The sequence below is a fragment of the Mustela putorius genome, unplaced genomic scaffold (genome assembly GCF_011764305.1).
Source record: "Mustela putorius furo isolate JIRA1106 unplaced genomic scaffold, ASM1176430v1.1 tig00000721_pilon_pilon_pilon, whole genome shotgun sequence".
NCBI lineage: Eukaryota > Metazoa > Chordata > Mammalia > Carnivora > Mustelidae > Mustela > Mustela putorius.
The window spans coordinates 2,111,691-2,172,638 of NW_025421456.1; the positions used below are offsets into that span (position 1 = coordinate 2,111,691).

Genomic DNA, 60,948 nt, shown 5'->3' on the forward strand with positions numbered 1-60,948 from the left:
GGCCTGTTTACTAAGATAATTAAAATATACTAGAAAAGAGATGTAAAAACTCCAGAAAGAAAAAAGTTAAAAAGTCAAAAATCTTAAAGAGCCCCCCAAATTAGGAAACCTACAAAAATGTACTGCACTTTTGCTATAACCCATTTTCTCTGGTCCAAGTTAAAGTTGAAAACCAAACCAAACCAAAAAATAATAACGAACTGATCTTAAAAATAATTATAATCAATCATGAAATCACCATAGCAGGTTCACTTAGGGCTCTGACCTAGAAATGTACTGAAGAAAAAAAGCCTCTTAACAAACACACAATATTTAAACATCCAACAAAACCAAACATATGTAATTCATATGAAAATCAGGTCAAGGTTTATTTCATCACAGATAAAATTCAAGAAAATCAGAGAGTAAGAATTGGGTACAACAAGTTCAAAGAAACAAAGTCAAAATTTGAGTCAGATGACAAATGACAATCACTCAGCATATAAGACAGAGAAGTAATGGCCCTGGAACTCTTTCTAGGAGTCTGGTAAAGAAAGTATTTGCTCCAGATGTAAAGGAACAGTCACAGAGTACTATATAAAGAGTCAAGTTTGAGGCTATGACCAAGAGCTTCTAAGTCGAGCATTTGTGTCACTCTTGCCCAGGACTAGAGCTTTTCCAAGTGTATTTCTGCAAACAAGCAGGCACAGCGAACTGGACACAATGCTGAGGAAGTGGAAAAGAAGCCTTTTTTGAGCCATTATTTCGATTTCTGCCCACACTTAAAAGTATAAAAGAAATCTCTGCTTTCTGAACCTTAACAGACATTAAAAAATCAAGAGGTAATTCTGTTCTTGAAATTCACCAGCCTTCCTTTCATACAGGCTTGGAGTCCTTATAGATTTTAGGCATTAGTCACAAGTACTGTGAGAAGCCCATCAACCTGCAGTTAGCTGATTGAACTAGAGAACTGAGCATTGATTCAGGAATGATCAAAGAGGAAGGGCAAACAAAAAAAAAAACAATGGAGTGGGCCTACATGTCGTTTCAACTGGCAAAAAAAAAGTAAATTGATTTCAAGGACTATCCTTACATTGTACATTGTGGTAGAAAATGTAGAAATTAATTTGAAAACAGTAATTTGGTAACAAAAAGAGAGAAGTAAAGTCATGGTTTTGTAATGAGACTAGAGAAATGAATGAGAAAGCTGAGCCGACATTACTCTCCTTACAGGAGGTATTTAAAAAAAAAAACTGCTAATTATCTACCCAATATCGATTCTCTTTTTCTTACAACAAAATCACTGTATTGTTGGGGTGACATAGCAGAAATTAGACTGCACTGTTATCTGAAGACGTTATTTGACGCTTACGAAGAATGGCTGAAACAAATAGCTTTCTTTGGTGAGATGCTTTCAGAAAGCTGTTGAATATCCTTTCAGACCAAAAAAAAAAAAAAGGTACTAATAGCCTACAAATAATAATAATAAAATACTAGAAATTGTCCATAACAGCAGCAATAAGCTTAGCTAAATATTAATTACCATACCATATCTCCCAGTATCCCTTGCTGATGTGATCTGTGGTATATAAACACAGGTCATTAGATGCGACTTCTAGAAAAGTTCTTCAAACAGGTCTGACTCATTGAAAAGTCATGTCATTTTTCTTTTCCCCTTTCATCCTTCTAAAATACAGATTCAATAGCTAGAGCCCCTTTGTGATCATGGAATGATCTTTTTTCTTTTACAGTAATTACACCCAAGACAGGGCTTGAACTCACAGCCACCGAGATCAAGAGTCACATGCTCTATGAACTAAGCCAGCCAGCTTCCCCAATCATAGAATGATTTTGAAAATGAAGCCACAAGTTAATGACAGAGAAACAGGAAGGTAGAAGTCTTGTTGCTGATGAAATTATGGAGTCACCCACCAGTATTCATGCCAGTATTTGTGAATTTAGCCTTCATGCCAAGTAAGAGGAAAGCAAGCTACTTATCTTATTTAAACCATTGGTTTTCAAGGTTTCTTCTGTGAGAAGGTTTTTGCATTGCCCAATTGGCTGACAGGGTTTGTAGGGCTAGTGGAGCTAAGTAAGAGTATTCTGTTAGATTCTCAGGGGCTTGCATATATGATAATAGGGCTAAGTCACAAGCAAATGCCCTTCATAATGAAAAGGTAGTTGAAAGAACCCACCTGAATATGTGGAGCTTTTCCTCTTACTTAATTATATTAATAAAGTATACCCAACTTTTGCTATCAAAATAAATTTATATTACCTCCTACACTTGAAGATGGGATTTGAGTGGTGGTCTCAGTTTTTGAGTAAGCTAACCCAGCTACAAAACCTGGCTCTAGACCCAAAAGTGTAGAAATCAAACAAACAAAAGCTAAATACATTGGATTTCATCAAAATTAAAACTTCAGCATATAAAAGGATACTATCAAGAGAGTGAAAAAGATATCCCAAGAGTGAGGGGAAAAAAATAATTGCAATCATATACGTTTCCCTGACCCTTCCAGAAGAAATCTCCAAAACTCAAGATGACAATATCTCCACCCATCAGTGATAGAGGGACTAGAACAGTCGTACTGACATAGTCCATGCAATGCAGTGAACTAGGAGTAAGCCACAGTCATAAGCCTCCCTATCTGCTATCACGTGGGCCTATTTCGTATAATTATCACTGTGTATGCTTCTGTTCTCTTGTTTTTTGTTTGTTTTAACAATGTTGATCAAGGTGAAACCAATATAGCACAAGAAAACCCTTTTTTGTTCTTGAGTTTCAAACAATAGTGATCAGTTAGCCTGACTTCTCAGAAGCCATTACATCTTTCATTCTATTTGTTCTAAAGGATCAAAAACAAAAACCAAGTTCAGCAATATATTAGATTAGTGTGTTTCTTTCTTGATCTAAGTTGGCATATGCCCAACTCTAATTCAATTCATTTTGAATGATTTCATTTGGACAATCTGAAAGAGTAAACAGAACAGATCTCAAAGCAACTGTATCAATTAAAATTCTCTTTTGCTTGGAAACCAGGTATTAATGAATAACACATATCTCCAAACCATGAACAAAGGGGAGATGCAGGTACAGAAAATAACAAATGGTTTAGGAGTAACATAAATTTACAAAAACTGGTAAATTAAGGTTTTTTAATTTTTAAAGAAGTCTACTTAATGTTAAAATCAGTGACTACAGTACAGGCATACTTTGGAGATACTGCAAGTTCAGCTCAGACCATTGCAATAAAGTGAATTACACAATAAAGCTATTCAAATGAACTTTTTGGTTTCCCAGTGCATATAAATGTTTGCACCATCTGTAACTTATTAAGCATGAAATATCATTATGTCAGAAAAAACCACAATGTACATACCTTAATTTTAAAATACGTTATTGCTAAGAAACCCTCATCTAAGCTTTCAGCAAGTTGTAATCTTTTTGCTGGTGGAGCCTCTTGCTTTGATGTTGATGGCTGTTGACGGATCGGGTAGTATTCCTGAAGGAAACTCAGGGGTGGCTGAGGCAATCTCTTAAAATAAGGACAACAATGAAGTTTGCTGCATCAATCAACTCTCTTTTTTTAATGAATGATTTCTCTGTGGCATGTGATGCTATTTGATAGTATTTTGCCCACATTCGATCATCTTTAAAAAATTGGAATCCATCCTGTCAAATTCTGTTGCTGCTCTATCAACTAAGTTTATGGAAAATTCTAAATTCTCTATTGCCACTTTGACACTCTTCACAGCATCTTCACCAGCAGAATTCTTCAAGAAACCACTTTCTTTGCTCCTCGTCCATTCAGATTTTATCCTGAAATTGCAGCAATTCAGTCCCATCTTCGCACTCCACTTCTAATTCTAGTTCTATTGCTATTTCCACCACCACGCCTGCAGTCACTTCCTCCATTGACGTCTTGAACCCCTCAAATCATCCATGAGGGTTGGAATCAACTTCTTCCAAATGCCTGTGAGTGTTGATATTTTGATCTCTTCCAATGAATCAGAAATGTCTTTAATGGCATCTAGACTGCTGATTCCTCCTCAGAAGGTTCTCCATTTACTTTTTCCAAAGGAGCCACTATCTGCAGCAGATAGAGCCTTACAAAATGTATTTTTTAAATAATAAGACCTACTACTACTACTCAATCCATTGCAGAATGGGTATTGTGTTAGCAGGCCTGAAAACAACATGACTGTTGTCCATCCCCAGCAGAGCCCTTGGGTGATGAGGTGCTTTGCCAATGAGCAGTACAATTTTGAAAGGCCTTTTTTTTCTGAGAAGTACGTCTCAACAGTAGGCTAAAAATAATCAGTAAACCATGTTGTAAACAGACGTTCTTTCATCCAGGTTTTGTTTTTCCTTTTATAGAGTTCAGACAGATGATTTAGCATAATTCTTAAGAGCTCTGGGGTTTTTCTCAATGGTGAATAAGCGCTGGCTTCACTTTAAAGTCACCACCTACATTAGCTCTTTTAAAAATGCTCTTAAAAAAGCTCTTAAAGCTTTGAAGCTAGGCATATCCTTTCTGGCTAGGAAAGTCTGAGATGGTATCTTCTTCCAATGGAAAGCTATTTCATGGACATTGAAAATCAATTGTTAACGTGCACCCATCTTCATTAATTACCTGAGCCAGAACTTCTGGATGGCTTGCTTGCTGCTTCACCTTGGACTTTCAGGTCATGGAGATGCCTTCTTTCCTTAAACTTCATGAGCCAACATCTGCTGGCTTCAAACTCTTCTGCAGCTTCCTCACCTCTGTCAGCCTTCACAGAACTAAAGAGAATAAGAACTTTGCTCCAGATTAGACTTTATCTTAAGGGAATGTTGTAGCTGCTGTGATCTTCTACCCAGACCACAAAAGCTTTCTCTGTGTCAGCAATAAGGTTGCTTTACTTTCTTATGACTCATGTGTTCATATATTCACCAGCACAGTACTTTTAATTTCCTTCAAGAACTTTTCCTTTGCATTCACAACCCAGCTAACTGGAATAAGAGACCTAGTTTTCAGCCTCTCTTGGCTTTCAACATGCCTTCTTATGATTTCTAGCTTCCAATTTTTATGCTTAATGATTTCTAGCTTTTAATTTAAACTGAGAGACATGTGACTCTACCTTTTATTTGAACACTTACAGATCACTGTAGAATTATTAACTGGTCTAATTTTATTACAACAGTAACATCAAAGATCACTAGTCACAGATTGCCATAACAAACACAGTAATTTAAAATTTTGAAATATTGTGAGAATTACCAAAATGTGAGACAAAGTGGAACAAATACTGTTAGAAAATGGTACTGATGGGGTACCTCAGTCAGTTTTGGCTCGGGCTATGATTTCAGAGGTCCTGAGACTGAGCCCCAAATGGGGCGCCAGGCTCAGTGGGGAGTCTGCTTGAAGATTCTCTCCCTGTACTCTCCCCACACTCTCTCCCACAGTCACTCTTTTTCTCAAATAAATCAATCTTTTTTTTTAAAATTGGCACTGATAAACTTGCTCAATGTAAGATTTCTACAGACTTTCAATCTGTATTTTAAAAAAACACAATGTCTGCAAAGCATAATAAAGCAAAGTATGATAAAGCAAGTATGCCTCTATTGTTTTTATATACTGACCTTTGTTAGAAGACAAAAAAAATTACATGTGTTATTTTAACAGAAAGGGTTTAATATAAAGAATTAAACTGGGTACTAGATTCTTTATAACTGAAGAACTAAAAACAGAAAAATTAAAGAAGAATACGGTGTCATGAAGCTAGGAACTACAGAAAGGTAAATGAAGGTGTTGGAACTATTAAAATTAGAACTTTGGACAAGAAGTCTCATACAGCAAATACTTAGAAAAGACTATATTCCTTAACTGGAGTAGTTGTCTTTGAATTTAGAGGAGGAACCCATGGGTCATTGAGTCAGACTTCTCAAAAGGGAGGCTTAATGGCAGCTTTAGTGTCCGCAGTGGGCATGATGAGACCCAGTTCTTCAAAAGTTGGAAAATCTACAAACTGGATTCAATTTCTTCTATCAAAATAAAGTGTCAGTGATGGAAGAAATGAGACTGTTGTGATATTAGCAAGAACCCAATCTTACAACAAATAAGAACCTTTTTCTTCTTTCTCGTCCAGCTTTGAAGTTCTCTCAAAGCTCTCTCTGGTCTAATTTTTTAGTGCCCCTTTTTGTCAGTCTGAGAGCCAACTAGCAAAGAAATCCTGTTAGAAGAATCCAGCCCTGATATCAAAAAGCAGAGATTCAATGTGACTTGGACTTGAGACATAATAGCTGAATAACCCATGCAATCTATCCCCTTGGCTACTCAGCACTCATTCATACTCTACATATATTTGAACTTTCATACAGAAACAGAAAGAACTCCATCTATGTACCTAACATAATGGCACTATCCCTTAGACAGATGAAAGCATTCTCATCCTCTCCCCAAAATACTGAGATGCAAATTTCCATCAGTCATTGTATTCTTCTCTGAAATATGTTAACTATACTTCAAATTCAGTCAACGTTCTAAAGACTTGGTTGTAAAGTTTATTCTAGCAAAACTTGCATACAATTGTAAAGAAAAGGAAAAGAAAGGAAGGTGAATATGTACACACACACAAGAAGATACATGTAGCTGCAGCAGTCTTCATTTCTGTAATGCTCATGCAGCTGTGGTTGATATTTATAACCCCTTTCTTCTACATTTCATCCATGAAATAATATCAATTTTATTAATTCTTTCAATCCTTTGTCCCCACCAAGTCCTCAGCTAGTCAGGAATCTCTGCTTTACATAGTGAACCAAACTTTCCTTTCTGAAGATACTAAATCTCCAGTTGTCCCATCTTTTTTAATTTCTATGGTTTTCTATTAACTTTTTACTCTCAGACAGTATGTACCACAAAAACTCCAAAGAACTACCTTGGGTTCCATATTCTTCTACCAAAGTCTGAACTTTTGTTTCCCCCTACAAAATTCACATATTGAAAACCTAACACCCAAGGCAATGGTATTAGGAGGTGGGGCCTTTGGAGTGTGATCAGATCATATTTTTTGGAACAGTTTCAGGAGAATAGGAATTAGTTCTTCTTTAAATGTTTGGTAGAATTCCCCCAGGAAGCTGTCTGGCCCTGGGCTTTTGTTTGTTTGGAGATTTTTAATGACTGCTTCAATCTCCTTACTGGTTATGGGTCTGTTCAGGCTTTCTATTTCTTCCTGGTTCAGTTGTGGTAGTTTATATGTTTCTAAGAATGCATACATTTCTTCCAGATTGTCAAATTTATTGAGGTAGAGTTGTTCATAGTATGTTCTTATAATTGTTTGTATTTCTTTGGTGTTAGTTGTGATCTCTCCTCTTTCATTCATGATTTTATTTATTTGGGTCCTTTCTCTTTTCTTTTTGATAAGTCTGGCCAGGGGGTTATCAATTTTATTAATTCTTTCAAAGAACCAGCTCCTAGTTTTGTTGATTTGTTCTATTGTTTTTTTGGTTTCTATTTCATTGACTTCTGCTCTGATCTTTATGATTTCTCTTCTCCTGCTGGGTTTAGGGTTTCTTTCTTGTTCTTTCTCCAGCTCCTTTAGGTGGAGGGTTAGGTTTTGTACCTGAGACCTTTCTTGTTTCTTGAGAAAGGCTTTTACCGCTATATATTTTCCTCTCAGGACTGCCTTTGTTGTGTCCCACAGATTTTGAACCATTGTGTTTTCATTATCATTTGTTTCCATGATTTTTTTCAATTCTTCTTTAATTTCCTGGTTGACCCATTCATTCTTTAGAAGGATGCTATTTAGTCTCCATGTATTTGGGTTCTTTCCAAACTTCCTTTTGTGGTTGAGTTCTAGCTTCAGAGCATTGTGGTCTGAAAATATGCAGGGTATGATCTCAATCTTTTGATACCAGTCCTGATTTAGGACCAAGGATGTGATCTATTCTGGAGAATGTTTCATGTGCACTAGAGAAGAATGTGTATTCTGTTGCTTTGGGATGAAATATTCTGAATATATCTGTGATGTCCATCTGGTCCAGTGTGTCATTTAAGGCCTTTATTTCCTTGTTGATCTTTTGCTTGGATGATCTGTCCACTTCAGTGAGGGGAGTGTTAAAGTTCCCTACTATTATCATATTATTGTTGATGAGTTTCTTTGATTTTGTTATTAATTGGCTTATATAGTTGGCTGCTCCCACGTTGGGGGCATAGATATTTAAAATGGTTAGATCTTCTTGTTGGACAGACCCTTTGAGTATTATATAGTGTCCTTCCTCATCTCTTATTATAGTCTTTGGCTTAAAATCTAATTGATCGGATATAAGGATTGCCACTCCTGCTTTCTTCTGATGTCCATTAGCATGGTAACTTCTTTTCCACCCCCTCACTTTAAATCTGGAGGTGTCTTCAGGCTTAAAATGAGTTTCTTGGAGGCAACATATAGATGGGTTGTTTGTTTTTTTTTTTTTTATCCATTTGGATACCCTGTGTCTTTTGATTGGGGCATTTAGCCCATTAACATTCAGGGTAACTATTGAGAGATATAAATTTAGTGCCATTGTATTGCCTGTAAGGTGACTGTTACTGTATATTGTCTCTGTTTCTTTCTGATCTACCACTTGTAGGCTCTCTATTTGCTAAGAGGACCCCTTCCAATATTTCCTGTAGAGCTGGTTTGGTGTTTGTAAATTCTTTTAGTTTTTGTTTGTCCTGGAAGCTTTTAATCTCTCCTTCTATTTTCAATGATAGCCTAGCTGGATATAGTATTCTTGGCTGCATGTTTTTCTTGTTTAGTGCTCTGAATATATCATGCCAGCTCTTTCTGGCCTGCCAGGTCTCTGTGGATAAGTCTGCTGCCAATCTAATATTTTTACCATTATATGTTACAGACTTGCTTTCAGGATTTTCTCTTTGACACTAAGACTTGTAAATTTTACTATTAGGTGATGGGGTATGGGCCTATTTTTATTGATTTTGGGGGGTGTTCTCTGCACCTCCTGAATTTTGATGCTTGTTCCCTTTGCCATATTGGGTAAATTCTCCGCAATAACCCTCTCCAGTATACCTTCTGCTCCCCTCTCTCTTTCTTCTTCTTCTGGAATCCCAATTATTCTATGTTGTTTCGTCTTATGGTGTCACTTATCTCTTGAATTCTCCCCTCGTAGTCCAGTAGCTGTTTGTCCCTCTTTTGCTCAGCTTCTTTATTCTCTGTCATTTGATCTTCTATATCACTAATTCTTTCTTCTGCCTCATTTATCCTAGCAGTGAGAGCCTCCATTTTTGATTGCACCTCATTAATAGCTTTTTTTATTTCAACTTGGTTAGATTTTAGTTCTTTTATTTCTCCAGAAAGGGCTTTTATATATCCCGAGAGGGTTTCTCTCATATCTTCCATACCTTTTTCGAGCCCGGCTAGAACCTTGAGAATTGTCATTCTGAACTCTAGATCTGACATATTACCAATGTCTGTATTGATTAGGTCCCTAGCCCTTTGGTACTGCCTCTTGTTCTTTTTTTTGTGGTGAATTTTTCCACCTTGTCATTTTGTCCAGATAAGAGTATATGAAGGAGCAAGTACAATACTTAAAGGGTGGCAACAACCCCAGGAAAATATGCTTTAACCATATCAGAAGAGATCCCAAATTGTGAGGGGGGAAAAAGGGGATAAAAAGAGGTTCAGAAAGAAAGAAAGAAAAGAATTTAAAAAAGAAAAGGAATCAAGAAAAGTATAGAAAAGAAAAATATATATATATTATATAAACTAGTTTAAAAACGTTAAAAAAGAAAAAGGTAAAAGTTTAAAAAATTTTAGCAGAAGAAGAGAAAAAAAATGAAAAAGAAAAAAAAATTAAATTAACTGCAAGACTAAAGAATCACAGGGAGAAAGCCATGAGTTATGTGCTTTGCTTTCTCCTCCTCTGGAATTCTGCTGCTCTCCTTAGTATTGAAACTGCACTCCTTGGTAGGTGAACTTGGTCTTGGCTGGATTTCTTGTTGATCTTCTGGGGGAGGGGCCTGTTGTAGTGATTCTCAAGTGTCTTTGCCCCAGGCGGAATTGCACTGCCCTTACTAGGGGCCTGGCTGAGTAATCCCCTCGAGTTTGCTTTCAGGAGCTTTTGTTCCCTGAGCACTTTCCGTAGAGTTCTGGAGGACGGGAATACAAATTGGCGGCCTTCTGGTCTCCGGCCCGGAGGAGCCAAGAGCCCGGGCCCCCACTCCTCAGTGCGCCCTCAGAGAACAGTGCCCAGTAACTCCCATCTGCCTGACCTCCGGCTGCGCTCCGAGCTCACCGAGCCTGTGACCGGTTCAAGATAACCCCGAGCTCTGAGCTCACTGTCAGTTCTGTCTCTGTAGCCGGCTTCCCCGTTCTAATACCTGTAAGCTCTGCGACACTCAGACACCCCCAATCCTTCTGTGACCCTGCGGGACCTGAGGCCACCCTGACCCCACCTGGGCTTCACCCCAGTTTAGCCTCTGGAGCGATGTCCCTCAGCGGAACAGACTTTTAAAAGTCCTGATTTTGTGCGCCGTTGCTCCGCCGCTTGCCGGGAGCCGGCCCCTCCCCCCGAGGTCTATCTTCCCGTCGCTTTGGACTCACTTCTCCGCCAGTCCTACCTTTCAGAAAGTAGTTGTTTTTCTGTTTCTAGAATTGCTGTTCTTCTTCTCTTCAATCTGCCGATGGATTTGCAGGTGTTTGCAATCTTTAGATAAGCTATCTAGCTGATCTCCTGCTAGCTGAAGTAGTCTCAGCCTGCTACTTCTCCGCCATCTTGACTCCTCCTGGAGTGTGATTAGATCATAAAGGCAGACCCCTCACAAATGGGATTAGTGCCTTTAAAGAGAGCTCCTGTTTTTCCACCATGTGAGAACACAACAAGAAGTCTGCAATGTTAAAGAGGGTTCTCAACTGACCATGTTGTCATCCTGATCTCAGAATTCCAGCTTCCAGAACTGTAAGAAATAAACTTCTGTTATTTATAAGCACCACAGTATATGGTATTTTGTTACAGTAACACAAACAGACTAAGACATACTCATTGCCCCTGTTGTGTAGAAGGAACCCAGTTTCCTATTGGAAATCAGGATCCATGTACTCAAACAGAGTAACCTCCTTCTTGACCTGTTAATTCAATGACATGAAGACCCAAGCAGGCAAGTAGCAGTCTCAACTTTTAGTTCAACAGAACTGTTGTTGGGTCCCTCTTGGAAATCAAGACCACCAAACCATCTGTAAACCAGGCTCAAGGTTGTTCCTCCTCAGCCATAAATTCATAAGAAATTTTCCATGAAGCCATAGGTATGGAAGAAAGAAAAGGATAATACAACAGTATTTAGTGTTGAAGGAGTCCAAGGTACCTCCTCACACAACTTCGTTGTGCCTTTTGGCACAAGCTCAAGCTCAATTTCTTACTTACCACTTATTTCCACTTAATAATTGATTTCTGTTGTTCATGCCGAAGTTTATAGCTTGCTAGCTCAGAGAACATCCAGTTTATTATGGAACTCTTGGGTCACCTAGTCACTTGATGTCCAATGATTAGACACTGAGGCCTGGTAGCAAACCTATAGATATTCCTCTAAAGAATAGTTATCCATAAAAGACAGCATGGAGGGGAACCTGGTGGCTCAGTCAAGTAAACATCCAGCTCTGGGTTTCAGCACAGGTCATGATCTCAGGAGCCCCTGTGATGGGTTCCACATTCAGTGAGGAATCTGCTTGAAATCCTTTCTCCCACCTTCCCTTCCACTTCCAGCCTCCCCCTGCTCACTCAGGTGCTCTCACAGGAGCTCTCCCTCTCCAATACAAGAAAGAAAGAAACAAAGAAACAAAGAAAGGGAGGCTGTGCTCAAAACTCTATTGACTTCTGTCCTATAATTCTCCTAATATCGTAATAGTATTTGTCAAAGACTCTGTAGTAAATCCCTCTATTCCATGGGTTTTTCAAGTATCATCAGATCTGCTATGTCATAAAGCTTAAGGGGAAAAGAAGTTCTCACTGCTGCTTGAACTTGCAGCAGAGCCTTCTTTTGAAGTCCTCTTCAAAACCAACAGCCTACAGCTTATTCTGTAGGAGGTATCATGCTCAAATACATGTTGCCCCCAGAATCCAAAAAAGTCTACCCAGCATTGTGCCTCTTTTTGTTGGTTGGTGGTACAAGATGCAGGAACTTGTCTTTTATCCTTGAGACGGTGTCTCAGAAATTTCACTGAGCTGGTGGGTCTCTGAATTTTCATGGGGTTTATAACTCAATCTTTTTTTCTCAGCTGTCTTACTAAGGCATCTAAAGAACTTGTTATTTCCCGCTCATCAGAGACAATGAACATAATCTTAACCAATGTCATGGAGAAAAGTGAGGTTATTTGAAATGTCAAGACAATCACTGTGGAAGATACTAGAATAGAAAGCAAGAAAATAACAGAGTGCTGAGGAAGGAAAGTATATTGTTGGTCCTACCACTCAGAAGCAAACTACTTTTTGTGTGGTTCTTGCAATTTAATATGAAAGGAAAAAGCATTTTCCAGGCCAATAGCTGCATACCGATGTTGATTTGTTTCAGTTAAAGGCACCACACTTGGAGCAACAGCTATAATTGACGTCAACACCTGATTAAATGCATGATAATCCATGGCCATTCTCCAAGATCCACCCCACTTTTACAGAGTCCAAATGATCAAATTAGAGATCTGATTTGTATCATCAAACATGCATCTTCTAAGTCTTTGATAGTGGCAATAATCCCTGAAATTTCTGCAGAGATATATAGTACTGCTTTTGTTTACCATTCTGGCAGGAAAGGGAAATTCTATGGGCATTCATTTGATTCTTCCTATAATGTTTTTACAAGTCAGAGAACCTTTGTATTGATTCTTCCCGTTGATAAATGTGTCCATTCAAATTATACATTCAATAATTTAGGAAAGAATCATAGGCGAAGACAGTAATTCAAATTTAGGCCAAAACTATAGAGATAGAGGGGTGCCTGAGTGGCTCAGTGGGTTAAAGCCTCTGCCTTCGGCTCAGGTCATAATCCTGGGGTCTTGGGATCAAGCCCCACATCAGGCTTTCTGCTAGGACTCCTTCCCCAGCCCCCACCTGCCTCTCTGCCTGCTTGTGATCTCAATCTCTCTGTCAAATAAATAAATAAATAATCTTTTAAAAAAATTATAGAGATAGAGATATATCACTTGACCACCATGAGCCCTACTTTGATGAGTGGACCATAATGGCATTTCAGTTCTCTTGGATTTAGCATCAATTCAGAGCCGGCATGTAACAATCTTTTCAAAAGTCTGGGTATTTCCTTTTTCCTACTGTTCATTCACTTTAGTAAAATGCTACAATTCCCTTTGGAGAAAGCTTGGAGGAAGATTCGCATTCTGAAAAATTTTCTGACGTCGTTTTATAGCTCAAAAATATGTGGGATTTTGGTAAAAGCATTCATGATAGAGCAAAAAGATGACAAAATGTTCATTTTCTTTCATTCAAAAAATATTTGTTGAGTGCCCGCTGTGTACCAAGCCTTATTAAAGCTGATGGATATGAAGAAGTGTTTTCAATATCTTGCATTTTAGTAAGAAGAAAAATAATAAAATAATTCAGTATTTTTAGATTAGGATAGGTTTACCAAAAGGAATGACCAAGGTGATTTGTTAGAGCTATCAAAGGGAGATCTGGTGGGAGGTACATCAGAGTGGTTGGCAAAGGCCAATCTGAAAATGTAAAATTGAGGTTAAAATGTGAAAGAAGCAATAGAACCAGTTATGACAAGAACTGAAAGAATAGGTTCCCAGGCAGAAAGAATGAGTCTCTCAGAGACCCTAAGTTAGGATGTGCCTGGGTGCTTAAAGCACTCTGAGCCAAAAAGGTGGTAGGAGATGAGGTTTGAAAGACAAGCAGAGGCGACCATAAGGTTCTTAGAAGCAAAAAATGTGTATAGTTATTTCTGCTATAACAAGACATATGCATTTTTAAAGATTTATTTTATTTCTTTATTTGAGAAACAGAGAGAAAGCATGAGCAGGGGAGGGGCTGAGGGAGAAGCAGACTCCTTGCTGAGCATGGAACCTGATGCAAGGTTCAGTCCTAGGACCCTGAGATCATGACCTGATCTGAAGGCAGATGTTTAACCGGCTGACCCATCCAAGAGCCCCAAAACATATATATTTCTAAAAACCATTCTGCTATGCCAAATCACATAATAAAACCACAGGTTTTAAGGGAAAATACATGGCTAAAGGTAAAACACTTAAAAATTTTGTTGTGACACTTTAAAAAACTGATTAAAACATAATAAAACAGCACATTTTTGCACACGTTTAGTGATTAATGACATAAATACTACAGTAACTACATACCTGAAGCTTGCTCATGGAAGCAGTTCTCAGAAGGGTTGCAGCTCTGAGTTCTGGGTAGGCAAAGGAGGGTTATCTGTAACACCTGATGTGGACAGGTGTGGTCCACAACCCACAGTGAACCAAGGTAGCTGGGAGAGCATGGGGTTGAGGTGTGTGCATGCGTGCTGCTTTCACTGGGTGCCATTTCTGCATTCATCTGGTGTTTTTCAAACATTAGCAAATATGAAACTCACTGTGCTCAAATATAGCTATCACTTTTTCAAAACAAGCCTTTTGGCAGGACCATTTTATTCTAATTGTAGGAGAAGCCACTTGGAGATTTTAAAATAGCAAAGTGGCAAAATGCAATTGCGCTTTAAAAGATCTCTTCAGCTTCTCTGTGGAGAATGATTATAGACCAGGATGAATGGCATTTGCTGAGTTGGAAAATACTGAGAAAGGAGAGGATTTCAAGGGAAGTGGTTGTGAGAATGACAAGTAGGCAGGTGAGTCTGCCTCCGACCTCACTGGAAAAGTCAGAATAGAAATATGACCTGCATCTGTGGAGTAGTTAATGCAATAGGGACCACCTGAGATAGGGGCGTAGAAGGCCCAGGCCTTTTTCATCACCACGAGCATGAAGTAGAGATGCTACGCAGTTCTACTCTTCTCATTCGGTTTGGGTATCAGGTTTCCACATAGAGTCACATCAAAACACAGAAAAAAACAGAGAAGGAGACAGAGGGGAGAGAAGTAAAGAGAAGGAAGGAAGGAAGGGAGGGAGGAAAGAGAGAGATTACTATAAAATTCAGGTCCCTGATGTGTAATACAATTCACAGTATAAAGCTGCAGCAACAGCATAACATTATTTACATTAGCATGACTAATGGCAGGTGCATTGCATTTTCAGACTGGGGTCTCTGCATCTAATCTGCAGGCTTCCTTTCCCCACACCCAGGACCACTTAAGCTACTCGCTAGCTCTCCCCTTTCCATCTCTAATTACAGTCCAGACCTTGGCACTCTGGGGCAACTTTGGCATTCAGTATCAAACCAATCTTGCCACCGAGCCCAGTTCCTTTTAACCCCAATTCTAGTCATTGGTCGCTGTCCTTATCAGTCCTGTTTTAGGAACCTCCCTAGTGACCTAATCTCTAAGACTGGTGGTCAGCCTTGCTACAACTATTAGATTCTCCTGTTGTTTCTATGTCTGGTGCCCGAGTTCACAGGGCAGGCAGCTGGGAAGAGAAGAGGAACATGAAGTGGAGGGGAGCAAGGACATGCTACAACCTGCTCTCAGAGTCTAAGATTTTAACCTTCTTTCTAGCTAATAAGTTGGCCTATTGCTGTTCTGTGGATTCCAGTGGAAACACTATACTCCAGGGTCAGAGGGGAAAAAAAACCTTATTACCCACAGTACAGCAAACAGCAGAAACATCATGCTTGTCTCAGTTCTTCTCGCGCCCAAGTCCTATGGATGCAACCCAGAAGTACTCAGAGGGTACTGCACCTACGGGGAATTGGCATCACAGTTGAAAAACCCTGAATTTAGAGACTCATCAAATGAACCATGTACAGTAAGCAGTAAGCCAAGTCTGTTCTTTATCCCAGAGTGAAATATTATCTAAACCCCAGGGTTGCTCACAGTAAGTAAGCACAACTCTGAGAAGTGCCCAGAAAAGAGACTTGTATTCTCAGCATACCCAGCAAGAACATCAAGGAACATTCAAAGACCATAGGGGATTGCCTCTTCCAACATTTTTAGGCCGAGCTGGAACCCATCTAGATGAACTAGAACCTGCCTTGGTCTTTCACTACCTCCAAGTCCTCAACTTCGATGATGATGAATGTGTCCTGCAGGAGACACTGGTGCCTTTCATCATAAGGCTAGCCGTGCATTTGGCCCAGGTGTTGGGAAGCCTGAGGCAGGAGCTACAGCTGATGCCAGCCCAGTTGCTGACCGGTGCGAACCAGCGGACAAGTGACAACACACATGATCTACAATGGCCCCTCACTAAATGTAAAGAGCATAAAAAGTAAGATACCTGTTGTCCCACTTTTGCCTTCCAAACCTTATACAAAATATCTCTCTTGACTCACGCTAACCCAAAGCCATACAGGAAAAGGAATTCTAGAAAACACAATTTCAGGTTAGCTAGATTAACCTAATAACAATCTACACAGGCCATAGACAAATGGCCTCCTTGTTACCTTCCTTCTGAGTCTTTTAAGTCCAATGGTCCATCCTTAAGGAGTTCCTATCATTCTCGTTTCATGGAGGAATGGCTGAGGATCAAAAGGACAATTGAAACCACTAGCTGTGTTATTTCAGGGGTCCCTAGGAGCACCCCCAGTTTCAGTGATTCTCTAGGAGGGCTCACAGTTCTCAGCATAGTGAGGTTCACAGCTAAGACTGAATACAGTGAAAGGATACAAAGCAAAATCAGCAAAGGAAAAGTATGGGAAGACATGTGGAAAAACAGATACAAACTTCCAAGAGTCCTCTTCGAGTGAAGTCCCACAGGATGCACTCAATTATCCCAGCAATAAGTTGTGTCAACACATGTGAAGGCTTGTGTGCCAGGGAAGCTCATTAGGGGCTCGAGGCCCTGAGTTCTTCTTGGAGGCTGGTCTTGTAGGCCCTCTCTGCCTAGATGTACCAAAATTTCAGACTCCCAGAAGGAAGGCAGGTGTTCAACAACAACCACATTGTACTGTTTAGGCACAGGGAACAACTCTTATCAGTTGTAGGCATGAACCCTCTCAACACCCAGGTTGCCAGAGGGTAACCAGAGGCCAGTCTTGCAAGCAGACCTTTTCAAGGAGAGCAGACTCAGTGCTGCTATGTTAACTGCTTTCTGTGCCTATTTCTTGACATGGCAATAATCATGGCTCCATTACAACCAACGTGTTGTTCTCTTCGAGTTTTGGCATACTACACTCCCCTGGGGTTTTGGGTTTGTTGTTGTTGTTGTTTGTTTTTCTTTTTTTACTTGTAAAAAAAAAACACCCTTTCTTCTCACACTTACCATAAGGAAGATTTTTCTCTAAACTCCCTTGTTCACTTCCTCCCTTTTCCCTTTACTCACACTGGTTGTGGAGAGGTGGAGTGAGTTAACTGATTGCTAAGTTTAGGAAAAATAACTGGGTGTGCTTGGCCAGGACAGTGCAGCTCCTCTGACGTATCATGGGATATATCCCCTTCCTGGGAGGCCTCTTCCATCTAAGACTGCTGGTTTATCTGCCTAATTCTGGGGTTCAATATTAGCAAACCCAGGTGGTAGGCCTAGAGTCCCTATGCCAGCAATACAGGTAATTTTTGGACCTCTTCTGCCTCACTTTTTGTTGTAATTTACTAACCTGATCAGAACCAAGTAGAGATGAGGATTTCTGTGTGTTGGACTCCCCTGGGAAACCTCAACAAAGAGAAGGAATGAGTATTTTGAAAATGGTACACATAAGTTGTTAGAGTGGTATTTTTTCCTGTCTTTATATCCTTAATCTTCAAAAATGTGATCCTATTATTTTGTAACTATAAAATATCATTTTCACAATAAGTAAATGAAAATTTTATGCTCAGAAAAAGTTCTGGATGTCTTTAAGTCAGAGGGGAACTATGGCTAATCTTCAGTAAGCAGGGCAAAAATCACAAGAATAACATCGAATACTCCTTAAATCGTAATTTCATAAGATCTAGGATATATGTGCTTAAATGAATAACAAAATTACAAAGTTTTATGCAGGATGCCTGAGTGGCTCAGTTGGTTAAGGGTCCTACTCTTGATTTTGATTTAGGTCATGATCTTAGGGTTGTAAGATCGAGCCCCACTGTGAGCTCCACACTCAGCAGAGTCTGCTTGAGATTCTCTCCCTCTCCCTATACTCCTCCACCCTGTTCCTGCATGCACACACATGTGCACTCTCAATCTGCCTCTCTAAAATAAATAAATAAATCTTTAAAAAATAATTTAAGTGTTGTGTACCCTGAAGTTGAAGCAGATTTTAAAACATTTGTGCCCACTTTCGTTGGCTTTGAATTCCTGTTTACCTCCTTATGCAAGAGAACGGAAAGCAAGAAGCCTCTGTAGAAAGGTGTTGTTTTTAATCAATTCATCTTTGTGATTTAATTTTGTAGCCAAAAGTCCCGCTAACATTTTATCCAGTACTTGTTTATTCAGCTTAATATTTTTTAGAAAACCTCATATCATGTTTTGTTAAGGTTCTCTCTTCTTCATATGGAACCATGTTTTATGAAAAGTATGTATTATTGAACATTGGAATCAGATTCATTATGGTGAGGTTCCCAGGCTACGAGAGCACAGAGGAATGGATCTCCCCATCCTTTCCCATTACAGGTAAAGAAGTCTTATGGGTATTGTTATGTGGAATCATCCAAAGCCCTTCCACCCAATATTTCTCTTTCTCTTGGTTAGATTTGCATTAGCTAAATGTTGTATGATGCTATTTCCTTAACAGAGCTAGCAATAGGGAAAACAAACTGCTTTTTTTTTTAATATTTGATTTATTTATTTGACAGAGAGAGTGCACAAGCAGGCAGAGAGGCAGGCAGAGAGAGAAGGGGAAGCAGGCTCCCTGCAGAGCAGAAAGCCCAACATGGGGCTCTATCCCAGGAACCTGAGATCATGACCTGAGCCAAAGGCAGAGGCTTAACCCACTGAGCCACCCAGGCACCCCAACAAACTGCTTTCTTATTGGAACTTTCATGCATATTGCTGGCATCACACCCACTTCCTACTTTCTCCATTTTCTTTTGCATTGACACAGAATGAAAGACGTATGTTGATCGGCACTCATGGTTACTATAAAAGAAACTAGCTTAAGCAGAGGGTGATGTAGCTTTAGGCAGGGAGGGATTGAATTGCTGATGGAACACTTCATCAGGACTTTATCTTCTCCATCTTCCTGCTCTGCTCCTTCTTGCTTTGGCTTCATTCTCAGCATGCTTTCTTCCATTCACTGGTAATGATAGCCACCAGCAGATCCTGGTTTAAATGGTAATATCAACATACAAATTCAGAGAAAAGCTAAGTAACCTCTTTCTCCCAGAATCCATATTAAAATTTTAAATGATGGTTGACTAACATTGCTTGAAAGTCATGTCTGGGGACGCCTGGGTGGCTCAGTTGGTTAAGCAGCTGCCTTCGGCTCAGGTCATGATCCCAGTGTCCTGGGATCGAGTCCCACATCGGGCTCCTTGCTCCGCAGGGAGCCTGCTTCTCCCTCTGACTCTTCCTTCCACTCTGTCTGCCTGTGCTCGCCCTCGCTCGCTCTCTCTCTGACAAATAAATAAATAAAATCTTTAAAAAAAAAAAAAAAAAAAAAAAAAAAGAAAGTCATGTCTGGACCCCATCCTGAGCCAAGCTCACAGCCTGGAGGAAGGAATAAGTGTGGTCACAAAATATATAGTTCCTTAACATCACTTGGTATGAGAGAAGAAGTTACCAAAATACAGGAATACTGAAAATTATTTTTAAAAAATTTTTAAGATGCTTATTAAAACATGGAATGGATATCCCTTCTCACCTTCCTCTTCACCGGATACGAAATGTTAATATACTAGACACCTCTTGGCTGGCTACCTGTGGAGGTGGGTACCCATTCATCTGACTGTTCCTTGTAGCTCTACTACCCAGCTATTTATACACATGCTGGAGTGATCAACCAACACAAGCTGGGCCACTCAAATATTTGAAAATTTGGACTTAAAGACAAAGAGACATGGAGCACTTGGTTGACTCAGCCTGTTTAACACCCGACCCTTAATTTTGGCTCAGGTCATGACCTCTGGGTCGTGGGATCAAGCTTTGTGGTAAGCTCTGTGCTGAGTGTGGAACCTGAATGGGACTCCCTCCCCCTCTCCCACTGTACCTCCCCCCTGGTGGTGCACACACTCTCACTCTTTCTGTGTGTGTCCCTCTATCTCTCAAAAAAAAAAAAAAAAAAAAAAAAAAGACAAAGACAGTTGTTGGAATGGAATCATAGTAATGGCAATACACAAGAGAAGAATAATTAGCCAACTCCAGAACCTCTAGACCTCTTGTTACTTGAGATAATGAATGTCCATATTGCTTAAGCCAGAAGTAGCTGGATTCTGTCTTACTTACATGTTAAATCAAACTAAGCAATATCTAAGGCAATCTGAGTTCATTTCTGCTACTTGCAATGAAAGACCATAAACCCATAGACTATGTGTTCTGCATGTTTCCAGCCTCACCAGCCCGAAATGAGGTCAGCTCTATATTAATGCCCTAAATACTCTTGCTCTGTTCCCACACGTGTTTGACTAGCAGGATACCCATCTTTTCCTGGCGTTTCCTTCCTTCAGTGTTTTCTAAAATCCCACTGGAGCTCTTAGACCTATTTTAAAAATTTTTACTAGTTTTTTCACCTGCAAGGAGGTAATTTCAACAATGATTTTCTCATTGGTCTTAGACGATAGGGTCTTTGATGATAAAAAGGTGTGTACATTTTGGGAAATTTGGAAAATAGAGTAAAATACAAAGACAAAAAACAACTATCATTTTACCTTTAAGAAATAATACTTTTATGAGTAGTTTATTTCCAATATTCCTAATATTTTTATTGTGAAATATAATACCTGTGTAGAAGGGCAAAATGTAGACTTTTGAGAAATAACTACAAAACAAACATCTAGTAACCATCATCCTGGCCAAGGAATAAAAAATTACCATCACTTCAGAATCTCCCAAACATCTTTTCCCAGTTATAATCCCCTTCCTCCCTTGTAAGTAACAACCAACTTAACTTCTGTGATTATTTCTGTTGCTTTTCATTATAATTTTATCACCCAAGTATATATCACCAAAAATTTGATTTTAATTTTGTCTGCTTTTAAGCTTTACATAAATTAAATCATATTTTAATTTGATTTTTTCATTCAACAATACGTATGCCAGATTAATCCACATTCTTGAATGTAGCTGGAGTTTGTTTATTTTCATTGCTGTATAATCCACTGCATGACACAGAAAAATTTAATTTATCCATTCTACTCTAGATAGACATATTGGTTACATCCAGTATAGTTCTTGAGTACTTTCTTTCTATGGTAGAATTATACTAAGTCTAGAAATGTATATTCTACTTTCATCATTTAAATTGTAGTGTATTTTCTCTTATTACTAGAAGTTATTTAGAAATATTATATCTAATTGCTATATCACATTTCATTATATGTACGTACTATAACTTATTTAACCATCCCTCTGGGGTTCTCACTTAGATTGTTTCCAATTATTTGTCACTACAAGTAATATTGTGGTTAACATTTTACACATAAGGATTTTTATCTGTATTTCAAAGCATTTCCTTAGGTCATTTCCCCAAAATAGAAATATTGTATCAAATAGTATAAATATTTTAAAGTCAAAATTCTCTCCAGAAGGGTGGTATTAATCAAGGTAGGAGTTTCACCTCCTCCTTGCCAGCATTAAATATGTGCTCATGTTCTCATGCATGCTTGCACTCCCACTTGTTCTCTCTCTCTCACTCTTCCTCCCTTCTTCATTCCCTCCCTCACTCCTTCTCTTCCTACCACCCTTTAATCTCCTTCAAGGGTTGTGATGCAAACTTTGCCCTAGAGCCTAGTCAAGTACAAAAAAAGCTGATCTGATCACATACAAGAAATGTGAACAGATGAAAGTACAAAGTATCTCTGTTTTCCTTGTGGCAGCCCAAGCAAGCAACAAATGGAGAAGATGGTGCCTAATGACAGGAAATGGTCAGTACACAGTTTGAGGCTGACTGAATGCACAATAGGAAGGGCAACCAGGAGGACATGGAAGTGTTCAAAGAGGTGGCCCCGTCAGGGGACACATGGACAGCAACTTGCAGCTAAGTTTCCGGGAGAAGTTGTCACAAGTTTCCAGTGACACAGATGGTCCACAGTAACAGGGATTCTGAGAGATGGTGATTGCAGCGTGCTAGCCATGATTATCTGGGAGGTGTGCTGTGCTCTGGTTAACTCATGAGACTACCAATGGGCAAAGAGAAGAGGCCAACACAAGACCAAGTTGCTAGAAAAAGAAAGAAAACCCAAGTGAAGTTGCAGGAGTCTGGGGCATGACTTCTCCTGAGTCCCAGGACAAGTCGTGTCTTCAGGACAAATATGGGACCCAGAGATCAGAACTAGGACTCCTGTTCATAGTCCCTCAGGGCAACTAAGATCATCGTCATGAGGGAGGTGGAAAGGCAGTTTAAATACTATAGTTGACGCTTGAACAATGTGGGGGGGCTCACAGTGCTGACCCCTGTGCAGTCAAAATCCACATATTAACTTTTGACTCCCCCAAAACTTAACTACTGATAGCCTACCGTTGACCAGAAGACTTACTCATAACAGTCGATTAAACATATTTCTGTATGTTTCATGAATTATAGATTGTATTCTTATAATAAAGTAAGCTAGAGAAAAGAAAATGTTAAGGAATTTTCTTATTTAAAAAATCATAAGCAAAAGAAAATACATAAGCAGTACTGTACTGTATTCCTAGAAAAAAATGCACATGTAAGTGGGCCCATGCAGTTCACATCCATGTTGTTCCAGGGTCAACTATGTACTGGCCTGGTAATAGGAATAGTACTAGGGCTTCTGGAAAGAGGCACAGCAGTTGCACAAAGAGAAAAAATGATGACCAGGGCATGAGGGATGAGGCAGGACTGGAAGAAGACACTATAAACACACCGTGAACAGCATGGGCACTCGAGAAGTCATTTTACATCATCTAGTTCAAGACGGCAGTCTGAGCAGTTATGAGCCCTGGACGCTATTAAAATGAAAATCAAGGCATTAAAAATCTCACAATAAAGAGAATGACAGGGAACCCATAAGCACAAGAGAAACGTCATCAGATTTCTAGGAAATGGAAAGCTGAAGGAAGAGTGCTGGCAGGTGATGAAGCCCTAACTGAAAATACACAGCCAAGAGGCTGCAAATGTAGAGAAAGGCAGTCATGTCTATGGCGTCCCAGAAAAGCGTGTGACACAGATATCAGGGAGCATGGAGGTAGGGTGACATGCAGGACCTAAAACGGAAGAAGTCATTGAAAATCTGCATATGAAACAAGGCTCATATAAACACTATACCCTGGAGCTCAGAATCTCTCTCACCAACTTCTACCTCTACCCTTAGCCAGAAAGGAAGGAAGGAAGGACTGAGGGAGGGAGAGAGGGAGGAAGAAGGGGAGCCAAGAGGGAGGGAGGGACGGACGGACGGAAGGCAGACAGGCAGACAGGCATTAGACCTAGAAAGAAAAGAATCAAATCAAAGGATGGAGCCTCAGGAGAGAAAACTCAGGAGGAGAAATGCGGGGAAGATGTCACAGACTTCCCGGAATGCTTGTGTTGTTACAAACATGTAAGAAGCAATAAAGGCTGCTATCATAAGGGCAGGAAATACAAGTACAAAAGGAGGGAAATGAAATCATGGAAGGCAGGTAGGTTAGTGATAGGTTGATAATCTGAACTTCTCAATTTCCAAATTGTAGAATCAATAGACTGACCAATACAGTGACCTAATTGGGATTATAGAACAGAATGTAAACAATCAGTGCTAACAATTTGAAAAGCAAAATTACAGGTGACAGAATTGGAAGATGGAAAGGAGAGAAGAGAGAAGAAACATCGAGTCTCTGCACTCTAGCCTTTCAAAATGAGGAGTCTAAAGATTCTTTCTGAAATCGTTGGAACAAGAAATAAAAATGTAAACATATTGCTTAAAGTTACACAGATAAATACAAAAAAAAACATCAAAAAGTAATGTAAGGGGTGCCTGGGTGGCTCAGTGGGTTAAAGCCTCTGCCTTTAGCTCAGGTCATGATCTCAGGGTCCTGGGATCGAGCCTCGCATCGGGCTCTCTGCTCAGCAGGGAGCCTGCTTCCTCCTCTCTCTCTGCCTGCTTCTTTGCCTACTTGTGATCTCTGTCTGTCAAATAAATACGTAAAAATCTTTTTAAAAAAAAAAAAAAGCAATGTAAGCATGCTGAGAGGAGGTAGAAGAGATGATGGAATAGAGTAAATGACCTTACATCGTCATCTATTAAACCTGGAAACCAATAGAAAAACCTGAATAAAGAAGGGGTAGTAGTTTTTATATATAACACAAGAATATGGGTGGAACCACCTGGAAAAAAGTTAGGAATTAGACTTCAAAATACCTTGGGGCAACTGGGTGATGGGTATTAAGGATGACACATGTTGGGATGAGCACTGGGTGTTATATGCAATTAATGAATCGTTGAACACTACATCAAAAACTTATGATGTACTATATGCTGGTTAGCTGAACATTAGGGAAAAAAACAAAAGATCTTGGGACAAAGGACAAACCAGTGCTTGGAGTGGGGGGAGCCCTAAACCCAGGAAAACAGGATGATTCTAAACCAAGTGACAGAGAGGTAATTAAAAAGAGGATTAAAATTTTGATTGACTTTTTGCCTGTGTGTTACAGTGAGGATGATTTTATAGGAATGTCATCTGATGCTGAAAATTTTTAACTTTTGCTTTTAAGAAATAGAAGCGGTTTGAACGTGATGAAAGTAAGTTTATGCCAACAGCACCACCCACTGGGCATAAGATAGACTGCAGCAGGCTTGGCATAAGAGACTGGGCACACACAAACTGACAAATTGGTTCTTAAAAATATATATATTTTTTTATCTATCTATTTATTTGTCAGAGGGAGAGAGAGTGCGCGCGAGCGAGAAAGAGCAGCGGGAGGCACAGAGGGAGAAGCAGGCTCCCTGCTGAGCATGGAGCTCTATGTGGGACTCAACGCCCAGGATCCCAGATCACCACCCGAGTAACCCACTGAGGCTTCCTTACAAATTAATTTTTAAACTTCTTATGTGAAACACACACAAACACACATACAGGCATATGAGGAAGGAAAAATTTGTCCCTGGGGGGTTTCGATGATTGAAATTAAATACAAGTCAAAAAATCAAGTAAAGAAATGCTTTTCCCCATTTATGTCCTCAGATTTAACCGAGGCGTACTATCAGAGGCAGTGCTGTGTATAGTATAGTACAAATCACTTCCTGAAACCGTCTGTAAAATGTCCCCCACCCAAAAAATACATTGTCCTTGTCTTAATCCTCAGAATCTGTGACCTCTGTGACAACAGGGAATTTGTAGATATGATCCTGAGATGGGAAGATTATCCCTGATTACCCGGGTGGGCCCAATGTAATTGACAAGGATCCTTTAAAACGGGCCAGAGTCAGGGTAAGAGAAAGAGATGTGAGGACAGAAAGCAGAAATTAAAGTGAATCAACTGCTGGCTTTGAAGATGGAGGGAGGACCCAAGCGCTAAGGAAGGCAGGGGCCCTCTAGAAACTGAAATAGACAAGGAAATGGGGTTCTCCCCTACAGCCCTTTACTCTAAACAGATAAGACTTGTTTTAGACTTCTGACCTCCAGCACTATAGGATAATTTGTATTATTATTTAAAGCCACTAAGTTTGTGATCTCTATAGATACATATTTGATGTCTATATACTAAAAATTATATGAAACATTATATATCTAAAATTATATGAAACCAGAGAGGGAGATAAACCATAAGAGAATCTTAATCATAGGAAACAACCTGAGGGTTGCTGCGGGGAGGGGAATGGGGTAACGGGGTAATGGACATTGGGAGAGGGTATATGTTGTAATGAGCACTGGATATTATACAAGACTTACGAATCACAGATCTGTACCCCTGAAACAAGTAATATATTATATATTAATTAATTGGATTTAAATTTTTTTAAAAAACACTGACATGATCAAAATTGTCTTTAACAGCTGGAAATAGAGTGCAGAACATTTTAAGGCATCTTATTTCTCAACTATTCTGCCAACACCAAATGATATGCAATGATTAATTTTGAGATATATATTTTAGGAAACATTTCCTTTTAATTAAAAAATACATATGTGGGGCACCTGGGTGGCTCAGTGGGTTAAAGCCTCTGCCTTCAGCGCAGGTCATGATCCCAGGGTCCTGGGATCGAGCCCCTCATCAGGCTCTCTGCTCGGCAGGGAACCTGCTTCCTCCTCTCTCTCTGCCTACTTGTGTCCGTCAAATAAATAAATAAAATCTTTAAAAAGAAAAAAATACATATGCACTTGATTTTTCAGTTTAAAACCTTCCAAAAAAAAAAAAAATCCAGGCCCAAAAGTCTTTACTGGAAAATCTACCGAACATATAAGAAAATTTTCACACAAGACAGAATAGGAAGAAACACTCTCCACTTATTTTATGAGGCTAGCATTACTCTAATACCAAAACTAGACAAAAATATTTCAAGAAAGGAAAACTACAAGCCAGTATGACCCATCAACACAGAAAAAGTTCTCAAAAATATAGTAACAAAACAAATCCAGCAATATTTTTAAATGATAATAAATCACAGCAAAGTGGAATTTATCCTGAGAATGCAAGATAGATTGCATTGGATAGATTGTGAACTGGAAAATCAATTCACTTCATCAATAGAAAAAAGAAAACTCATCTCCTTCCACAGACACAGCAAATCAACTATATATGCAATAATGTCCTCAAAAAACCAAAACAAAAACAAAAAACAAAAACAAAAACAATGGGCACCTGGAGGACTCAGTCAGTTGGGCATGGGACTCTTGATTTCAGCTCAGGTCATGATCTCAGGATCAGGAGACTGAGCTCCAATCAGACTCAGCTCAGCATGGAGTCTACTCAAGATTCTCTTTCCTTTCTCCCTCTCCCTCTGTCCTGCCTCCCACTAGTGCTCTCTTTGTCTAAAACAAAAACAACACACAAAAAAACTAGCTGAGTGACAGCTACACATTGGGCAAACTAGAAAAAAAACCTCTTGGGAATGGGTAGGAGAGGCCTGCACAGTTTCACCATAAACCACACCCCTAATGCTATAACCCATGTATGAAAGGGAACACACCACCGTGAGCTTCTCCCCAGGAAACAAAGGGTTTGGACCCCACATCTGGCATTTCAACTTTTAAGCCCTGCACCTGAGTGAGACATGAGCTCCTAAAACACCTAGCTGTGCAAGCCAACAGGGCTCACAACCACAGGACCTACAAGGCTCTCAGGAACTGAGGCGCGGTTCTTTTCTTTTTTAAGATTTTATTCACTCATTTGACTGACAGAGATCCAAGTAGGCAGAGAAAGGAGGAAGCAGGCTTCCCGCTGAGCAGAGAGCCCTATGTGGGGCTCGATCCCAGAATTCTGGGATCATGACCTGAGCTGAAGGCAGAGGCTTTAACCCACTGAGCCACCCAGGCACCTCCAGAGATGCAGTTTTTAAAGGCTCCTGCGGACTCACCCACTCCGGGACCGGGCGCAGAGGCGGCCACTTTCCGTGCAACAGGCCAATTTGCTTATCTTAAAGCATCAGCATGGAGGGGCAGGCAGCTAATTTAACACACACCTAAGGCAATCATCTCCGAAAATGTAGGCCTGCAGGCACCGCTTTTGTGTTCTTCCGGTGCCAGGACCCCGTAACTCCCGGAAAGGCACGCGTCCACCCTCAGTAAGTCTCGATGTGCGCGTCTGCCACCCAGGGCACACTGCGACATCACCTGGCTCTGGCAGCTAGCAGGGCTTTTATGTCTGGTCCCAAAGGACTGCAGGCAACAGAGGAGTTCTTAACTGGGTTCCACCACCCCACCCCCGGGGGGCAGTAGAGAGGCAACAGGCCCGGGAGGCTCCTCTGTGAAAGAGGCCTATTAGTTTATTGTCAGAGCTGCACCCTGAGGAGGCAGGCTTATAACTAAACACCCATCCTAAGGGCTGATTATAATCCTCTCCAAAGCACTGGGTATTACAGAAGACTGAAGAATCACGGACCTGTACCCCTGAAACAAATAAAACATTATATGTTAATTGAGTTTACATAAAATATTTTTTAAAAATCCTCTCCAGAGACCTCAGAGGACTGGCACGGTCTTCTCATTAACACCCCCCAAACCCCCTCAGCCTCCCCCCATCACCCACCCCCACTCACCCGGCTCAGGATCTCCTGTGCCCTACCAGAGGGGACTTGCGCATAGGCTAGTGCCATATTCACAGCTGCCACCCAGAAGACACCCTTCAATCACCTGGCTCTGGAGACCAGCAGGGCTTGCCGTGGTGGGTCGCTCGGGAGTGTAACAAAGGAAGAGCTGGTGAATGGCGGGCTACCACGCCCAAGCATAGCGACAGTGGGCTGAAGCCCACCCTCAGTCTTTTCGTGAAAGAGGCCTATTTGCTTCTCTAGAGCTTCAGCCTAAGGGGTGGGTTTCTGGTTTAGCACCCCCAGGCCTACCCAGATGCTCTCTGGAGATAGAGGCCAATGGGCACTCTTTGCACCTCCCTGTGCCTTGTTCTGGTTCCCTGGTGCTCCTGGTTAGAAGCTTGTGCACCCATCTGATTGTTACAGCGGCCCCCCAAGGGATACCTTTTGATCACCTGGTCTGGTGGCCCTCAGGGCTTGGGCTCACAGGGCCTGAAGGGCTGTTATGAATGGAGAAATAGTTTCAACCAGCTACCCACCTCAGGGCATAGCACAGAGCTAGCAGAGTCAAACACCGTGGGCTATCATTCTGTGAAAGAGGCCTATTAGCTTATCTTTATATCCAAGGTCCATGGGGTAGCTTCTAATCTCAAACAGACCCAAGAGGCTGACTACAATTCTCTCCTACCAATCAGGAAGGCTGGCTGGTGCCATCTTCATTCCCTCCCTCTGCCCCACTCCAAGTTAACACTCCAGTGTCTCTCCAAGAAAGGAGTTTGTGTAGATGTCTGGTGTACTTGCTTTTATGGCGGCTACCAGAGAACAAATTCCTTGATAGCCTGTCTCTGGAGACCAGAAGGGCTTTGTTCACCAGTTTAATGGGACAGTACCAAACTAAGAAATAGTTCTTAGCTGGTCATCACCCTAGGACTCAGTGCAAAGACAGCAAAGAGGCAAACAGAAATGTCCATCTCCCCATCTTCCCCTGACAAAGGTATTTTTTGCATACCTTAAAAGCTGCTGAGACTCTGGATCCCAATCAGCCTGAATCTAGGCTGAGACTGAGATCTCCCACTTTAGGCAACTAATGGGTCTTGGTGCATCTTCAACTCCTGGGAGCCACTAGGAATGAACGTTGGCTGCTTGGACAATCACAAAGGTTTGAGAGACAGCCCATGTTCACCGTAGCATTATTTACAAATAGCCGAGACATGAGAGCAACCTAATCGTCCACCAGTGGATGAATGGATAAAGAAAATGGGACATACAACAGACTATTACTTAGCCATACAAAGGAAGGAAATCTTGTCATTTGCGACAACATGGGTGAGACTTTAGGACATTATGCCAAGTGAAATAAGTCAGAGAAAAGATACTCTATGATCTCATATGTGAAATCCAAAAAACGACATCAATAAACCAAAGTTACAAAAAAGAGATCAGATTTGTGGTTACCAGTGGTGGGGGGTGGAGAATGGGGTAATTGGATGAAAGTTGTCAAAAGGTACAAGCTTCCAGTTTTAAGATAAGTGAGTACTAGGGATGTAATATACAAGTTGATGACTATAATTCACACTATAGTATAGTGCAGTATTTGTATTTGAGACAGAGCCTAAGAGTTCTTATCAGGGAAAAAATAGTTTTTTAGTTTTTATGAGATGATGGGTGTTAACTAAATATACTATGGTAATCATTTTGTGATATATGTAAGAATCAATTAATTATGCAGTCTAATTTAAACTTACACAGTGATATATGTCAATTATATCCTAATAAAACTGGAAAATATATATACACAATTAATTCTCTACTTGACTCTGCATCAGAATCACCTAGAAAGCTTTTCCAAACAAAAAAAAGTCGCATGTACACACACACATGACTTTTAAGGTTCCATTCTGATGAGTAGCCAAGGTTGTGATAAGAACATTATATTTGAAAATTTTCGAAGGGAGTAGTCCATTTATTTTTTTTTTTAAAGATTTTATTTATTTATTCGACAGAGAGAGATCACAAGTAGGCAGAGAGGAAGGCAGAGAGAGAGGAGGAAGCAGGCTCCCTGCTGAGCAGAGAGCCCGATGCGGGACTCGACCCCAGGACCCTGAGATCATGACCTGAGCCGAAGGCAGCGGCCCACTGAGCCACCCAGGCGCCCAGGAGTAGTCCATTTATAAAAATGTCTTATTAATAGTAATCACATGCTCTTAAAAATATGCATATCCAAGGGAGTCAGTGAAAAAAGGAAACTGACCCCAATTCAAAAAGCAGCTTAAATGCAGAAAACCAAAAGGTAAACATTAAGAGAAACTGCTTTTTTCTAACAGATATTGCCTGCGTTTTTATCCCAAAGAACGCAACAGATGAAACTGGAAAAACAAGTTGATAATAGGGAAGAGAAAAGTAGCACTCTGACTTTTTAGGTTGTTTTATTTATTTTTTTCATTTTTAGGTTATTTTAAGATAGCTTTTCTACTAAGCACTAGCATTGTAAGCATTGCCTTAACTGATGCCCAAATAAATATGCTACAAATAAACCCGAGACCCCTTTAACATCTCCCTCGTTCCACACTGCAGAGGAATACAGCTGTATTTCAAGTTTATCACCCAAAAGCCAACTATAAATTCAGTTGTTGGTTAACAGCACTGTCAATAGACTGCCTTGAAAAAAGGTATCATTATTAATGGTATTATGCTTCGTGAAGTAAGTCACAGAGAAAGACAAATACCAAATGATCTCACTCATGTGTAACCTAAAAAAGAAATGAACGAACAAACAAAAACAGCATCAGATGTGGAAGTACCGAGAACAAAGGTCATGGTTACCAGAGGAGAGTGGGGTGGGGAGGATGGACAAGCTAGGTGAAGGGGAGTGGGAGATACAGACCCGCGGTGATGGAATGAGAACGTTGTAGGCATAAAATGCAGCATAAGGACTCTGGTCAAGGGGCGCCTGGGTGGCTCAGTGGTTTAAGCCTCTGCCTCCAGCTCAGGTCATGATCTCAGGGTCCTGGCATCGAGCCCCACATCGGGCTCTCTGCTCAGCAGGGAGCCTGCTTCCCCCTCTCTCTCTGCCTGCCTCTCTGCCTAGTTGTGATCTCTCTCTGTCAAATAAATAAATAAAAATATTTTAAGGACTCTGGTCAATGATACTGGAACAGTATTATATGCTGACAGCTGGTGGCACTTATGGAAAGCACAGCACAGAGAAACTAAATCACAGGAAACTAAAAGTAACCTTGTATCAAAGTCCAATAAAAATAATTTTAAAAAAACGTTTTCTGAACACACACCCACACATGATTCAGCAGGAAGGAAATGTTTATTTCTCATTAATCTTTTGAATGCAACCACTGTTAACATTTCAGGTTTAGTTTAGTAGCAAACTTGATTAATCACACTTCCAGAGCTCATCATTTTAAAGCTAAGGTTCCGATTAAGGAAATACAGTTATCAATTTAATATAAATGAAGTTTTTTTAAAAAGGCTAAAAGCAGTCAGATCTTTTAAAAGAAAATCTAAATGACCCAGACTTTAGACTTTAGTAACATTAAGTACACTTCAGTACTACAACAGACGAAGAGAAAGAGCTTTACTGAACATCAGCAAGAAGCACCACTATTTTTCTTCTGTGACATGTATGTTTTGGTCATTAGCATGCTAGTATGAATAAGGCAATGCGTCAGGCACTGGCATACACGAAGTGCAGTGATATGCGAAGGAAGGTCATGGCGGCGGGACAGGCACCACGGCGCAGGATCCCCCCGCAGCTGCACCCTCAGTCGTCCTCTCCTCCACAGAGCCTCAAGAGGGCCTTCTTATAGTCCCCAGACGTATCACCCTGAAATCCAAATGTACTCCATTAACTTCCATGAGTCACAGAAGCCGCAGAAAATTAAAAAAAAAAAAAAAGAAAGAAAGAAAACCTAAGAGTCTGGCAACAAGTTCTATTCATGTGACTTTTCTCCCAAGTGGATAAGACTTTCACATCAGGAATGTTACACAAAGAGTTCCCTACCAACGTAACATATGTTTAACTTTCTAATTTTACCCCTTAAAAGCACAGCTCTAAGACAATGAAGTATGTTCTTCCCTCTGGTAATGCAGAGAAGAAGGAAGCTTTTACAGTGACATTCAAATCAAGTTTTCTAAACCTGTAAGTTACTATCACATACTACGCGTCTGGCCAAGGGAGACAATCCTGGGACTATGTGGCTGCTGTGTTTTTGCTTCAGAGACGGAGGGCAAGATATGCTTTACCTCTGCTTGTCTTACACAGATTTGTGTGATAAATTAATGTTTCAAGTAAAGACTGAATGCGAGAACTCCCCAGTGCCCTTCAACCCAGCCACACCACACACACAAAGTTCAAAGCTTGCCTAGCGGAGATCTGACTTGCATTGGGCCCATTTTCCCTTTTATTAAAGGAAAGAGAGGCAGGGGAAAGGAAGGAAGGACAAAAGAAAAGAAAGTCAAAAGGCCTTAAGCCATATTTAAACATAGGCCATAATCTCCCTCGCTTTTAAAAAAGACAAAAAATGATAGTAATACCTAAGCTCTTAACTTATTTCTGATAGGACCGCATTGGTTCTTTCCTGAACTATGAACTAATACCAGAGACAAGGTGATAACAGACAATAAAGAAAGACCAAAGTGAAAGGAAGGAGGAACTAATAAAGACAGCTGGAACTGATACAAGAGAGAAAGAACACACACATTATCTTTGGGGGCAGGGGCTGGGTTTGATGATTCATCTGTCACCGCTTCTAAATAATGCTCCGAAGCTCACTGAGAGCCAATCTTTCACTTGGGAGCCATCATCTGTACTTTAGGAACATAAACCAAGCTTTGTAAGTCCTGGCTCTAATCACGCCACTAAAATTTGAAACTTTACATAACAAGTGGGTTCTCCCATCTGTGTCTTACATGCTATTTATCTGGTGTGCTCTGGATTTCTGAACATAATTTGAAGAAAGGTTCCACTACCTTAATCATGGAATAAAGAGAGGTGGAGAAATTCTTCCTGAACTCCTTCCTAATGTTATACAAATCAATCTCACTCCTGGACACCACGACTCTGATGAGGGTATGATCATCAGTCCCTGCTCCCTGTAAGAAAGAAGAAAAAGGAGGCACGTTGTTTCTCGATGTCAAACACAGCATCAAACTCCCCTGAGTTGGGATGAATCCATAAAGTAGAACAATTTGGTAGAACTGAACTGCATGTTTTTTTAAATCCAAATAATACACAGGGGAAAGATAGCTAGAAAGATAAATTAGAAGATTCAAGGTATATACTTGCCTTCATGGCATAGTAGAGGGTTTCTGCAAGGTAGGCAGGTATACTTCGAATAGATTTCACTAAGAAAATAAATAATATGATGGTCAGACGCTGTACTGATAGGAAAAGATTTAGTGATTAAAAATAAAATTTTGCTTCCTCCTTATTGCTCTACTTATTTACAAGCATAAAAATAACCTCAGCTAAAAAAAAACTGCTCATTTGCAGGCAGATCTGATCTCCTTGTTCACCAAGTATTTCTTGAGAAACCAGGCTGGAATTTCCTGAAGTTTCCGAGTTCTGCAGAGAGAGCTGTGTAGGACGGTCATGTGAGGTTTTAACACCCCTCTGTTCTGAGCACCTCTCTGCGACCACCGTTCGGCAGCCCGGGCTGTTACACCACAACCTTCCTCACCTTCAGGAAATGATACAAACGTCCTGGAAGTTTTCGATCCACACACTCAAGCAAATAGCACAAAGTACCCACTCCATCTAATCTGTGACAAATCTTGGGCTCTTTCTGTAATCTTACCCCAGGCAGTCTCTCCGGACTCTTATAATCCATGATTCGCATGGAGCAGCATAAGATTTACCCAATTCAGCAGAGACACCCAGATAAACTGGTAACCGAAAAAGTATCTTCCCTAAACATGAATGTATCTACTCTGTGTTAGGGCTGCTCAGACCTCAGTCAGCTCAGCTTCAGAAACTATCAATAGAAAAGTTCCTTCATATACAGAAATAACAATCCATGATTGGGGGGTGGAGTTATCCTCTGTCTTCCAGTGCCTAAACAAAACTCAATAGGAACTAAACATGCCATTATTTTAAGTGTATTCTAAGGAAGGGGCTGTCTGAAAGTTTCCTATTAAAATTCATTAACTGTGGAAGTCAAATCAAAGGCTACTATTAGTGCCGGTTCATGCACCTCTTTATTCTCCAGAAGACAGCACAAAAACTTGAGCTCAATGCCAAGTACTCCGAAGAAACAGCAGACAGAGGTTCACTCCAAACCAATATGAAAACTAGGGTCCCTGGGAACTCACAGACTAGATTCCCGCTGGATTTGGATAGTATGTAACACTACCATAAACTGCATGAACTCGGTTCTCTAATTTTTCCAGATCATTCTAACTATTTAACTAAAATAAATTTCCAAAGTAATCTGAAAACCACCATCATTATATCTTCCATCATACAAAAGATACTTTTTCTACCTCAGATGCCAATTTCTCAGTCTGCCTCAGAGCTGTGAGGACAGTATTCAAAAGGATACTAAAATTCTGGCCAGTATCAGAAATAGTATTTACAAGCCCCTGAAATACTGCCCACACTTCAGATTCATAATGTGTTTTTAATACAGCTTCAAAATGATTTTTATAAACAGTTGTTTTAGTATTTCCATAGGATTAGATGAACTAACCAGATAATCACATATTTCCAACATTAGAACAGACTTTGAGTTGAAAATGTGGGAGTGTGCTTCACTCAAGTATCATAATAAGCTCTTCATAAAGCAAGAAGTGGTTATTTTCAGATATAGCTTCAAATGAATAAAATACTTGAGCTCTTAACAACATAAATATTAGATTCATTATAAAACTACCTACCAACCGCAAGGAGTAGTTGTTCCAAATTACCAGAAGTTTCCCGGTCAATGGTTTCCTCAATCTGAAATCCTGATATAGTCATGTATTTATCAAACACTATAAAAAAAGAAAATAATTTCTGAGTCATGTAAGGATCATTCTGTACAGAAAGAAGGTACTTACTCTAACCAGGTCTTGTCCCATTGAACACAAATCTCCCCTCTGTCCTTGCTGACAGAACCCTGACTTTGTGGCAGAGCAGCAATATACCAGGCCCTAAACAGTGGATTATAAATGTTCTTTGTTCACTGAGATCCTAGCCTCTACTTACTAGTTATAACCAATGAGACCCAAAGGTAAATCTGCTGCAGAGGATTCTGAGAAATCTTTCCTTAGTAATAGTGATAGATAGGATTAGTTTATCCCTTTCTTTTCTTCTTGCTGTTAATGTTGATAAATTTGGAGTTACGGTAGCCATCCTGCAACAATGAGGTACAGAGCACAAGAAAGAAAATCCCGAAACACCAAGGGCAGTGGCGCAGAAAAACAGAAAGAGCCCACTCAGGTCCTCCTGAATCAGCCAAGGAATCCTTCCTACAGGAAAGTCAGTCTTTAAAGCCCTGATGAGTATAGGGTTTCTTGTCACTTGAACTCATTCCCACCGATACCACAAGAACCCAAAGAGGAGATCGTGGGTGCCACTACTTAGGAAGAAATGCTTGAAGTGAGCCGTAGCTAAGTGACTAGTGACTATGAGAGTCACGATCTAGAGGCCCAGCTTCCTCATCACCCTGACAGTAAAGGAGGGAAACTTAGGATCTCTAGTTCTGTAAAAACTGCAATAGCAGTGAAGAGAATTGTGAGATTTTTTCAAGGCTACCAATAGGAAGAAATATAAAACCTGACTCACTCAGCTAAGTGTCTGTTATAAAGCACATATTTTGGCATACTGGCTCCTGTATTTTCAAAATTAACCGAAGTACGCACATTCCCGTCACTCACCCCTTCTCAAGTGAGAAACACTTCGTGTCCCAAAGATGGTGATAAACTTTTCTTCATCTGTCCCCCATTTCAATTCTCCAGCCTGAAACAAAGCCTGTGAAAATTTCAACCTCGATTAGTAAACTGTTTCTCCACCTCATTTCCAGGTTCTGAGGTACGCCGGTGTGCCACTCCCTGTACATAAGATTCATCACCTTATACTTTTCGATCCTCATGTTTCCTGAACTCAGTGAGGTGAGTTTGGAGCTACTCTGGAGCTCACCACAGAACTGTGCACAGAAGATTAATGAGTCAAAGCAATAAATCACAGCAATGGGGCAGGATTAAATGTTACCAAAATGTCTCCTGTACTTCTAGGCTTTTGGGGTAATGGTGTGGTTGGTGGAAATTTCGGATGACCTCACTGTTGACACATCTGCTTACAGACTGGAAAAGAATGTAACTAGGAGCTAAACTATGTTTTCTGTTTTGTTTACTCGGTAGCTATTCAGCAACACAGGACAAAATAAACTCCGCATTTTCTCTTTTCAACTGTAGTTAAACCAAAACTAACTACAAAGAGTTTTCACATTTCTAAAAGATCATAACGAATTTTTCAAAGGTTGTGCATACAGCACAGTGCCTGGCACACAAATGGCAACTAATATATACTTGTTGAATAGATTGAGTGTCCACATTTCCTTTTTTTACATGGAAAATACATGCTTTTTCATGCTCATATATTGCTAAAAAAATAAAATTATATACACAAACACCATCATTAAACCTGACTCCACTTACTGAAATGTGGATAATTTATTACTTGAAATCGTCTCTAATAGGTATAGCAGTTAAGCCTGTTAGATGGAATAATTTGTGAAATGGCTATTTTAAACTATGCACTCTTTATTTTCTTGAAAAAATTGTGTTTGAGATCAAGATCTATTCTAAATCTATTAAGTAAATCATATGCAGTAGTAATGATAATCTTCATGTGGAACAATATTTGAAAGTTTTATTTCATCTTGGTTTAAGGTAAGAGTGCTTTCTTCTCAATGAGGGTGCTGACTATCCCCAGAGCAGGTCCGGATGACGGACCCTCACACCTCCTCACCCTCCCCACTCCCCTCACAGGGGGCTGTATATAGTTGAATGATCTCTAGTTCAGTGCAAAGGACAGAGGCGCTGAAGTCAAAAAGATCCGAGCCTCGTCTTTATCTGTGAAATCTTAGAGTTACTTAGTCTCTTGAGGCTCAGCATCTTCGCCTAGAGTGACGGAATGATATTTAATAATTAATACTCAATAATACCTAGAGTAGGAATACTATTTCTACAGAGTCATTACTGGAGATGATGTAACTTATATAATGAATGCATCAAACAGTGTCAGGAAATCAAGAGCTAGTACTCAGTAAACACTGATTGCTTTCTCCTTCCCTTTTACCCCACCTTCCCCTTTAAGTTCAGGTTGTTCTCCGAGATCAGGAAATGAGGATTTGGAGGAGGAAGAGAAGGGAAAATCAATTTCTCACCTTAAAAATGTAAGAAAGTAAGAAAAAAACTATAAATAAATAAATAAATATAAAAATGTAAGAAAGTAAAGTGGGTTATCTACAAAATGTTAAATTCCCAGGTAAATGACTCACTGTGGCTTATCAAATCCCTGAAATAAAAGGCATCCTCTTGTGCCAGGTATCAGTAGAGAAAAAAATTCAAAAGCTTACGAAAGAGCCCTTTGTCTCAGCTTACTCTCAATTAAGAAATCTGAAATTCCCCTTAGTGATAACAGGCCAGCTGCCCTTGGTACAAGAAAGAAATGGTTGTATACCTTTTCATAACACCAAAAGGATAATTATTTTTAACCAGCTGAATTCATGCATAATAGTACTTTTTCCCCCAAAGATTTATCTATTTATTTGAGAGAGAGATTGTACGTACTTGCACAGGTGAGCGTGAGAACAGAGGGGATGGGCAGGCCGAGAGGGAGAAGGACAGAAGCAGACTCCCCACTGAGCACGGAGCCCCAGGCCCTGAGGTCACCCATCTCAAGACCATGAGATCAAGACCGAAGTAGAAATCAAGAGTTGGACCCCCAAGTGACTAAGCCGCCCAGGGGCCCCAATAATACATTTTAAAGAATCCAAGACTAATAGCCAGCATAGCATATTCTAGGTTGTTCCTGCTCAAGGAAAGGGTAAGGAAAACCTGAATTCTATTCAAGGGATATTTTAAAGTAACTTCATAAAACAGTTTTCAGATGTATAAACTTTCCCCTCCACAGTCCTGAACGGTCATATCCTCTGCACAACAGGTAAGTGACACCTGTACATCGCTGGTACTCCAAGTGTGGTCCCCAGATGCCAGCGCCAACACCTGAGAGCTTGTTAGAAATGCAGATTCCCTGGTCCACCCAGACCTACTGGGTCAGAACCTGCAGTTTAATGAGATCCCCAGGTGATTCACACGGACTTGAGAAGCACTGCTCTACACTGAGTGCTCTGAGGACAGAAATCAATGAGAATGAGGTAACAAACGCACGGTTTGCACTCCCTAGCCTCACACTGCAGCAATGCTCTCATTGTAACACCAGCTGGGCTGGGAAATCGTCTCACTGCCTACTAATGCAGACCACCCTGCAGTCATCTGAGACTACTAGAGTTGGCTTCTTCTACTGTGACCACTAAAAAGCATCTAGAACTCCCACTCTTAAGAGTTCAGAGTGTGAGAATCACAGCTTCCAGCAAAGCCCACGAGTAATTAATGCTTGGAAAGCAATAAGGTTGTCTCCAATAGTTGGGAGTATAGTTTTGAAGAGCTAATCTACCACTTTCTCTTCAAGGAGGCAAATTTCTTCTTCCAAGAAGGCAGAGTTGGTCTGTATCTGTACTTCCAATTTATATTTAATAAACATTTTATATGGTATAGGCAATGGGCAAGAGGAACGAGCAGGAAACACAGACTGCTGTCTAACTGATAGAAAAAGGGCTTTGGGGACAGACGGCTCAGGTATGAATCCCAGCCTTACTACTAGTCAGTGGGGGCCTTGATTGTCAAATCCCTGAGCCTCCGTTTCCTTATCTGTAAAAGAGAAATCATCCCCTGTTCTTCAGTTATACACTAATCCACTCACCAGTTAAGACACTGAGAAACTAGTACATTCTAGATCCAGAGGCTACAAACTGGACAGACAGCTCGGAGTGCCCTGGGCAGGCCGTCAGGTAAACAGACAGCTTCGGTATACGGCAGCTGGACTGCCTCCGGAAGGGGCGCCTGACGTACCCTTGGAGCAGTCAAGCAGGGACACCTGAAAAGTAACTAACCCCAGGGCTGACTCCTGAAGGGGAAGCAGTCAGGTGAATGGGTGGAGGAAGGGGCAGGTGGAGAGAAAGCAAGAGAGGCTGAGGCATAAGAAAGCAAGGGACAGGTAATGAAGGGGCTTAGAAATCACATTTAGGGGCTTGAACTTTATTCTGAGACAATGAGATCCACTGAAGTTTTAAGGTTGTATATAGGGACATGACACAAGAGGTTTGAATTCTATGGAGGATGGTGAGAGAAGCATCAAATACAGCAGACAGTCCTCAGTATATGTGCGTCTGCCTTCCTTCTGTCTCCAGCTAGGTACAGAGATGACAGCATTCTGCAACCATGATAAAAGCAACCCACCCAAAAGAATAATAATGCTCTCTCTTCCTAGTAACAAATTCAGATTACACAGACAATGGTTGTTTCCTAGAGAACAGTCAGCTGGAGCAGTGAATATGGCTCTTCCTTTTCCAGTGGTGTATGACTAACTATTAGACTTCTACATTACTTGGGGCGCTAGGCTGGCTCAGTTGGTTAAGCGGCTGTCTTCGGCTCAGGTCGTGATCCCACAGTCCTAGAATCAAGTCCTACCTCTGGCTCCCTGCTCCAAGGGAGCCTGCTTCTCCCTCTACCTCAGCCAATCTCTCTCTCTGTCTCTCATGAATAAATAAATAAAATCTTTTTTTTTAATTGTTAAAAAAAAGAACTATATATTACTTGAAACATGTGACCAGAGACCGGACTTTAGTATGTGATTTTATGAATGCAAATAATTCCTTTATTACCAATTTCCAGTTTTCAAGTCTCATGTTTCAAATTTCCTAATAATTATTTTCCACATTTGACTATATACGTTTTTATGGGTTTTAAACATATTTTAATTCCAGTATAGTTAACAGTATTGTATTAATTTCAGGTGTATAATATAGTGATTCAACAGTTCTATACATTAATCAGGGCTCATCATGAGAAGTGTACTCTTGAACCCCTTCACCTATCTTACCCACCCCTCCACCTGCCCCCCGCACCCCCACCCCCCTCCCCTCTGGTAACCATCAGTTTGTTCTCTATAGTTAACATTTGATTACTTATTAACCATAGTGACACTATACTGTACCTAAGCCACTTAGGTACAGAATTCCATTTGGAAGTCACTAAAAAGCAGCTAACAAGAGAACAATCCTATAGAATTCTATCAAAAAAAAGGTGGAAGAATTCCCAAATACTACAATAACTACTATAATCTACTACCTATTAAAACACCATTTACCACTAAAATACCTTATATCCTTTCTTCTTTACCCTCTTCTGCCAAGACACCTACTTTCTCACTGGCAGTGGAATCAATAATACCTTTGTTTTTCGGTAATAATATCTATTTTGTGAACTTCCATAATCACAAAAAATATATATCTAGGTAAAATTCACTATTTAGATATAACCCATTTTATTTCATTTCCCTTTTGGGACAAAATATTTAGCTGGTCAGATCAAAATGAGAAAAATATATTTACGTGAGTGTTGTGATTTGTAAAGGGCCCATAAGTAAGATTATTTGTAGATGCTATCACAATACAGATTATGATTTCCCATTAGCGTGGATTCTTTTTCTCATTCGTACGTCATCGTAAAGTCCCACATATTCCATCTCACCTGAGCATCCTGTTCAACCTGTGCTTCATCAATTCCAGCATCAGGGTCTCTATTCGCCTGTAAGAGATAACGTCACATCATTGAATTACATGAGCATTTTTATTCAAAAGGAAAACTGGTTCCACCTGACGGTTGTGCACATCAAGCTCTTTCTCTTAGGAATAAGATGATTTTTAAGACAGCAATTCTACAATATTCCACATCATCATACAGCACTGCTCAAAACCAATCTGACCCTCTTAATTTTAAATCCTATGAATGAAAGAGAATAGCAATATCTAAAATAAAAAACAAACCAAAAAATCCCAAAAGTTAGCTAGCTATTAAGAGTTCAGGTCAGATATTCTGAAACACAAACCAACACAGGCAACAGGCAACCACAATCAAGCAAGTATGAGAAATGATTAAAGAATTTTAAATGACCTTACTTAACTAGATTCAGACCACTCCAGCTTCAGACTTTTTAATCAGACTCTAAATAGTCTATACCCAATACCTGAAGGAGAACCACCAACATCCTCTGGTAGTACCCTGACGTGTCCCCCACCACGTCGTCTTCCAGACTTGAGCCATATTCTGCAACAGAATAATTTCATACTTATTTATAGCTTCTTTCAACTAAAAAAAGATATCCCACCCTATTAATCAAATGGAAGAGATGTAAAGGAATACTTGATTAGTATAAATGTTCTCTACTTCGTCTCTGAGGGCTCTAAAGACTAAAGGCAAATGCTTATATGAGTGGCTGGTAGAAAACAAATTAAAGTCTCCAAAAAGCATTCAATTCCAACCTAAACCAGATTGAGCCATTTAGAAAAGCTCTCAACCAATGCAGTTATTACTCTGGAGACGTGTGATGGTACAGGAAGACCTCTAACATATAATTGATCATATCTAACTCTATAATGCTGTCTTTCAAATGTTTTACATCATCATTAGTTTCTGAAGGTCTTCTGTCCTCTAGAATTCTGAGTTTTTCTGTCTTTAGGCATAGTTATTCTTTCCCCTAATATTTTTTTTTCCTCTGCAGCAAATAAAGTTAACTCTGAGAGAGCGGTGCGTTTTAGAATATGCCCCTTCCCACTTCTATTTCCAGTTATTACACATGAGGCCACAGCAAAGGGGAGAACTGGTATCTACAAAGGTCTACAGGCCCTCTTCACTAAGTCTCAAAGAGCTGCTATTGAAGGCAGCTCTAAGACATTTAAATATTTAATCATTCTTTGAAAGCAGACAAACTTTAAAAGCCTGACATTTCTGTTTTAAAAGGTCTAGAAGAGCTCCATCTTGATTTCAACCAGTTCCCCAAATCCCAAATGTTGAAGGAATCGTCTATCTCTTTGTGTACTACAAAACCTGTATCTGATGAATGATCAAATCCCTTCAAATCGTTCTGCTCCCTCTCATCTATCCCTGTCACACCTCCCACCACTGGCCCACCTAGGCTGGGCCATAACTGCCTAGCTTACCTCCCCACACTATAGCTTACTAATCAGCCACCTGATTCAATCGCCATCCTCCTTCATTGTCTCTTGAATACTCCACCACCCATTCAGGAACTTACACCACCTCTGAATCAAGAGCAAAGCTCTCACCCAGTCACATAAAACCATAGACAACACAGCCTGCATTGACTCGTTTATCTCCATACCAGACATGCACACAGCTCCCGTGACAGCTAGCTTCTTCCCACTCCTTCCATACACTGTTCTCACGGCACCACAGAGCCTGTCCTAACATCAAAAGCCTTGATGACCTCTCTGCTCTAAATGAATTCTTACATTAAACATTTTTTGGTATTTGACTTTAGTTTGGATTTTACTATCCTTTTACTATCACTCCAATCCCCATGCCATTGCAGAGAGGGACACACATGCCAAAAATGTCTGTCTTTTTTTTTTTTTTTTGTCTTGAAACCTTGTCTCACGGCACCACAGAGCCTGTCCTAACATCAAAAGCCTTGATGACCTCTCTGCTCTAAATGAATTCTTACATTAAACATTTTTTGGTATTTGACTTTAGTTTGGATTTTACTATCCTTTAACAGCTGCAGTCAGTTTCTAAATCCCATCACCCCAGAGACACTGCAAACTCCTTGAGGACAGGAGCTATGGTATGGGCACCTTTTGTGTCATTCGTGACAGCCTGTGCACCACCAGACACACAGCTAGTGCATAGCACGGGATAGCACCCCGTCTGTCACCCCGCAAACAAAGGCTCCTTCACACATGTCAACATCCCCGGAGAAAGGTCTCGGAACGATACATCAACTAAAACTCAAAGGTGATCCTCTGCAGTTAAGTTACATGTATCCCCTCTGCTTTGCTGGTGGGGACCTATCCAACTATAAAAAGAGACGCAGGAGAGAAAGATTCATCACTTCAGAAAGGTAATTATTTAAATTTTACACTGTTCTGACTTGCTGAGTTACAAGGCCATTTCCAAGATGAATACACTAATACCAAGACAGGGACCCATTTTCCTAGCTGAAGGCACTCAGCCTGTTGGTCTGAGGACTGAGCAGACAATCTCAATGGTCTGCTCCTCCTCAGTCAGGTAGGGGAAAGAGTCTGGTACAGCAAATGTGATGAGGAAAGAACACTCTATCTTGACTTTTTATTTCATTTTCTTGGCTCCTTTCACAGAATATACTTCAGACTGAAAATAATAGATTTCCTTTTTTTTTTTTTTTTAAAGATTTTACTTATTTATTTATTTGACAGGCGGAGATCACAAGTAGGCAGAGAAGCAGGCATAGAGGGAGGGGAGGAAGCAGGCTCCCCGCTGAGCAGAGAGCCCGATGGGGGGCTTGATCCCAGGACCCTGGGATCATGACCTGAGCTGAAGGCAGAGGCTTTAACCCACTGAGCCATGCAGGCGCCCCTGAAATAATAGATTTCTTTTCACACAAAAAAGTAAGGCACACCAAAGAGAAAAATTAAACTGCAGAGTGTTCAATCAAGTACTGCCATTAACAAAAACGAACACATGTTTTCTCAAACATTTTCAACTCTGGTTTGGACACAGTGTCCTTTCCCAAATTCCAAAAGGGCCTTTTAGATAACTCTTAACTTCTACCAACATAAATTGATTTTTTGTTTTTTTCTGGAAGAAAAACCACCTACATCTTGAAGTTCATATAAAATAAAAATAACCTGTATGTCTCTCCACCAGTTGCAAATTCTACGTTAAAGTAAACTCCCATCTTCATCAGAAGCTCCCCTTAAGGATCACAATAGATACACGTCTAGCAAAAAGCAGTCTTTTCGTTACTGAAGGAGAAACAAGCTTATTACACATAAACGTTGCTTATTCATTCATTTGCTCCTTCATTCATTTAGCAATCCCAAACGGCCTGCCTCATAACTATGAACTGCACTCACTTTACAAAAGTAAAAAGTGACAGTGGAGATGAAGGGGAAATGTAATTCCAAACATTTACCTTCTTCATAAACTTGTTTTATGGCTCTCAGCTCTTCAGGTGTCCTTGAAGCAATAATTTCCGTCAGTACTTTTTCATCTGTCCCAGCTCCCTGTTTGGAAATTTGTTTTTAATGAGAACATATGTCAATAAGATTAAAGAGTTATTTTCCTAGAATTACCCAAATTGCCTAGTTACATAAATATAACATATAAATTTTCCAAGTTAATATTCACTTCTTTGTATACAAGTTGTATTAGTTACAGAAATAAAAAATTTCCAATTAATTTGCTCTCCAAAGACAATTTTATCCTTTTGTCTAATGAAAAATATTTATTATATGTACATGATATATGACACATAATAGATCATATAAATTTTTAATTTTATCAGTTTCACTCTAAATAGTTTAAAAGTAAAACATGTTAATGAAACATGAAATTAAAAAGACTGAAAGAGTAAAAATGAAAACTATAGAAATTTACACAGAGAAGCACTGATACTTAAACAATTGTATCTCAAAGAATAAAGCTCCGGCCCTCAAATTAAGTCTTCCATGGAATTTCCAGTTCTGAGCCAAAGTAAATAATAAATGTAGCATTGCTTAGTTATTAGGAACTAGATCAATACAGAGGAGTTGAAACATGCCTGCTGGATTTTTGGAAAGTACAGCTGACCTTTGAACAATGTGGAAGTTAGGGGCAATGACCACCTTCCAAGTCGAAAATCTGTATATAATTCTGGATTCTCCAAAAACTTAACTACTAAGAACCTACTACTGTTCATCAGAAGCCTTACTGATAATATAAACAGCTGACTAACACATATTGTATAAGTTATATGTATTACATACTGTATCCTTAAAGTAAGATAGAAAAAAGAAATGCTATTCAAAAAATAATAAGGAAGAGAAAATATAGTAACCATACTGCGCTGTAAAACATCAGTATATGCACAGTTCAAACCCATGTCGCTCAAAGGTTAACTGTAATTTTAGTTGGTTTTCTTTTTTCTGATGATAAAAGTCTATCTACACTGCTAAATTAGAAGCTACAAGCAAGGATAGAGCTGAACTTAATTCTTAAAAATGGCATATTTAAGGCTTACTCTCTTTATATCTCTGTTTCTTTTTCAAAAATCACTGAAAAACCTATGTTTATGCTCTGGCAGATTTTAAATTACTACTGACATTTCAGAAGTACTTCACAAAAAGCCCCTTTTCAACAAGCTGAGGTTTTGTTTATTCCAAAAGCAGCACTATAGGAAAATGAAGAGAATAAGCACAGAAAAACTCCTAACTTGATAAGCTCTCTTCTCTTTTCACTCCATAAGTAAGAATCCCTGTTGTATTATCTCCTTGTTGTTGAATCTCATTTTGCCCGTTCAAAATCTACCACTGATTGTACTACTTCCTGTCCTATAAGTCTAAACAAATGCTTCAATGTAGTCATAGTTATACAATATTCCAAACACCAGTCAAGGGAATATATATTTAGTTATTTGCTACAATGAAATTACAATAAGACTATCAGCTACTATTTTAGTATTATATATACTATTTTAGTATTTAGAAGTACAGGAAAGACAGAAAGGGTATTAGAAAAATCTTTCCTATCTGAAAATTCTCTCTGTAGAGTTTTTTTTTTTTTCCTAAAATGATGAACAATATTACTGTGTCATAATCGGGCAACTTTCTATTTTAAAAGATAAAATACTTAACCTGTAACATTTTTTAAACACATCTCAAAAATCAGAAAACAGGCATGAAGATAAAACATAAAGAGCTACACAAAAATATTAAAATTTTAAACAGCCACTATTACTGAGTTAACTATACAAAAAGATTATATCATGCACTTGTCATTTTCTCCCTCCTTTTTTTCTTATTGCCTCCTACACAATTTTGTCCTCAAGAAACCCTCACAGAAATAACTCAAAAAATTTTAAGTGTAATTACCAACACAAAATAATAGTTTTCATGACAAGAATGCTCCTTTTACTAATTCTTTTACCTTCAGAGCATGCTTCAGTTCATAGGCATCATAAAGGCGAGAAGGTTTCATCAGAGCCACGATTAATTTTTCAAATTTTCCAGTCAGTTCTGATTTCAGGTCATCCAGAAGGTCCTAAATTACAGAAAACACAAATTTGTTAAGCAAGCAGTAATTTCAAGGGGAGTATTCTTAAATATAAAGCATAGCCCTTTGCACAAATGAATTATTTATGTTGCCATCTCCAAGTAGAAAAAAGACATGTAGGTTAAACAAAAACCCAGGTTTGAATAATGTACTTTTGACAGCTGACCTAAAGCTTTAGCTAAAACAAAGACACTTATGGGTCAAGGTATTCATTTTTAAGAAACGTTTTTCTGAACTTCAACAGTTAAAAAATGAACAAAAGTCAGTTAAAGATAGTTTTAAAAACACTGGTTCTGAGAAACATGTATCTTTAAAAAACAATTTTCCCAAAATAAAATCATAAATGAATTTTTACAAAACAATTTTTTCTCTCAATATCTATTGCTATTCCAATACACAATGAATTATGTTTATAATTACGCTCCTGACTACTGAGAGACAGCTGCTACCATGTAGAAACTGTGTAGAAAATTATGAGAAGAAACGCAGTCTGCCCGAACCATTTCAGTTTCAACACAGAGGAAACCAGAAATTATGTTCAGAATACTCTTTTTATTTGTTAGTTTGCTGTGCATTTGTTTCTTAATTAAATGATGAACACAAAATTTCAGAGTAACAAGACTATGTTTAAGTTTTTCATACACACAGTAATTCATTTAAGTAACAAATTTTATTTGAGCTGTTACTCAAATAAGAGCATTTAAATCAATGAACTAAAAACTCATTTATTAAAATACCACTCCACAAGGAACCAAGACTGTAGCTATGTCACAATAAAACAGACTAGCATACAGGTCTGCATCTAGAAAATAGCTAATAACACAGTCCTGAGCAGGAAGCAGGCAAGAAGACAGGCAGCTATCACCAGGGGATTTTCTGGCCCTTCTGTAGCATCAAGCAAGGAAAAACAATTATGGGGCTAAGCTGGGTGAGCACTGGAAACCAACAGCTGATAATTAAGAAGTTTAAAAAGAGAAAAGGAACAGTAAAATCAGAATAATAGAATAAATAATGTTTACAAAAGAATACTCATAGAGTTCCAACTAATCTTACAGCATATCAGGGCTCTCACATTCTAACTTAGGATGAAGTGGAGTCTTACCCTGCCAAATAGAGTTTTAAAAGCCACGGCGATTTCCTGGCGCTGGGCATTACTTCGGGAGGTCAACAGAGTCAAGATGCTGTCCTCATCAGTGCCTGCAATTTATGGTCGAAGAATTATATCTTGGCTCCCACGTGCCCACTGTCTCAATAGCCTTTGAGACCAGCATCCCAGTCACTTTGATTCCTTACTGATAAAATAGACTTATTAAATAATTTATTGAACTATAAAATGTCCAACATATAACATGTTATATTTTTAATATAAGCTATCCCCTGTTCCTGATGTACTGTGAAGTAGGTAGAAAAAAACATTCCTGACTTTTTAAAAACTTAGTGCACCTAGCTTTTCTCGCAACAGAGAGTTACTCAAACAATGGATATTCACAAGGCAGGTGTTAAGTGGGAGATTAAGAGAGAAGAAAGAGATCCTGACTTCAAGTTACAATTTAGCATAAAAAATACAAAAACACATAGTCAACTCTGAACTAAGGCAGAATGTTACAGGTGCCTCAGGAGAGGCCCAGGTGCTGAACAGGGTTTCAGAGGAGGTTCCCTTAGCTAACAGGTGGAAGGAGTTTTGGTTAAGGCTTCATGGAGAAGGTGACACCCAAAAGAGACAGGAAGGATGGAACGGTTTTATCAGGCAACGACACAAGGAAAGAGGACAGGCTTTTAAAATGAGAGAAAAGCTCAGCAGAGGAAAATACAGAGTTTTCATGAATAGCAGATAACCTACCATGTCCGGGTCAGAGAATACACGGAGCGGTAGCATGAGCGAAGTCGGACCATGTGGGCTGGATACTAAGGAAGGGAGTGCACGGCCAGAAGCTAACACTAATCCTGCTACAACAGGAAATCTCACAAGATATGCAGAATGGAGAGAGAAGGGGTCAGAGCCAAGTTTGAAGAAGGTGGATCACCATTCATGAACCCTAGTATAGAAGCAGCTTAAGGACAGAGGACCAGTTCTCTGTAGAAATCCTCAAGATGAGAGATATATCTGTGGCTAGAAAGGAGACTGGGGGGCGCCTGGGTGGCTTAGTGGGTTAAAGCCTCTGCCTTCGGCTCAGGTCATGATCCCAGGATCCTGGGATTGAGCCCCGCATCGGGCTCTCTGCTCAGCAGGGAGCCTGTTTCCTCCTCTCTGCCTGCCTCTCTGCCTACTTGTGATCTCTGTCTGTCAAATAAATAAATTTAAAAAAAAATAAGAAAGAAAAGGAGACTGGGGAAAGAGAAGAGACTGCAGAACTAGACTCCTGATCGGGCAAAAGGGACAAAGCCCTGCAGAGCTGCTCACTCTCAGGAATGTCTGCTTATCTACATGGTCAGCTACGTCCCAGGGAAAGCTGAAAGCTAAAAAACAAAGAGGGCAAATTTAACTTCCTGTTCAATTCTAGACATTGAATATTAGGGATGATAAGTCATACTCTTTTGTTGCCTTCATGTATCTTCTCTCTCTTTATACATTTCAGATAAAATATTCTAAAATTAACCTTACTGTAAATCAGTGAATTTTGTTTGGAAAAACAAACATCATTTGTTGTGACATTTGTTTTGACATTTGTTTTGTTTTGTTTTATTTTTTAAGAACAAAAGGAGGGTTGAATTTACCCAGGCCTTTCATGGCCTTCCGAAGAGTTTCCGCATCAGCCCGCTCATCAAATCCGGGGAAGGCAGCCACGGTACCTCTAAGAACCTGAGAAAGGAAACACAACATGGTATTATTCATGGTATGACCCATACGACAAAGCAAATAATAACAAAGCAAGCCATTGTTCTATATCATGTTCAGTCTTTAAATAAATTTACAATTTGATAACCCCATTTGAAATGGAAAGAGGACCGCTTATAGTTTCAATTAGCAGAACCAATTCAGTGCATGAGCTATTCTGGTCCACCTGCAATACCATCAATGGGAAGGTCTGGCTCCCACGGCCTTCATCCCTTGGGCATTGCCCCCAGTGTCCACAGCCCGGTGACACCCCCAGACTCACAGAAGGCACTTCCTTGCAGGATTTCTTCCATTTAAGTCTCTTGCCACTTTGATCGAGGAGCATGCTGAACCTTCACTGAAACCTGATACACTGCCCTAGGCACTCAACTCAAAGCGGTATTTTTACTAAGTAACTTTTCATCTAGTCCTGTTTCCTTATATTTGCTTAGGGATTTTTAAGATAACCTGGTAAAGCCTAAAAAGATATTTGGTAATTCACATGCCAAATCTCTGAACTTAGAACTTTATAAAAGTAGGGACACTTGGGTGGCTCAGTTAAGCGTCTGCCTTCAGCTCCGGTCATGAACGGTATCAGTCCCCGTATCAGGCTCCTTGCTCAGCAGGGAGCCTGTTTCTCCCTCTGCCTGCCCCTCTCCCTGGTTGTGCCCTCTCACTCTCGGACAAATAAATAAACAAAATCTTTAAAAAAAAAAAAAGAACTTTGTAAAAATATATTGGAAGACATTCTTCATAAGGTTTCCTGTTATGCTTATTTTATAATACATGTAGTGTTTTTAATCATCAAACTATTTTAAGGCTTTCCCCTCAAAATCTGCAGTATCATTAGTTCTTGAGAATCAGAAGACTTTATGACTACTGAGTCCTAAATTTTTATCTTATGATAAAAGGAGGATCCCAGCATAAACTTTCACTAATAAATGCTTCTGAAGTCCTTCAAAGCTCCTGTTACAGAGGGGAGCCTGGGTGATTCAGTAGGTTGAGCATCCTACTCTTGGTTTTGGCTCAGATCCTGATCTCAGGGTCACAAGATGGAGCCCTAGGGCAGGCTCGGTGCTCAGTGAGAAGCCTGTGAAGAGATTCTCCTGCTCATTCTGCTCCTCCCCCAGTTCACATGGACTCACACACACACTTTCTCTCTCTCTAAAATAAATAAATACATCTTTTTAAAAAAAAAATTTTTAAAAACAAATACAACTGAGGGAAAAACAGCTACAAGGTGAGGAAGGGCTGAGAACACTTGTCTGGTTTATAATCATGTGTGCTTTATTATAAATGCATGGAAGCAAAGTGACCTACAAGGAAAATCTGTCTGGCAATTTCATATGGTTCAACATAATCAAGAGGAATAGTAAATCGAGAGAGAAATTGATAAGATTTGAGAAAACTGTCCTCCAAAATTGGCACAGATCGGGAATGTCATATCTCTCAGGTCAAACTGCAGTTTCCCTATTTCATAGGACCACTTCAAATTGATTAGGAAGACACCACCAATATGTCATCATGAAAAATGAATAAATACCACAGGTCCTCTCAGTGTGAGAACCTAGAACTGACACAACAGGTAACTCAGTGCCTTGTCGGTTTATTCATTCACTCAATAATCATTTTTTAGAATGCTTTCCACATGCTGAGTATTGTACTAAGAAAAAGTGATGATCTCTAAAAGTCAAGAGAACATGATAGGCACGTAAATAATCAAGTGCAGCAGAGTATACACACACACAGGTTTCATCAGGGCACATACACACATAAAGAAGGGTCTGAATTGGGAAGAATGGAAAGAAAAGATACCAGAAAAATTTCCCAGAAAATGTCTTGAAAGTTGCCTGTGATTTTCCAAGGCAGGTTCAAAAAAGTAGGTAAGTACAGGAAGGTATAATCCAGCATGCATAAAAACATGAAAAAATGAAAAATTCTAGTGCTCTGAACAAAGGATTAAGAGTTCGAACATTAAGTATGCATAGAAAAGCAAATGGTGGTCATGGAGGGAGGGGAGGAGTAGCTGGACAGCCATGCTAAGAAGTGTGAACTTCAGGACGCCTGGGTGGCTCAGATGGTTAAGCAACTGCCTTTGGCTCAGGTCATGATGCTGGAGTTCCAGGATCGAGTCCCGCATCAAGTCCCGCATCAGGCTCCCTGCTCAGCAGGGAATCTGCTTCTCTCTCTGACCCTCCCCCTTCTCATGCTCATGCTCTCCCTCTCTCTCTCTCTCTCTCTCTCTCTCTCTCTCTCTCTCATTCTCCCTCTCAAATAAAATCTTAAAAGAAGAAGAAGAAGAAGTGCCAACTTCATCCCATAGGCAAGGGAAGTCACTGGAGGACATTTCAGTAGGGAAGAACAATGTCGACTATGCACAGTAATATTACTGGGGCAGCAGTGGAGACAACGGAATGGACTGGGCAAGAGTGGAGACAGTAAGGCTGTTGTAAAAACACTAACACGGAAAGAAGACAGGACCTGATCGATGTCAGGAGCCTCAGTGGAAATAGAAAGGAAGAGACAGAGAGTAACAGAACCAAGGCAGAAGGGAACCAATTAGGATGACTCCTTTTTTGGATGGGGAACAGAATGACTAGTCTTACACTTCTCCCAGTAGGCATACAGAAAAGAACCAGGCTTTGTCAGTTACCAGAGCACATAGGTGGTCACTGGAGCTGTATGAGGAGCCTATCACAAAAGGCAATGTTAGGAAGAGTCAACAAAGAAGGGAAGGTCCCCTACAATCAGAATGGCAGCTAAGGGGTATCTGGGTGGCTCAGTCGATTAAGCATTCAAACTCTTGATCTCAGCTCAGGTCTCCATCTCAGGGTCAAGCCCCTGGTTTGAGACCCTAATATTTGCTCAGTGTGGCAATGAGCCAAGCACAGTGTTCAGAGCTTCCCACAGATCATCTCGTTCTACAGATGAAGAAACACATTGGCTTAGGAAGATTTGGGGAATCATCCAAGCAACCATGAAGCAAGCAGCGGAGCCAGTACCTGAAGACAGGCCATGGGACTGCAGACTATTGATCATGATGCTGCACAGCCTCCCAAAAACAAAATCTCCAAAGAGTGTGATGGCATGGAGAAGCCAAAGGGGGAAAATGTTCCAGGAAGAAAGGAAGAAAAGCCAGTATCACAGAGAAGTCAAACAGGAGGTAAGAGTGAAAGGGTCCACTGGACTTGGTAACGAGGAGGTCTTTGATGGTGGTAAAAGCCTGACTGGGGAACACCAAAAAAGTCAATTGTGAGCATCTCCATGAACTCCGATTTTACAAATGATGGTTTGTTTGGTTTTCTTTTAAACATCCTTTTAAAAACTCACTTTAAAAAAACATACTTTCTCCAGCTTACAGGCTATGGAGTTGCTAGTATATCAAGAGGTTAAGAACAGGGGGGACTAGAGAGATTTGCTTTAAAAAGACATCTGACCACTGAGACTGAAGGAAATGAGGTGAAAAATGGAAGGAAGAGGCGTCTCCTCAGAATCTCAGTGACTCACTATGAAGAAGAAATAACTGCTGATTGTATTTTTGAGAGCTTTCTAGAAACTGTGAAACACGTGCTACATTCCACATGATCCAAGTCACCGTCAAAGCTAGCCAAAGCCACATAGTAGTAGTAAAGGACTAGAAGTGAATCACAGTCATGAGTCACAAGGGCAGAAACCTTGTTTGGACATCCTGTCCAAACCCCATCCTGGCCCACATAAAATTATCTGCACTGGGCAAATGTGACTTTCCATGACTCATACTAGAGGGCTTCTCCTTTTTCCCATAGATCCACTTGCCTCAAGTTAAACATTTATACCCTGCCCAGGGTAATTCCAACTATGAGTAGGTAGAGATCCCTTCACCCATGCTGAGGTCATCTTCAGTTACCTTCATTCCCTGCCACCAAGGCCTTTTCAAAGGCATTATTATATATTTTCAGGCCATACATGGCCAAAACATATAATTCACTCTTTTAACTCTCACCTTCAAAATTATCCACTCTTCTAGCTCTATAATTTTGTTGGCTTTTTTTGTTCATTTATCCTAAATGAGAAAGTTCTTTACCACCAAGGACTAGGTATGCCAAAATAAAATGAATACAATTAAGCCCAAAAACATGTGAAGGGTTGCTTTTCTAGACAGAATTTAAAGAAACCGGAAAACAACAACAGAAATAAGAACTTCAAATTTAAAGATGAGAAAACATTCACCTGTCTGGAACCTTTTAAACTGAAGCTTTCCTGAAGGTACAGAAACCCTCTTTGAATCCATCTTCCAGTTTAATGAAATCAATACATTAATTTCATTTAAAAAATGAAATCTTTGCTCCCACTGATGAGCAAAGTAAAAAAATTAAATATCACTGTGCCAAGAAAAATAAAATGAGCAAGAAAAGAGGGCAAAACCAGCATGATATGATTATGATCTAAGTTGCAAAGTAAAATAAATATCAGGGGAAAAAAACCCTAGAATCTCCAAGAGGACTGAGGGGTACAAACACAAATGACAGGGGGTCAGAAATAAGATCTCAAGACCTAATTCTTACCCTTGCTCCAAATCTATCAAAAAAGGTGAAAGTTAAGTTCAAAGCCTTAAAGTCAAATTGGTTTTTAACCATTATCTGGTCCCTTTTTTAAAACCAAGCATCAGGGGGAAAGTATCACTATAAACATTTAAGTTAAATGTGCAAAGGTAGAAAAGAAGTTTTGATAACAAAATAAAGATTTTGTCAGTATGATTTAGGTTTTTGTTGTTTCTTTAATTCTCCCATGACTATGACACCCTGCCACCATAAGAATCCCTTTCCTTGGCAAATACCAACAAACGTTAAGTCCGGCGGTCCATGAATAATGGTGATGCCTTGAGTTAGTTAAGGTAGGCAAATGCATTAGCCTTCACATTTGAGTACACATTTGAGCTGGGGTATGGGTGGGGGTTGGGGGTTGCAAGGGGTTCTGTTTTACATAACTGTTCAACTGGGCATTCTATGAATTGTACTTGAAAAGCTGTATCACTAACCAATTCATTCACCAATGCTTCAGAAAACAAGCTTATAGATTTCTCATATTAGAGAAGAGTGTGCAGGGATTCACAACTTTATTTCCTTTTGTACCTAAACAAGGGACAGAAATCTAATAAACACGGCTGGTCCTACACAGAGGTAGAAACGTTAGCCTCAAATCAATTTTAGTTGTGGGAAGAGAAATAACCATAAATAAATGACCTACGGAGATGAAAGAGGTTTTAAAGATCATATATACCCTGCTGCTTACTAAGACAGCACCTCCTAAATGTTTTGTAAGGAACTCAAATTCAACAAGTCCACTACTAACTCAATCTTTTCCCCGCACCTCAAACCTGTATTCCTTTGTCAGAGAAAAACACAAATCAACCACTCAGTCAAGCAAGCCATTCATCTTGACCCTGACCAGACAGAGCCTTCATCACCAACGACCACCCCACTTCTGCACCCAACCTGCCTACTGTTCCAACAGTCCCCTCCTATCTGCAGTCCCAGTCTCTGCCTAGTTTGTCTTTAAGATTTCACTGGGATCATAGCAGCAGATTCTTAAGTGGTCTTCCAATATCCAGCTTCTCTCTCCTGCCTTTCCCCCCACCCCCCACAAACCTCCCACACCACCATGCGATCTCTTCAGCCCTCAGAAATGCAACATCACACTGGCACCAGGGTGATCTTGGTTAAATGCAAATCTAACCATGGCACACCCCAACTTAAAACTCTTTGACAGCTCCTCTTACCTACAAAATGGGTCATATTCTTCTGCTCTTTCTGGCATCCTTTTCCAGGCAGGGCTCCATCTCCCCACCTGACCACAGCTTCACTCCATCCATACCGTACTGTCTGCAGCTCCTGGCCAGGCAAAACACCTTTATACCTCTGAGCATTCACTCTTGCTGGTGTTGCCTCTACATATAATGCCTTTCCTCCTTGTCCCATCTGACCACTGCCACGTAAGTGACTGACCTCAATTTCCTCTTCTGTGAAACTGAAATAGTAATACTGATTTCTAAAACTGTATTGTAAGCACTAAATAATGCATACAATGGACATAGCAATGCATCTGTTATACCAATAAACTGTTGTCCCATTTCCTTTTTTATTTTCCCGGTCTAACAATACCTGATGCATAGTGGGAACTCAAAAGCTTCATATATTCATGACTGTACCCATGAATGGGAAATAAAGAGAACAGTTAAGAACAAGTGTCCAGAGAAATGATACCAACTGGAATACACATTCATTCCACTAAATCAACTGCGTACAGGTTTACATATTATATAAACTACTAAACTGAAAAGATGGGTTCAAAAAAAAAAGGTCCTGCGAGCACTAATTTTTGTAAAGATCAACTAATGCGTCTGTGAAGTTTTGTAATACTATACAGGTCATACAAATAAAATTTATTTCAGAAATTGATCTATAATGTAAAAATAAAACTTATTTCAGAAATTGATCTATAATGTAAAAATATATTTCTATGATGTTAAAATTTCCAAGTCACTGAAAGAAGAAAACCACAGATTGCCCAACTCTCACTAGCTCCCAACCTATGTCCAAAGGGACCAGATCTAGACAAGAGAATTAAGATTTGCTGAAAGCCAATGAATTGTTCAGTGGCTTGCCAAGCAGCCAAGCGGTTTTGGATCTAGTTCTTTCTCAGCATTCAAAATGTAAACAAGACTCAGAGGTATCAGGAACTGAGAGACACTAACCCAAAGCAGTATAGGTAATCCTGATCTAAGATATCAAGAGAGATCTCTAAGGAGAGATTTGACCTTAAAGTGAATGGCATGAAAAGATACAATCAATATCTGGTCAACTCCTCTAGAATGAACCTCATCTCAAATCTGTTTATTTACACTGATCCTGCTTGTTCTGCACAGGCACTTTATAAATTATCACAGTACAATGATTTCAAACCAACCAAAGAAATTCCTAATCAAACCTTGCACAGTTTATGTATGGAGGAGAGAAATCTGATGTTCATGAAGTTTCTAGTGAAAATTATGTTGCCTGATTTTGCTTCATGACATTCTTGCTGATTTAAATACATTAACTCTATAAACAATATTATAAAGCTAAAATCAGATTGCCCAAAATCTATCTAAAATCTCTCTCTCTCTCTCTCTCTCTCTCTATATATATATATATATATATATAATTTATTTATTCAAGAGACAGAGACAGAGCATGAGGACGGGGAGGGGCAGATAGATTCTCCTCTGAGCAGGGAGCCCAAAGAGGCAGGGCTCCATCCCAGGATTAGGTAATCATGACCTGAGCCGAAGGCAGACACTTAACCAACTGAGCCACCACCCACGTGCCCCACCCCAAAATCTATCTTTTTAAAGTTTTATCATAAAGAAAATTATACAGACTGAAATGAATTACCTTTTTATTTTTTTTTAAGATTTTACTCATTTATTTGACAGACAAAGATCACAAGTAGGCAGAAAGAGAGGAGGAAGCAGGCTCCCTGCTGAGCAGAGAGCCCGACTTGATCCCAGGACCCTGGGATCATGACCTGAGCCGAAGGCAGAGGCTTTAACCCACTGAGCCACCCAGGCGCCCCATGAATTACCTTTTTAAAGTTTTGTTATCTGAAAGAAAATTATACAGACTCGAATTGAATTAAAATGTATTAAATGGATCATTCATCTTTGAAATACAGCCAACTCCTGATTTTTCCAAACCAAATACAGAAGTACAGCATGTACTTTTATGTACCTAAAATAAATTAGAGTATCTGCAAAATAATTTGGCTCTAGCTAAATAGTGAGATTTTAAAAACCTGCATGAGCAAGTTAAGCAATAAGAGAGAAATAGGTCAGAATTCAGTTTAAGAAATCCAACCCAAAATATGGTTAAGTCAGACTGAGAAAAATGACCCTAAAAACTAATTTTTTTAAAAGTTACATTTATATAATCACAGCTCTGAATTATTTACTCACCATGATAATATAAATCACTTTTTATGTAGCTCACAGTATCTGTTATGACTTTGTCTCCCTATACTGACATCATCAAAGTAAAATTTTAAGAATTTATATTGATATGAATTATGAGATTTTAAAATGTATAATTTATATAGCAAATAAGCAAAAATGTTATTATAAATATACACAGGAGTATAAAATATCCCTAATAATATTTTTGTATAAAAATAGAAACTCTATCAAAGATCAGTAAGTCAATGCTTTCTCTTTAAATTCTTAACAAGACGGTCATGCCCAAGAGCTACATATATAATTGATTGATGGATCTTTGTAGACTATGACTAGCAGGATGGTCCCAAGATCAAGTAAAAAGACAAAACACTGGTATGGAAAGTACAATTTATAAACATGAAAAATTACTGCTGTGGGAGTATACATTATCATTCTTCAATAAGTAAGAGACAATATTTAATGATACGGTCTAAATGGCTGAAATGTGCACCTCTAAGTCTGAGGCATCTGATTTCACTACTCTACAGAGAGCCACAGAGTGGAGGTCTCTGGTTCCCATAACCACAGGTCAACAAAACATACTACCATAGAAACCATCTGAAACCTAACACTGAAACTACTTCAGCTTTCCTACCATTACACTGGGGTCCAAGGTATTTTTTGACAGTAAAAGTACAAGTTCTTAACGGGGGCATTCTGCATCCCATCAAATGTGTGAGTATAAAAACAAAACTCTATCTTAATGTTAAACATTTTAACAAAATGTTTTACTTCCATGGTTTCCAAGGAGAACTAATAACAAAGTACAAAATGCAACACTGTATCTATCTTTCTTAACATTACTTGCAACTTCTATGATGACTAACAACTGTGGTTTTGATAGGAAACAATACTGGAGTTCTACTGTGATAGAGATCATGCCCCCAATTTTATAATGCAAACCACCATTCTCCAAGGTTTTGTGTATATAATAGCCTTTATACTTTTCATTATTTGAAATAATTAATGTCCATAATTGGAAAACATGTTAATTTGTGCTATCTGGAGTCTATATAATTGAAAGGAATTGATTGAAAAACTTCAGACATCACTGGGTCAACTTAGGAAAGAGATACAAGAAACACCCAAATGAGCAAGGATAAAGGGAATTGTTCTTTGATGCTTGTTCAGTCATCATTCACATCACCACACCAGCATATCAAGATAAGAAAAACAACCCAGTGAAGGAAAGTTAGTTCCACATAAAAGTATCCTTTATGAGGGGAAGAACCTATACCAAAGTTTCCATTTGAAGTAATATGAGAACCGGTTTATTGTAATATTTCCTAAGTTCAAAAGAGGAAGTAAGAATGGAAACACTGTATAAATTTAATAAAGTTACCAGGTCTTCATAATACTCCCATGTTCTCTTGGAAAGGACCTTGAAACCTTACTCAATTTTGATAAGTCAGTCATGTTTGGCGGGTTTTTTTGTTTATTTGTTTTAATCTGATTTAATAAATGAAGAGTATAAAGAGAGGACACTATCTGAGAGTTAAAATACTCGTTTTAAATTTTTATTTATTTATGGAGAGAGAGAGAGCACACAAGCAGGGGAAGAGGCAGAGAGAAAGAAAAGGAGAAGCAGACCCCCGCTGAGCAGGGAGCCTGATGTGGGATTGGATCCCAGATCCGGGGACCAGGACCAGAGCAGAAGGCAGACAACCAACCAACTGAGCCACCCAGGAACTCCAAACTCCTGGTTTTAAAAAAATTATCTGACAAGCCAGATTGATTGCCAAGATCTGTAAAATTAGTTTTGCGTTGGAGTTGTTAGGACTGATATTTTATTCACAAAATACTGTACAACACGGTCTTTGTTTTTAAAGACTACTACATGAATGATGTTTCTTTCCTGTATTTGTCAAGAACAACAACAAAAAAAAAAAAAAAAAAAAAAAAACCAATATTAGGTAATCACGTTCTGAAACAATCCCAAGGCAAATTCAATTTTTAGAACTCGTTCCACGAGTTACTTAAGAAAAGCAGCTCTTCTGTTTAATCTTTTGCGTGGGGCGGGGGGGCAGGGGGGAGGACGCAGTGCCTACAGGAACAGTTCCTTTCAGTAAAATTGTGTTGAGCAACTGGAAAAATCTCAAGAGCTCTACTGGAAAAAGCCATGCCCACTCGTAGCATGGAAATAATACAAGGAAAGATAGGGAAAGGAGAGGAGGGGAGGGGAAGAGAGGAGCAAAAAAGAGAAGGGAGGCGGGGGGAAAGGAAGAGGAGAGCAAAGAAGAAAGGAAATAAAGACGGCAGGCGTGGAAAGAAAGAAAAAAAAAAAAGACACGGAAAAAAACGCGTGCGGCTCACTTGACCGCTAAGAGCTTTTCCTGTTCTGGTTCTAATTTTAGGTTCATTGGATTTTACACATTCACTCACAAAAAGGGAGTGCACACAAATCCGGCCACGTCACCGGCTGCTGCGCCCCACCGGCTGCTTCGGAGCAGGTTCTGGCGGGCACTGGACGGAAAGAAGCCAGCGACACAGGAAAGGGAGGGAGGGGGACTGGAGGAGAAACAGGAAAGGTGTAGCAGATTTCTCGAAGGCAGATTTCATTTACTCCTAAACTTTGTTGGCTTTCGGACAAATTCTAGAACTCCCTTGACACAGCTTACAAAGTTGGCAAATGCGCGCGCGGCGCGGGGGGCGCACGGTCATACCTGTGCCATGGCGACTGCTCAGGTCAGGAGAAGGTGATGCCAAACTGCAAGAAAAGAGAGACACCGCCGCTTTAGCGAGCCGCAGACCGAGCCTCCCCGCGGCTCCCCTCTCCGGACGCAGCCCCCACCCCCGGCTAGACGAGCACTCACCCAAGGGTGAAAGAGGGACCTAAGTGCCCCGAACCTCCCAGGGAGCGGCAGAGCGCGGGGCGCCGGCGGGGAAGGTAGTGTAGGGATGCGAACAGAAGTGGCTCCAGGCAGCTGCGCTCTGCCCACTCCAGGCAACGGAAACACCTCCCGCCCCGCCCCGCCCCTCCCGCAGCCTGCCCCTCCCGCAGCCGGCCCAGCGAGCCCGGCCCCCCCCTTCTCCGGCCTCAGTGCGCCTGCGCGGGGCGACTCTAGTCCTGGGTCCCGAAGCCTGGGTGGGGCGGGTTTGCAGCTGCTTTGGAAACCGGAGAAGGCTCGGATCCCGAAGGACCGCTGGGCCTCCTTGTCCTCGCGCAGCGGGAAGGGCGTGGGGACTCTGTCCAGGACTGTGGGTTTTGGGTCGCTGGGGCTTCTCCTCTCACCGTGGCCGCAGGAACGGTGGCCTGGCAGAGCTACTCGGACACAGCGTGGCGTAGCCGACTTTTTGCAAGGCGAGACAGTCACTGCAGCCAAGGACAGTGCATCTTTGACCGTCCTCTGGAAAAGAGAGTAAAGCTTTGAGTGTGTTTCTAAGTAAACAAACAAAAAAAGTGCCAGTGGTTACTTCTTAGAGGGCCCTCCCTGAAATG

General features: G+C 40.0%; 1 protein-coding gene across 1 annotated transcript; it reads right to left on the reverse strand.

Moving 5' to 3' along the window:
* Positions 1 to 31,620: 31,620 nt before the first annotated feature.
* On the reverse strand, positions 31,621 to 60,483 carry ANXA5 (annexin A5). The gene is made up of 13 exons (XM_013053930.2): positions 60,323 to 60,483; positions 60,173 to 60,216; positions 49,402 to 49,486; positions 47,789 to 47,883; positions 46,561 to 46,674; positions 44,570 to 44,660; positions 41,624 to 41,703; positions 41,128 to 41,184; positions 36,190 to 36,283; positions 35,209 to 35,304; positions 33,620 to 33,678; positions 33,304 to 33,426; positions 31,621 to 32,158 (listed from the first exon to the last, which is right to left on the reverse strand). The coding sequence occupies exons 2-13, from the start codon at positions 60,179 to 60,181 to the stop codon at positions 32,096 to 32,098; spliced, it is 966 nt and encodes a 321-aa protein (XP_012909384.1). The 5' UTR covers positions 60,182 to 60,216; positions 60,323 to 60,483; the 3' UTR covers positions 31,621 to 32,095.
* Between the last annotated feature and the right edge of the window lie 465 nt (positions 60,484 to 60,948).

What these genes read in the sequence shown, in the direction of transcription:
- ANXA5 (XM_013053930.2), bottom strand. An exon ending in AAAACAAGTTTATGAAGAAG is followed by an intron (nt 41,704 to 44,569) that starts GTAAATGTTTGG and finishes ATTCTGTTGCAG; the next exon opens with AATATGGCTCAAGTCTGGAA. An exon ending in CCCTCTACTATGCCATGAAG is followed by an intron (nt 33,427 to 33,619) that starts GCAAGTATATAC and finishes TCTTTCTTACAG; the next exon opens with GGAGCAGGGACTGATGATCA.